Below are 72,089 nucleotides of genomic sequence, written 5' to 3' on the forward strand. Positions count from 1 at the left end.
AGTTTCCAGCAAAAAAAAAAAAAAGTTATTTCATGTCTTCTTGGTTTAGTATATAAAGTTATGAATCACTCATGTGAAACTTGATTACTAAAAAAAAGATCAAAAGAAAAACAAAACCAGGGAAGTGAAAAGTAGAGGGCAGAAAAGAAGTGTTGATTTTTGTCATGAAGTCTGGAGGAAATAAAGGAAGGTGGAGCAAAAAGATTCTGGCTTTAAGCATCTCTCCTTATGCTCAGTCAGAAAAAGAAAGGTCATTGAGAGGTATATAAAGGGGTAAATGGCTTGAGTTTTGGTGTGAGATTTTTGTGGGGAGGGGGGTGGGGGTTTTGTGGGGAGTCAAGTTACTGGATTCTCCAAGGCTTCAGCAGGACCCCGAAAGATACTCAGAGGAAAGATCCATAAAATCAGGGAGGCACTAAACATTGGGATGGGGAAGCAGGAAAGAGCACACCATACTGACCTGAACAAAGCTAAACTATTCATTAAGCAGTGATTCACTAAAAATTCAGTGAAGGGACCTGCTGAAAAGTTTCTAAGTGAGCAAAGGATAGCAAATGAAATGAACAGTAACACATCCTATAATACAAAATACCACTGCTTTGGGATTTATTTTGTGTTGGTGTTTATGTTAACAACATTCATAGCATTTTATTTTTTTTAAGATTTTATTCATTTATTCACGAGATACAGAGAGAGAGAGAGGGAGGCAGAGAGAGAAGCAGGCTCGCTGCGGAAGACCGATGCAGGACTCTATCCCAGGACCTAGGGATCACAATCTGAGCGAAAGACAGACGCCCAACCACTGAACCTCCAGGAGCCCAACTTTCATAGCATTTTATTTTTCATTTCTATTTTTTAAGATTTTATTTATTTATTCATGAGAGATAACACAGAGAGAGGCAGAGACATAGGCAGAGGAGAAGCAGGCTTCTTGAAGGGAGCGCAATGCAGGACTCCTTCCCCAGACCCTGGGATTCTGACCTGAGCTGAAGGCAGACACTCAACCACTGAGCCACCCAGGCATCCCCATTCACAGCATTTTAAAAGTCACTTTGACTTCAGTCCCTGAAACACATACTTTTTATACAGTCTAAGGACTTCAGATTTGAGAAGGACCACTATGCGTGAGCATCTTCGAGTGCGTGCATGTGTACAGCATTGGTTTAAAACATGTATAAATGTGATATAAATGTGCATGTACAAGTGAGATATTATATATGTTCAAATATAGGGATGCATACACAGATGCAGTGAGTACCTTGCTCTCTTTCAGAATGCCAAAAACTCTAGCAGAGAGTCTGTATCATATGGTTCTCATATAGCACAACATTTATAGCATCGGTTAAGTGCTGAGCACAACATGAACACTTAACAGATACTAAAAATGTTTTTCAACTTTAAGAGAGATGAAGTTTAAAAATCCAGTCCATTTTAAAGGGTTTTAAGTGGCATAAAAATTCAAAGACATAGAGGCACTGTTTGGTTAATTAGAGCATCTTCTAGTAAAAACCTTGATATGGCTGACTGAACGTTAAGTAGCAAAATGGCAACTTTTACAAGATAATGCTGAACACAAAAATTCCTGAGACAGAGGAAACTACTTGGAAATATTTCTCTCTGAATTAATTCAAAATTGTGCAGCGTTTTCTAATGTTTATTATTTCTCCCTTCGGAATGGAAGATGGAAAGAGTAACCACTAGAATTTATTAGAATGACTGAAAAAATATTTCTTAAAATAATTTGTTTACAAAGGGAAAGAAGTACATGATATTGGTAGCATAGGAAGGAAAGAATGGAGGGAGAGAGGGAAGGAGGCAAGAAGAGAGGGAAGCAAACCAACAAAAAGAAAAACAGCGTATCTATGAATTAACTCCAGATGCCACTATAGGTACTCCCAATTCATTCATGAAACTTCCAGAAGCATTTCTGTAATTGAATGGACTACCACGGTCAAGGGAACTTCCATCGTATCTTTGTCCAAAGGCCAAACTCCTCTAAGGAGATTTAAGACATGCCCTTAGGGTAGCGTGCAGGGGTAAAGAACAAGACTGTTTGCTTATTTGTCCCTAACACTGTAAAAAGCCCCCCTTCTCGAGAATATAATCTTTCAATATGCAGGAACAAGGGGGAAGAGAGAAAAGAAAAAACAGTAACGTCTCAGCAGCTTGACTGTGTACTTGAGAAAGACTCGACAGGAGACACAGTACATCATGTCAATTTATTTTAAAACCAAAATTCTGATGTATATGGAGACGACATGCTGAAATGCACTGAGCTCATGCTTAAGTGACTTCCCATCATGTTTGTCTGGACACTACCCCTTTTTAAAGTCTTTCTCTGCCTCCCATTTGCTCTACACTCAACAGGGAGAAACTCATATCCTTTGCAGAACTGACATAAAACACCTAAGCAAATATATAACAAGGCCCAGGGCCTCACCGGCCATGGGGGTAAAATTCCTCAGCAGGTCCTCCCTTTGTGATTTTGCACACCTCATAGTAAGGACCTCCAATAACCAAATGGGCTCACAGGGAGAATTGCCAAGGCCTGAAGGGGAAGAAGGCCACCGCCACCCTGCACACAGGGGATTTGGAAGAGGGGTGGCAGAGGGAAAGAAAGGTGGCAGTATTTAACCGCTTCAGTTCTAGAAAACTCAATCCATCCCTCCCACCTCCCACCACCATCACCACCTCTTGCTCAACACAAGCTTCAAAGGAGACAGGGGAAGGGATGGCCCACAGGCAGTGAGGCCGAACACAGCCTCCAGTTCTGGAGGCCACCTGGCTTGCCAAAGAGCTGTCAACTCGTCCCCTCTGCGGTGGGGCTTCCATGTTGCCCCAAACAAAGACAGGTTGCTGGCTAACCAGAGCCTTTGAGCCTTGGAGTTCCCACTATCAGTGCTTTTTCCCCCCTCTTATTCTGTCTTTCTCCAAACTTTGAAGATAATGACTCTTAAACATTTGCAAATAATTAGAAGGTGCGGCTGCCAAGGAAAAGTGAGTATTTTCCTTTTAAATGGGAAGAGTAGGTGCTTTGCCCTTCACACATCTCTAATTATATCCCATGTGCTTATTTGGTCTCTGATAAACTGATCTGGCCCTGGTAGGAAAACCACACCTAGAGACTAATGAGTCCCTCCTGCAACAATAATAGCCATTAGGAGGCAAGTAGCTGAGTGTCATCATGAGTCAATTATTTATCATTTACTGACAACTTTGTCCTCAACTTGCTTTGCAGTTTCAATTCATTAACAATTGAGGAGAGGGGAGTGTATATTCCTCTATTTTAAAAAAAAATGTGATTTAAAAATGTGTTATATGCTGTCCCCTTTTTGATGATATATTTAAACAACCTGACCAAGGGATACCTGGGTGGCTCAGTAGTTGAGTGTCTGCCTTTGGTTCAGGTCGTGATCCTGGCATCCTGGGATCGAGTCCTCCATCGGGGTCCCCATGGAGAGCCTCCTTCTCTCTCTGCCTAGGTCTCTGCTTCTCTCTCTGTGTCTCTCATGAATAAATAAATACACCCTTAAAAAAAACTTGGCCTAAAAGCACTATGTCTACCTTCATTCTTACTACTCTTCACAGTGTATGTGTTTGTGTGTGTGTCATCAAAGGACACCTGCATTTGAAATGTGAGCAATTCTTTATTCACCACTGCTAGTGGAAAAGGGGTTAGAAGAAGAAAATATATAAATAAACCAATCAATGGGATAAACCCTGTCACCCATAAGAACCATCCAACAGCTACCCTCCAGGATAAATATAAAAGTGATGGGTTGGCTTTTTCAATCATTCTCCCCCTTGACTGATGGATCTCTCAGGGTAGGAAATAAACAGATGACGAAATGGTCAAAAACGATCAAAAACAAGCAAAAGGCCAACCTTGGAGGATGCACACAATTATCGCACTGCTGTGAGTTTTGTATCCTCCCCCACCCAAGAATTCACATTGTTAGCTTACTTCATCAAGCCTCTCCTTATTTAAATCTTCTCTTTCTTTTTGATATTACCTAACTCCATTGTGTGTACCATGCAGGCCAAATGCCTGTCTTTCGGGGGAGTAGGAATGGAAGGGTGAGAGGGTGAAAGAAGCCACGATTTCTTCATGAACTCTCTGTCTATACCCCCTAGCCACTTGTTCCTCTTCTACATTTATCATCGCCTGTCTTGTAGTGAGTTATTTATGTGCCTCTTTCTTCACCCGGCAGAGCTCGATTACACTGAGATTAGTATCCCCAGCTGAATCTTCTAAGTTTCTCTCTTTTTCTCTGGATGCTCCCATATTTCTGAGCATCACAGGCTCCTGGCTTCTCTGGAACAATTGCTTTCCTTATCCAGCGTCACTTCCTAAAAGTTGCCCCAAACCCATCCCATCATTAAAATTTCTTAGAGAATTCTTGGACCAATGGGCTTGGGAGCAGAGGGTAAAAAATGCAAACCCCTGGCAGAGATATTTCTGTGTTTGTTTGGGACAGATGGGCATCAGGATGAGCCCATACCCTTTTCACATGTGCTGTCCTGCACAAACTTGATCCCTGTAGGCATGTCGATCTTACCTGGATTTCTCAGACCTCATTTAGATCAGGTTGTGTGCGAAGAGGTTGGTTGAGTGTTCAGAGGAAGAGGCCCCGGAGGCTTCCAGAAATTTTCTATTCCTAGAATGTCAGCTTGATGTTTCCTAGTGTCTTGAACCAGCCCGTCAAAAGGTAATGCATGTGTATTTCAAGCTATTTCCTCCATTGGTCTTAATTTTAAAATATGTGTTAGCATGTCACATAGGTCTGCTTCAAGATATCCCAACTCTTTCTTCAAAGAAGTTGAACAAATTCTATACCACTCACTATCTTCATTAATTTAGGAAAAGAATACACTCCCCAGGGGTGGCTGGGTGGCTCAGTCAGTCAAGTGTCTACCTCCACCTCAGATCATGATCCTGGGGTCCCAGGAGGAGCCCTGTGTTGAGCTCCCCATTCTGTGGGGAGTCTTCTTCTCCCTCTCCTCCCTGCTTATCCGCTCTCTCGCTATCTCGGTCTCTCTCTCTCTCAAATAAATAAATTCTTAAAAAAAAAAAAAAAAGAATATACTCACCAAAGCAATAAGACGAAGAAAAGAAAGCAAATAGACCCATTTCAAAGGTGTCATTTAAAGGAATAATTAGCATAAAAAGAATTTCCTTATTAAAGTATAGAAGCACTTCAATAAATGCATTTTAAAGGATAAAGCTACTGCAAAATATAAATTAACCAACATAATAATACACTTTTGTATCTCTGAAAGGTTTTATGGATTTTTAAGATTTTTCCCAGAAACCCCACAATTCGAACATTAATACTAGCCTCTAAACATGAAATTCATGGACTAGATGCCAGCATGTGAAGCTGAGCACAGATAAAAAACAGGAGGTCGGACTTTTACCTATACATTTAAACATTTTTATTTCCTTTTATGGACTATCTTAGCTTTTATCCCACATCTGTGGATTTTAACTGTTTCAAAATTTTTATCTAAGAACGCAGTGGAGAAGTTGCTGTAATTTTCAAAAGATTTTTTTTTTAGACCTTATATAACAAATGTTTCCATTTTATTCTGACAGCACGGGAAGGCATTTTCCAGCTTGACTTTTAGAGAGTTTGTTCAGACTGATAGGGAGGATTTTTCTCTTTCCACGCTTTTTTCCCAACCAAAGACCATCTTTGACCTACCAGAAAGAAACCGAATTGAAAAATGCAAATTTTAGCATCTCACTCCATCAAATTGGGACAACTTGGTTTTCAGGTTTGGTAAGAACAATATACAATTTGGGCAACTCAGGCAATATGCACCTTGCTACATTAGAAAAAGGAATTTCCAAGACCCTCAGTAAAATTTTGCCTTAGGTTTGCATGCATATATATTAAATACATATATGCAATAAATGAGACTGTTAATCCAATAGACGTGAAGAAATAAAACATTACATTAACTTTAAGAAAGTATAAATAACAGATCTTTCTGTTCAAACGGATGTTTTTTTCCTCCATCTTCAAACAGAGGATGTTCTATCTTTATCTATAATAGCCCCTTTCAGAGAGAGATTTAAAAAAAAAAAAAAAAAGGTTTATTTACTTGTCCTAGACAGAGAGAGAGAGAGAGTTCATGTGCACATGCAGTGGGGAGGGGCAGAGGGAGAGAGAATCTAAAGCAGACTCCACATTCAGTGTGTAGCTGAACTCAAGGCTCAACCCTGAGACCACGACCTGAACCGAAACCAAGAGTTGGATGCTTAGCCCCCTGTACCCCCAGGTCCCCCCAGAGAGACCATTTATAATGAAGCACTGGTGAGCACCTCGGCCTTATCTTTATGTCCTACTATTAGATTTAAGACTCTCAGTGTCCAACCTCGGCCTTATCTTTATGTCCTACTATTAGATTTAAGACTCTCCCTGCCTTGCTGGAGGCAAGAGAAGAGAGAGAGTTTCTGACAAGTAGATGGGCAATCCATTGTGCAAAGAAAAGTGAGAGCCAACTTGAATATAAAGTAGGTGGATAAGTAGAAGGGTGGGAGGTAAGGAAGAAGGAAGGAGAAGAGAAAGAGCTTTGCAAGCAGGAAATTATATAAATAATTTCATACTTTTTTAAAATCTGCTTATTGTCACAGAAATAATAATTATTTACTTCGAAAACTCTACTACTGAAAAATTTTTTGACTATTATTAATTTTCATCTTCTAATTCCAGAAAGGCTAGGCTAGGAACTGGAAATCGTTAAGATTGCCTCCAACTTGGGAGTGCCTGAGTGGCTCAGTTGGCTAAGTGTCCAACTCTTGATTTTGGCTCAGGTCTTGATCTCAGGGTCATGAATGAGGTCAAGCCCCGTGTTGGACTCCTTGCTGGGCATTGAGCCTACTTAGAACAAACAAACAAGACAAAGATACTCTCCAATTTTATTCCTATAGTTACCAAGCTAATTAAAGAGTAACCACTACTCCCACTGATTAAAAGTTAAAACCATAGCCCCTGCTAACTAGATTTCCTATCGTGATCACTTTGCAATAGATACAAATATCAAATCATCATGTTGAAAACCTGAAACTAATATAGTTTCACACGTCAATTACACCTTGAAATACATATATACATACATACATAAAAACTACATCCCCTTCTAGAAAAGCATTTTGTTTGCCTTCAAATCAATACACACCTGACCAAGAGAACTTACACGATGCTGGAGTTGCAAAACACTCAAAACCAGCAACGTCTTTGGCCTCTATTATGCGGAGCCATTTGTCTTAAAATTGACAACTTGGCACTTTTCTGATATTGACTGGCTCAGACCCAATCCTGGAACTGCATTTCTACTTCTAAGCATCACAGTGCCCGCCTTCAGGTAGAGTTCATAAGATGCCTTCCATCCTCAGCAAAACCAAGCAACTTTGGTTATTGAACTTTTCTATCCTTGAAATTTGTGTTTTGTTGAAAGCCAGCCTATACAACAGAGCTCCAACCCAGCTTCCTTGTACCAGTTAGAACTTATTTCTCTTCTATAGTCTTTCTGGGCAACCTCTTTCCTTTGAACATTCCTTGATGTTCACACTGACAGAGCTGTGAGGGAGGCTTGTTTAGAGGACCGAGTTCTGAAGCTCGCCCCATCTGATCCTGCCAATGGGAGCCCAGAACGTGGTTCAGAGTACGATATGGCCCAGACTACTTTATATTTTACATGTTGGTTTCATAGGTTCCTTAAGTCAAGATGTAAAAGCAACTATTCTCCAAAATCAGTCTCAAAACCCCGATAATTTTAAAATTCTGTTTAGCGACCTTTCAAAGTTGCAACTTCTAGCATGAAGTCTAGAACACAGAACTCACCATTGAAAAATTAAGATTGTTTTTTTCCTCGTCTGCTATTCATGCTTCTCAAACACACTGTTTTGCTTATGCTTCAGCTCCTGTAGTAATATTGACGAGTCATAGGAAAAAGAAATTGCACAGGAGAAAAAACTCTGGCAAACTGATAGGATGATTACATTACAAGTAAATAATAATTACGCAATGGTGTAGTTTGTGCTAATAAAATGTATTGTGCCTACTGAGCCTACAATTAGCGTCGACGTTTTTAATACCAGTCAAATTAATTTCATAGTTGACATTTGCAGCACAGAGTATCAGTAATTTGCAGTCTTATGGTTGCTAATCCCAGCACCACCTACAGATGCTTAGGAGAATGTTCAGAAGTGTGAACGACATTGAACTAGAACTTTGGAATTCTATTCTTTATAAAATTATTCCGTGGTTTCCTCTTCCTGTATTCTTTTAAAACCCAACAGTTCTTTGCTTCTTGAAGTCCTCTGAGGTATGATAAATAAATAGATGATAAGTAAATAAATAAAAAATCTTGAACACCCTAAGCAGAATCGGATCGCTGCAGACTATTGCTCAAGGTGGCAGGATTTTAGAAATCATGGGTTTGGTTCAGCAAGGTAGATTTATAACAGGTTATCCTTAAGGAAAATGCAAGGGTCCTGGAGCATGACACATGTCCCCTAGAGACTGACAGGTGGGAATGAAACCCTCCGAGCTCCTGGCCAGGTGGATAGCAGAGAAAACTTGCCATTCTTATGGCCTCGGTAGGACAGTGGAGAGTGAATGTTTTTTTTTTTTTTTTAATAAATTAATTTCTTATTGGTGTTCAATTTACCAACATACAGAATAACACCCAGTGCTCATCCCGTCAAGTGTCGCCCTCAGTGCCTGTCACCCATTCACTCCCACCCCCTGTCCTCCTCCCCTCCCACCACCTCTAGTTCGTTTCCCAGAGTTAGAAGTCTTTTGTTCTGTCTCCCTTTCTGATATTTCCCACACATTTCTTCTCCCTTCCCTTATATTCCCTTTCACTATTATTTATATTCCCCAAATGAATGAGAACATACACTGTTTGTCTTTCTCCGATTGACTTACTTCACTCAGCATAATACCCTCCAGTTCCATCCATGTTGAAGCAAATGGTGGGTATTTGTCATTTCTAATGGCTGAGGAATATTCCATTGTATACATAGACCACATCTTCTTTATCCACTCATCTTTCCATGGACACCGAGGCTCCTTCCACAGTGTGGCTATTGTGGACATTGCTGCTAGAAACATAGGGGTGCAGGTGTCCTGGTGTTTCATTGCTTCTGAATCTTTGGGTAAATCCCCAACAGTACAAATGCTGGGTCATAGGGCAGGTCTATTTTTAACTCTTTGAGGAACCTCCACACAGTTTTCCAGAGTGGCTGCACCAGTTCACATTCCCACCAGCAGTGTAAGAGGGTTCCCTTTTCTCCACGTCCTCTCCAACATTTGTGGTTTCCTGCCTTGTTAATTTTTCCCATTCTCACTGGTGTGAGGTGGTATCTCATTGTGGTTTTGATTTGTATTTCCCTGATGGCAAGTGATGCGGAGCATTTTCTCATGTGCGTGTTGGCCATGTCTATGTCTTCCTCTGTGAGATTTTTCTTCGTGTCTTTTGCCCATTTCATGATTGGATTGTTTGTTTCTTTGGTGTTGAGTTTAATAAGTTCTTTATAGATCTTGGAAACTAGCCCTTTATCTGATACATCATTTGCAAATATCTTCTCCCATTCTGTAGGTTGTCTTTTAGTTTTGTTGACTGTATCCTTTGCTGTGCAAAAGCTTCTTACAAGATACTAGCCAATAGGATCCAACAGTACATTAAGAAAATTATTCACCAAGACCAAGTAGGATTTATCCCCGGGACACAAGGCTGGTTCAACACTCGTAAAACAATCAATGTGATTCATCATATCAGCAAGAGAAAAACCAAGAACCATATGATCCTCTCATTAGATGCAGAGAAAGCATTTGACAAAATACAGCATCCATTCCTGATCAAAACTCTTCAGATTGTAGGGATAGAGGGAGCTTTCCTCGACATCTTAAAAGCCATCTATGAAAAGCCCACAGCAAATATCATTCTCAATGGGGAAGCACTGGGAGCCTTTCTCCTAAGATCAGGAACAAGACAGGGATGTCCACTCTCACCACTGCTATTCAACATGGTACTGGAAGTCCTAGCCTCAGCAATCAGACAACAAAAAGACATTAAAGGCATTCAAATTGGCAAAGAAGAAGTCAAACTCTCCCTCTTCGCCGATGACATGATACTCTACATAGAAAACCCAAAAGCCTCCACCCCAAGATTGCTAGAACTCATACAGCAATTCGGTAGCGTGGCAGGATACAAAATCAATGCCCAGAAATCAGTGGCATTTCTATACACTAACAATGAGACTGAAGAAAGAGAAATTAAGGAGTCAATCCCATTTACAATTGCACCCAAAAGCATAAGATACCTAGGAATAAACCTAACCAAAGAGGTAAAGGATCTATACCCTAAAAACTATAGAACACTTCTGAAAGAAACTGAGGAAGACACAAAGAGATGGAAAAATATTCCATGCTCATGGATTGGCAGAATGAATATTGTGAAAATGTCAATGTTACCCAGGGCAATTTACACGTTTAATGCAATCCCTATCAAAATACCATGGACTTTCTTCAGAGAGTTAGAACAAATTATTTTAAGATTTGTGTGGAATCAGAAAAGACCCCGAATAGCCAGGGGAATTTTAAAAAAGAAAACCATATCTGGGGGCATCACAATGCCAGATTTCAGGTTGTCCTACAAAGCTGTGGTCATCAAGACAGTGTGGTACTGGCACAAAAACAGACACATAGATCAATGGAACAGAATAGAGAACCCAGAAGTGGACCCTGAACTTTATGGTCAACTAATATTCAATAAAGAAGGAAAGACTATCCATTGGAAGAAAGGCAGTCTCTTCAATAAATGGTGCTGGGAAAATTGGGCATCCACATGCAGAAGAATGAAACTAGACCACTCTCTTGCACCATACACAAAGATAAACTCAAAATGGATGAAAGATCTAAATGTGAGACAAGATTCCATCAAAATCCTAGAGGAGAACACAGGCAACACCCTTTTTGAACTCGGCCACAGTAACTTCTTGCAAGATACATCCACGAAGGCAAAAGAAACAAAGCAAAAATGAACTATTGGGACTTCATCAAGATAAGAATGAATGTTTTTATTGTCATTACAGAACAAGCACTGGATGAGAAAAGGAGGCTACCATGTTTATTACGGAATTCTTGGAAGCAAGAAGTCGTGGTGAGTCTATGGGTGGGAAGGGTACTTGTGAACATCAGAATAGATTTTGCTGAATTAGGATGTGTTTCCTGCTTGATCAGAAGAGAGAGTAGGGCTGAACGTACGCAAAGCAAGCATTTTTAAATGTGTCCCAGGATGAAATCATTTGTTTAATTTCCTTCTTGAAGTCACATCATACCTGGAAAAGGCTGGGCAAGGGTGTACCAGTTGGAGCCGATGAACAGTGGGAAGGAATAGCACATCGTCTGCAAAGCAAACTGGTAAAACCTGGAGGTTCTCTAAAAGATTGTGCCTTGAGATGGATTATCTGGAGGGTAGAGCAAGTGCTGATTTTTCCTCTACTGGCTTCCTTCTTCCTCAGTGTCAACATTGTTGCATCAGGACTAGCAGGTGCAGTGGAAAGAGCCCAGAATCTGTAAGCTAAAATTCAGCTCCAAGACTGGCCCTTACTAGCCATTTGACTTTGAGAAAGTGACATACTCTGCCTCAGTTTCCCCCATTCATACTTGGCTCACTTGATTGTTCCTTTCATTCATTGCTATGGGTTATGTTCTCCTTTCCCTTTGTTGGGTGACATTGCTCTGAAGTCAGCTGGCATCTTGTGTGTGATGGATGGGGAGCACTGCCCATAAGATGATTCACTCTCAAAAGCCACAAGATCGCAACTATTCCTGCTTGTTTAAGTTATTGAGACACTTTTTAATAATATTGACACATAAGTGAAAACATTGAAATGAATCTGATTAAAGGTTTTTATACTAATGGCAGATTTTATTTCGGGCTATACTTCAATCAGTGTATGTGCTATTTATCTGAATTAGTAGATTGTTGGTTTTGAGACATTGTTTTTATTAAGTTTAGAATTTTAAAGGTTATTTTGGTCTGGAAAACATAGCACAACTAAAGATAATTTGGTGTGTTTTGGAAACAAATTGCTGCAACATTGGGTGCCCCATAGGACCAAAACCTAGGCACTCTTTTTGCATTATATATATATGATATTTATGTATAATACAATATAATAATTATATGCATGTATATGATATAAATGTAATACAGCATAATAATTACACGTACATAATTATTATATTGTTTTATAATTATGTATATATAATTATGTATACATAGTTACATACTATATATAATATGTATTATGCAATATAATGATGTATACATCATTATATTGTGATCTATTGCATAATATTTATATATAATACAATATAATAATTATATATACTATATAATATGGTATACAATACAATATGCTACAATATGATAATTATATGTACATAATTATTGTATTTCTTAAAAAGTAAGTTTTTTTTTAAAATACAGGAAACTGCATTTTTTTCCCACAGCACCCAAGCTAATTAAATAAGGGTTGTACTCTGCTTCACATTTTATTTTTATTTTATTTTTTTGTATTTATTTTTTAATTTTTATTTAAATTCAATTAATTAACATATAGTGTATTATTGGTTTCAGAGGTAGAGCTCAGTGATTCATCAGTTGTATTTAACACCCAGTGTTCATTCCATCATGTGCCCTCCTTCATGCCCATCACCCAGTTACCCTGTCCCCCCATCCTCCTCCCCTCCAGCATCCCTCAGTTTGTTTCCTATGATTAAGAGTCTCATGGTTTGTCCCCTTCTCTGATTTCATCTTATTTTATTTTTCTCTCCCTTCCCTGATGTTCCTCTGTTTTGTTTATTAAATTCCACATATGAATGAGAACATATAATTGTCTTTCTCTGATTGACTTACTTCATTTAGCATAATACCCTCTAGTTCCATCCACATCATTGTAAATGACAAGATTTCATTTTTTGACAGCTGAGTAATATTCCATTGTATATACACCACACCTTCTTTATCCATTCACCTGTTAGTAGACATCTAGGCTCTTTCCATAGTTTTGGTTATTATGGGCATTGCTGCTATGAATATTAGAGTATAGGTATCCCTTCAGATCAGTACAGTTGTATCTTTGGGTAAATATCCAGTAGTACAATTGCTGGGTCATAGGGTTCTGCTCACATTTTAACGTGGAAAATAAAGTACTGGGAAAAATGAAGGCAGAAATACACTGTAGGTCTCTTAACCCCTAGTTCAGGGTTCTTTGTGCTAATTTTTGGATTGTTCGTACCTTTCTCTGGCAATCTTGGCCATCAGTTGAACACAAATGACTTCCCCGTAGAAAGTTGCTTATTTAAAATTAGACTATTAGACACAACAAGTCTCATTGTAGGAAAGTGCTATTCATCTATAGAGGGAGTAACCTAGAGTAAAGCAAACCAAACAAGACTTTGTCAGTGTTACAGTTTATTAGCAACAGCGCCAAGCCAGAACCTAGGTCTTCTTATGTCAAGCCTTTATCTTAGAAGGTTGTCCCCCATGATGTCTTTTTCTTTTTTATACATGGAAGAATCAGTGCATTTCCTTAAATGCCAAACTTTCCCTAGAGAGAATCCGGTGGGTAAAATAAAGTTCAAAACATTGGTTAGTAGTGGACTTGGTTCAGAGTAAATTCATGATATAAATTTATGATATCCCAGTTTAAAACCTTGGTTGTAATGGGTCTTGATATCTTCTCTTATTTTCTACATTTCAATTTATCATTCTAGCCTAGTACTTTGGACCCCTGAATTTAATTTTTTTTGGAGCTGCCTCTTCAATTTAACTTAATGCCTGACCTTGTCAGCCTTTTCTCTTGATTCTTTATAATAAATGATCAGGATTGAGTGGTAATCCTTCAATGAGAAAAAGTCTACTAAATATACTTATCTTTATCAGGCACTATAATATCTCTGGGCCTTTTACCTGGCATTTCATGCCTTGCCATTTCTGTTCAATGGTTTGTAAAATGGAAAATTTGTGTCTCATGCTTGCCAGACGTTACTGTCCTTAAGTTTTAATGAGTGTCAACAGTGCCCTAGGCACTACACAAAACACCAAAGGAGCACCACCTCTACGTAGTCTATCTAAATAATAGATTGAAGAGCAGATTGCACATGTGGATATATTTTAATCAATCTGCATTTACTGCTGCTGTAAATTACACGAAAACACAGCTACTCCCCAGATGTCATTACCACCCACAATAACCCAATGGGCATTCTCCCACTTTATGTTCTTAACTGTTCCTGAAAAGTTGCACGGAAATCAAATAATGTTGAAAGCTGTCATGGAACCCATTATCCTAAGAAGAACCCTTTTATGAAGCAATAGGTAGCTTATTATTAACTTGCTAAAATTTAGTGTAAGATTCTGGGGTTTTATCCTATAGTCACCTACTTTGAATTCTTGGAAACAAACAATTCATTTTTTTCATTCAACATTATTAAATCCCCACTACAGGAAAGGCAATATAAAACAGAGTGCCTTCTTGCATCAAAATAGTAGAAAAAAGCCGCATATACCCTACAATGCAAGAAGAAAGGATATATCCCCAAAACTGTAACAGCTACTCTAGGGATGCTAGAAAAATTCACAGTGAAAAGAAAACTGACAACAAATTAATAATGCATTTACAGAAATTCAAACATACAAATGAAGGTGACTCATCCTAGAAATTTGTCAAATTTTTAGTGTTTTGTCTCCTGTTTTTGTTTTGTGGGGGGGTTTTTGGTTTGTTTTTTTTGTGGGGTTTTTTGTTTGTTTGTTTTGCCTCGGTTTACCTCTCTGGCAGCTATGTCTCAAGATATTTAAATCTCAAAATAAAATTAGCCAGCATTGCTAGAAAGCACATGACCCATTCGCTCATTCACCAGATACATGGCGTTGCCAGCCCTGCAATGACCGGCGTGAACCAGCTCTTTGGGCCAGCTGGTAAAAGTGTCTGTTAATTTAAAATAACCTGTTTGTTAATTGCTTTCAACCCAAGTGGTTCTGTTCCTGCACTTTGAACCCTAAAGGTAGTTTGGAGTAAATGTGTCTGGGACCAAGAGGTAATTAATGCAAGCAGGCAGCCACGGCGGCAAGAGCCAGGATGGAGCAAGCAAGGCCCAGCCCTGGTGTCTGTGCTCTAAGGAACTGATCCTGCTGGTCTGTTGTTGGAATTTTTTTTTCCCCTTTCCCTTCTGCCGTCTGGTTGCAGGCTACATACAACTGGAACCCTCTGCCAAAGCGGGCTGTCCCCTCAGCCCTCTGGCACACTGTGTTGATCAGTAGATAAAGCCTTCCCAGCGGTCACAGCAGCCGCTGCCATCAACAGAGCCACAGTGGCAAGCGGGCAGCTCTGCAGAGGACTTTAGCTGCCTCTCCACCTGCCATCACCTCCTCGGGTCCCCCAAGGTTCTCCTTGTTTGCTGAGAGTCATGGTGGTTGCTTGACCTTGGGCCCTGCAGCTGGCTGGCTTCCAGAAAGTTCCTCTGATGACAAGGTGTGCTGAAGATTGTGTTCACGGCATTCAGGCAGGGAGCAGGGGGCTGGTGGGAGAAAAACCTGCTGCAGTTACCTACGTACCTGCCCCAGCTCTGCCCTCCTCTGCAGCAATGATGCAATCTTCTGGCTTGTGGCCCCCCTCTCTGCCCAGCACCCCGCATCCAGTGGCAGACCAGACAGGTGACCACCTCCAGGGTAAATGAAAGCAGCAACAAATAAAAAGAAACACCTCCCCCCCCCAAAAAAAAATGAACGAAGGAAATGAATCTTTCCAGTCTGTCAAAGCTTCTTTTGCTGCCTGCTGGAAAAAGAAAAAAGAAAAGAAAAGAAGAATTAAAAAAAAAAAAAAAAAAAAGACTGACCTGCCAGCTATTTAAACATGACTGTAACATTTTAAAACATAGGTGACAGACACAGGTTTTATCTGATTGATGCTTCTCTAACTCTCTGAAGTCCTCAGGCCATCTAGAAAGTTATGTCAATTTATAATTTTCCAGTGACTCTGAGTGTGTGTGCGTGTGCATGTGTGTACATGTGCGTGTGCATATGCGTTCTGAAATAGGGACCTGGCATCAGGGCGACGGTTACTCTAATATTCCCTGGTATGGCTGACAGCAAAAATTGCCCTCAAAGATTGAGCTGAGGTAGAACCAGCCAGACTAGTTTTCCCACAACATGTGCTACACCCTCTGAGAAAAGCTGCTTTTTCTTGGCAAACTCATTTTTGCTTTAATGTAACAGGAAAGCATGTGTCATAATGGAGCGATTATTCTCAGTTTCACCATGGCTGGGAATTGGGGGGTGGGGGGAGATGCTTCAGGAAAATGCTGGAGGAGCTTTCCAGAATCGAACCCAGCATTTTGCCCAAATCATAGATTTTTGGTGAAATATGTGTATCGATACCATACTTTTTATTTAAAGATCCCTCTTTCAAAGGACTCTTAATTATATCTAGTTTTTGAACCTTAAATATAGAGCATTTGGGTTTTTTATCTTCACTCAAAACAAGGATAATACTGGTCTACTCTTCCAATTAAGAAAGAGTGGATGTCAAGGTTGTAAGTCAAGAAAAAATTTGTTTCTATTTTCTAAAAAAAAAAAAAAAAAAAGTTTCCAAAACCCTTTCAAGTATATTTTTTCTGTTTGATCCTTAACAATAACCCTGGTTGTTTTGTCGGTGTGTAAAATGAGACTTGTATTTTTTTATTTATTTTTTTTAATTTTTTTAATTTTTTTTTATTTTAATTTAAATGACACTTACCCTGGCTAATAAATGGTGACACGGGGGTTTAAACACAGCTCTTCTGATTCCAGATGGCAAGTTTCATCTTTGCACTAAAAATTCTCCAGTTTTCCCTAACTTCTCTGGCCTAGCGATGGTGCAGGGCCAGGTTCACCTCTGCTCAGGACAGACCTATACCTGTGGGCCTGGGAATTTAACCAAACTGGCATGAGAGCCGGGAGGGCGGGGTCCCCTCTGCCAGGGTATTCATGTCCATGACAAAGTTGGCTCTTTGTCACACTCTGTTAATCCATTATTATCTTCTTTCTCTTTCATCACTTAGATTCAGGACCAGCCTTAAGGCAAAGCGAAATGCCAATTCCACTTTGTATGTTTTTGTTGTTTTTAATTTTTTATAACCATTTCCACCAAACGTGGTCACAAGCGGTCTCTGTTAGGTTGCTTATGTATTTGTTTGATTAACCAAAAACCTAATCAAGGATTACATATGTTCAGGACTGTATGGTCAGGGTTGCATTTCCATTTTATGGTGATTCACTTCCCATAAGTAAGAACTGATAATTCTCCTCTAAGTTTAGAAAATATATATATAAACTGGAATATAAACTTGCCACAACACCTAGTTCTAAATTGAGCTTTTCCTTCTCAGAATCACTCAAAGGAGTAGCAGTCATTTTCACAGCTATGAGGTTAGAAGAAGCTTTCCTCCCAGATCAACTTCCTGGAAAGATGTTAAAATGCATCTTCCTAAGTTAAATACAATGATTCCCATTTCTGCGTTCTTTGCTTTCAGAGTCACTTCTTACGCTCACAAAGCTTCCTTCTGTCCTGCATGCACTGCACATCTTTCTTACTCTCATCTTCAAAAGTCTTCCTAAAGTCCTCCGTCCTCTCTGAGATCTTCCATGACTAAGTCATGAGGAGGCCGTACGTGAAGGCACGCCCTTTTGCACAATAACACAGCGCACACACAATCTGGAATATGCAATCCAGAAACTATCTTTCACCAGCCTGCCAAGCTCTCCATCCCTAGATGGAGAGATAAAAGTACATGTGAAGGCTGAGCAGCGCTCAGAGACTGGTTTCCAGCTAAGACTCCCTTGGATTTACATCGTGCCTCTCTTCCAAGATGCCCAAAGTGCTCTGTTAAACACCTTGCCCACTTTTTCCCAACTTCTCTTTGACATAGGTTGTCAACAAACACCATTATTCATAGACAGGAGCTGAGGGCGACAGAACTTTTGGGAAGTCAGGCAGCTACCAGAGATGAGCAGGACAGAGACTCTGCACCAGACCACATGTTCAGAGACAACCATGCGCAGAGCAGGAACTCCAAGAAAATACAGCCAATCTAAGGACAGAGCAATGTAGTCAAGAGGAAAAATGGAAGGAAGGAAGAAGGAAGGAAGGAAGGAAGGAAGGAAGGAAGGAAGGAAGGAAGGAAGGAAGGAAGGAAGGAAGGAAAGAAGAAAGGAAGGAAGGAAGGGAGGAAAGGAGGGAAGGAAGGGAGGAAGGAAGGGAAAAAAGGAGGGAAGGAAGGGAAGAAGGGAGGAAGGGAGAGAGGGAAAGGAAGGAAAGAGGGAGGGAGGGAGGGAGGAAGGAAAACCAGAACAAACTGTTTTCCTTACCATAAATAATTTCTGTGAACAGAAATAACATTGACTCCAGTATAAGACACTCTTTTTTAAAATATTTTATTTATTTATGAGAGAGAGAGAGGCAGGCAGAGACACAGGCAGAGGGAGAACTAGGCTCCATGCAGGGAGCCTGATGCAGGACTCGATCCCAGGACTCCAGGATCATGCCCTGGGCCAAAGGCAGGCGCTAAACCCCTGAGCCACCCAGGGATCCCCAGTATAAGATACTCTTGGGTTGGAAAGTAGCATCTAGGACAACTGTCCCTGAGGCAGAAAGGAAAGGACAGAGAGAGGAAAGCACAGTCATACCAACACCATACCCCCTTTCCTTTCCCTGGCCTCCATGGGAACATATCACTGAACTTACCTGAGACTTCTAGACACAAGTCACTCCGTTTTGTTAAGCACATTAATAAATCTTTGGTACTTTTCAGGGCAAAAGAGGAAGAATGTTGCCTTTGTGACCTCTCTATGTGAGACCAGACTGCAAGTCAAGGCTGCAAGATGTGTCACCCTAAACCACTACCACCCTTTCTTAGACACAGAGTGGATTTATCTCTTTTACATTTATTTTGTTTTTGCTTGGTCTATTTAAGGATAATGTAAACAATAATACATTTCCTACAGCAGAAGCCTCTCTGGTACTTTTGCTGATTACGACACACACTCCATTAAAATGAAAGGCCTGCCTCCGTATTCAAGTCAGGACATCACTGCTGGATGTGATCCAGAATGCTGCAGCTCCTTTGTCACAAGAAGCCAGTGCCCCTCATGGTGACTCTCGTTTGGCTGTATCTGGACATCTAATTTCAGTGGAAGTCTGTGATAAGAGATGATGTCATCTCAGGCTTCTTAAGTACACCATAAGAAGAAATGTTCCCATATCTGTCTTTTGTCTACGTTGGATGCTTTTCTTTTAAAAAATGCCATTCTTTGGCTTTCTTAAAAATTGCACTACTAGGTATTTATCTCAAAAATACAAATGTAGTGATCTGAAGGGGCACCTGCACCACACTGTTTCTAGCAGCAATGTCCACAATAGCCAAACTAAACTACAGAAAGAGCCCAGATGTCCATCAACAAGTGAATGACTAAAGAAGTTATATATATGCAAGGGACTATTACTCAGCCATCAAAAAATGAAATCTTGCCATTTGCAATGTGGATGGAAGTAGAGGATATTATTCTAAGTGAAATAAGTCAATCAGATAAAGACAATTATCATATGATCTCACTCATATGTGAAATTTAAGAAACAAAGCAGGACCATGGGGGAAGGGAGGGAAAAATTAAAAAGACAAAATTAGAGGGGAGACAAACCATAAGACTCTTAATCATAGAGAACAAACTGAGGATTGTTGGGGGTGGGGTGATGGGGTAACTGGGTGATGAGGATTAAGGAGGGCACGTGATGTAATGAGCACTTGGTGTTATATGCAACTGATGAGTCACTGAACTCTACCTCTGAAACTAATAATACATTATATGTTAGTTAACTGAATGTAAATAATTTTAAAAAAAAAGAAAAAAATGTCTTTCTTTGTATTGATGACCTTTGTGCTAAGGAAGTTTATTCAAAAGTAATAAAGTCTCAGGGAGCCTGGGTGGTTCAGTGGGTTAAGTGCTTGACTCTTGATTTTGGTTCAGGTCATGATTTCAGGGTCTTTGGATAGAGCCCCAGGTCAGCTCCATGCTCCGCAGAGTCTGCTTCTCCCTTTCCCTCTGCCTCTCCCCCTACACTCTCTCTCTCTCTCTCTCTCTCATTCTCTTGCTCTTGCTGTCACTCCTTCCAAAATAAATAAATCAAGCTTTAAAAAAGAAATCATAAAGTCTATTGTTTAGCAGCTTCCAAAGACAGGGGTGAAGCAAAAGCAACATATTCCCTTCTTTTCAGTGAATAAGGATCAAGAGCTGTTCTTCTCATGACATTATTGCTGACATTTCTATTCTTCTCCCATTTTAAGCTAGCGATTCAGATTTACTTTATTTCTTGAGTAAACCTTATTTTCTCAATCATGCTTTCAGAAATTTAGAGTCAACATCAATATGTTTTGTATGAAGTATAACTTCCTTGCCAAATATTCTATAGAAACGTTTGTCCATAAGCTTCACAAAGCATTTTTATGAGTTATTCTGTCTTCTGAAGTCTTTGAGAAAGAACTAAAACCTGTTCTCCAGGTAAGTATTTCTGTTTGGTAAAGAAAGAAAAGATTTCTCATCTTCCTTGCCTTTCAATTCCATCATTGCTTTTAAAAAATTGGAGGTTTTTTTGCCCAGACACTTTCTTAACATCTACCTCGTGCTACTGCATAGGGTTGACCTGTGAGAGTGCCAGTGCCCTCCTCTCAAGCATGAGAGAGGCTCCCCATCATAAGCCCACAGGGACCTCAAGATCTCAGATGCCCCCAGAGGGAGAGGACAGATTAACCTTTCGCCCCCACTCTGCCATCCAGTCTCCCCAGAGTGTCTCTGCTTCAGTTTCTCATCAGTCCTGGAGGAACCCTGTAGACTCTCCCCTTTTATTCCACATTCATGTGCCCTTCAGCTCCAAGGTTCTGCTGGTGGAGATGCAGCTGGAAGAAGAAAGAGAGAAAAGGAGACATTGTAGTGCTCATCACCTCGAAGTGGGTTCAAACTCCATGCCAAGGTCAGCATCAACTTCCAAGCAGCTTCCAAGGGACCTTCAAGGGAGACTACTCATCCCAGGAAGTGTGCCAGCCTTAGCATTCCTGATGGAGCCCACCTCCTGGAAGCTCCCAATCTTCATTCAAGGGACCCTCAAAACACTTCCCATTTTTCTTCTCCTCTTTTCCTGTCTCTGCCTTCAACGTGACAACCAAGGGATTCTGTGGAATTCCTTTCAGATGTTCAGCTAAGTTATAGGAAGCTGCAGGCAGCTCCGGGGTGTGATCCTGGAGACCTGAGATCGAGTCCCACATCGGGCTTTCTGCATGGAGCCTGTTTCTCCCTCTGCCTCTCTCTCTCTCTCTTTCTCTGAATTAAATAAATAAATAAATAAATAAATAAATAAATAGACTTAGAGAACTGTTTTACATATTTTTTGCTGAATAGGAAGCTTATATGTGGAATCTAAAAAACAAATGAATAAACAAACTAAAAGCAGAATCAGACCCATAAAAACAGAGAACAAACTGATGGTTTCCACCGGGAAAGTGAGGTCAGGGGGGATGGGCAAAATGATGAGTAAAAGCTTCAGGCTCTAGTTAGAGAATGAGTTAAGCCGTGGGAATAAAAGGCACTGCACGGGGTAATGGTCAATGGTATTTTAACAGTGTTGCCTGGTGACAGATGGTGGCTACACTTGAGGTGAGCACAGCATGACATATAGAGTTGTTAAATCACTATGTTGGACACCTGAAATTAATGTAACATCGTGTGTTAACTAAACTCAAATTTAAAAAATTTTAAAGAAAACAGTGCTGTTAGACTCACAAGTGGTCAAAAGTGGATCACAGATATGGTCGGGGAGCCAAAGGGCTGTCCTGTTACCCACTCCACGCCTTTGGCTGTGTCAGTGCTACACATCCTGGTGGCCAGGGACTTGAGATGGCAAGTAGCCCTGATAGGAAGCCTGATAGGACTGGAAGAATCAAAATGAATTGTCTTCATTTATTTCATCAACAAAACTTCATTGTTAGATGCTTCGGGAGAGACAAGGCTAAAGCCATAGGAACATAACACAGGGTTCAAATGTCCAAGTCATTTCAAGGTAGAGGTGAATTTTTCAAACAGTTTTCAAAAAACTCCAATTCTTCCTTAAACTGTGTCTGTCCATATTTCTGTACTGTCAACTCACCATACAGTTCAACTACAAGTAGTTAAATGCTAATTAGAACTGGGTTGCACCAATCAGCTTTGTGAAACATAAAAAGGTGCCAGGGATGGTGTCCCCTGGCCTGGCCAACTGACAGGCCTTTTCCCATCAGTAGTCCATAATTTAGGATGTAGCCTTAGGTGGTTCTTGATCATCTCATTAGAGCTGCAGTGAGAAGCTCACTAGAGATTTAAATTCTCAGGCATGAGGCCCCTCAGGCTAAGGTGAAAAAGCCCAAGAACTCAACGCCATTACCCCATTAAATGTGGGATGAAAAGTAAGCTGGAAATGAGCTGGTTTGAAAAACTGGCTGAAAAAAAAGAACTGAGAACCACCCAGAACTAGTCCCTCCCATGAGGATCGGACATTTGGAACACAAAACTAAAGCATGGGCTCAACTCAGAGATATTCTAGAAACAAGTAAGAAAAGGCAAAGAATCCTAGCCCAGGTTACCCATTATTTTCAGGATCCAGATACCAGACTCTATTACACAAACAAAGATAAGAGAGAAAATTAAGCATATGTTCTACCTAAGATTAATTTTTGAGGCTTTGTTTGTTACATCATTGTACTCCAAGCCCATGTACAGTCTGCTAATCAGCTTGAGACCCTCCCCTTAATCTTTTCATTTATTCTTTTCCAAGACATTCTTCCCAACCAAAAGAAAGCCAAGGTATCTCTCTGGTCCCAAAAAACATGCAGTCAGGATGAGTAAGAGGTAATTATAATTATAATAGTACTTGAGTAGTTCTGGCAGTGGCCCCGATAACTCAAAAGGAAATGCTTATCTAATTTTAAAATAAAACAAACAAATTTAAAAAGTCACAAGCCCAAGAACAAGACAAGGAAATGAAAAGAGAATCAATTTATTTTTAAAAAATCCAGTCCTTGGTACAATGCCAATACTAAAGATATGCTAAAAACAAAACAAAAAAAAAAACCCTCCATCTTTGTAGGAAACCACAAACTCAACAAAATCAAGGGACTATAGGACAGGGATTTGGATGGGGCTATTTTCTCCTACACACTAAAATCCCATGTCTAAGGCATTCCAACCCCTAGAGGACAGCTTCCCCAGGACCCACAAGAGATGCCCTGTTCAGGAGACTCTAGAGGAAACCAGCATTATGCAACTTTACCTATTAGAAGGCTAGTGCCCCTAGAGAGGACCTCTTGAAGGGGAGCAGGTTAAAAGTAAACTCTAGCCAATGCTAAATTAATCTAATGTTACACAATGTGAGAAAACCTTGAACATGATCGTCATGGACATGCCTCAGGTTTATTTAAGTAACTAGATCTCTACCTGTATTATTTGGGCTTTTTGCCACTGCTAGAGCAGTAGAAATTCTACTTCTCAGAGCATCAGCATTAGTCTTGCTCTAGGGTGATACTGCGGTGGTTTGGATGGGAGATTTCCAGAGTGGCATCATGAAAAAAAAAAAAAATATATATATATATATATACATTATTATTTATTTATTTATTTATTTATATCTATATGTGCATATATGTGTGTGTTTGTGTATATATACATATATACACACACATACACACTACATTATAGAAAGGGCACTGGACCAGTTGAGTACTGCCCTAAATGTTTTCTATGGAGCATTAGTAGACCAGAAGACGGCCTCTGATCTTTTTTTTTTAGGAAAAAGTTATCTGTTTCACAGAATGGACTCTTAATATCTTGGAAGAATTTTTTAAGTTCACAACAGGACTCCATAAAATTAGTCTGAATACCTTATAGGAACTCTCATTTATATCTTTCTTAATGCAAGGGATAATGCTGGAGTCTCTCAGACAATGACTTTTTAAACTTTTAAATAAATCTGTTACCTATTAAAGGGTAATAAAAACAGTTATCATTTATTGAGCATTTATTATGCACCAGCCATGGCTCCAAGTCCTTTATATGGATTAGGTCATATAATTCATATAATTCATCACATAATTCTATGAGGAAAGAACTATATAGGCCCCATCTGAAGAAGAGGGACCCGAGGCATTAAAAGACTAGGTATTTTCATAAGGTTACATAGCTAATAAATAGCAAAACTGGGATTTGAATCCAGATGATCCATTCTAAAGCCATGCTTTTCCCACTCTGAGAAGTCTGAAAAAAAAATAATAATTACATAAGGTAATGAGGAACTGGCCCCTGTTCCTGCATAAAAATTATGATTCTATTTCCTCTTAACAGAGGTAGTGAAGTGTAGTGATTAAAAGTGCAAATTCTGGCAGTAGATTGCCCATGTCATAAATTCCAACCTGCTGCTTTCCATTCCGTGACCTGGTTATGATACACTCTGTGACGTGTAAGGTCTCAAATTGTTCTGTGCCTCAGTTTCCTCATTTGTGAAGTCAGGATAATGATGGTAATGGTTCCTACCTTATAGGGTCTATGTGAGACTCAAATAAGTAAATACACAAAAGCACGTAGAAGCGTGCCAGGCACAAAGTGAGTGCTGTATAAGCATATACTGTTGTCACTAAGAATCATAAAGAAGAAAGCATTCATCCAAAATGCTTCCAAAAACAATCACTGAATACATGGTGTATTCCCACATTTCTGAAAGTCACCACTAATACAGGTGCTACTCCAGATTGCTGTATCCCTCCTTCCAAAAAACCCATGTTCTTTCCAGGGTGATGGTAGAGGTCACAGGCATGGCTGGTGAGGAAGGGGTGAGTGAGGAGAGGGAGGACAGGCCCGGGGAGCAAGAGGCTGACCACCGCCATGGCAGAGGTGGTGTTGGGAATTGATTTCAAATCAGGTTCTTAAGAATAATGTTGAGGATAATTATAATCATTATTGTTATTGTCATTATACCTTGCAATTACCTTGGCTTAATTAATTCAAGCTTGTGAAGTGCTTTGAGATCCTCAGATGAAAGGTGCCAAGTAGAAGGGTCATTATTTTTCTACCGCTCCTTTCATCCAAGGTGATTATAGCTCTTCATAAGCATTAATTAATCCTCATAAGAGCCCCAGAAAGTAGATAAGTGGAGGAGTCATCCACACTGGGTCCGAGAGAGACATTTATCCAAGGGGTTTAGTGTTCGTCTGGCTGGTGGGAGGCCCCCAAATCACAGGGCTTTGTGACTTGAGCACCTGAAATTCATACCACTCTGTTTTCTGAAGGCTTGGACAAAACTTGAAGGCTTTGTTCAAATTTGTCACATCGAATTTGTAACAATTCAATGAGGAGCAATACGGACATGGCCCCATTTTTTAAAATTATTATGCAGGTTATTCCCACAAAGGTATCCTCACCGTCTTCAGTATGAGGTGAGGAATAGAGAGAAATTAAACCCTCCTCTATTATGTTTCAGTGACCTGGCAACTTGATAATCAGCAAAACATTGTCTGGCCCTCTGTAGTAAAGGATTTGCAAGGTCACAAAACGATGGAGCCTAAGCCTAAACTGGCAACTGGCCTTACTTCAAAACCAAAGACTGAGTTTGATTTTTGTGAAGATCTATTAATTGTGGTCTTTTTCCTACTGGGAATGTGCCCACCTCAGGATGGAGGGTACTTGTGAACAAAATCCTGCAAGACAGGAATTGTACAGACACAAGTTAACACCCTTTTAATAGAACTTTTGGGGAGATATCCCTGACATCAAATCCCATTTTGGCACAGATGGTCAATGAGCAAAGATTTGTTACAAGCAGGTAGTGTATCCTACTGACTCCCAAGGAAAAGAGAGCACTTGAGAAAGGATTTTGAGGGATGTTGAATACACTTGTTTTCTTCTATTATGGAAGCACTGGAGATTTTGTACCTTTTGTTTAGAAATATGCACAAATATATGAGATCCTAGATTATGTCAGGCTGGGTCTTAAGACTAAAGCAGGAAACGAGGTGGTCTGTGATGTCATAGAGGGTCTTCTACATAGTGCCTCTGTCTTCTTTTCAGGACGTGATGGCATCCTGGAAAAAGTACTGGTAGGGAAGGAGTAGATGAGCTGCCTGACTCATTTGGTGCTAGACCCCACTTACCTGGCACCACAAACACTATTATTGCACAGGCACAGATACTGAAGACTATTGTTTTCTTATTACTGCTATTACCATTGCTGTTATCATCAAATACAATAACCTTATAATTACTATTGGACATTCATCAAGAATTACAAAGCACTGCCTCTAAACAGGCTCCACCAAGGGTTGATGACTTCAAGAGGCAGAAAATAAAACTCCATCTAAGCCCCATGGTTTGAATGGCCAGAAGCTGTTTTGTCACCACAGACTGCTCTTCTAAGAATATACAGACTTCAACTCACTGAATGTGTCTGCAAGCCAAGGGTTTGCTTTCTCTGTTGTAGAAAGAAATCCTCTGAGACACTGTTATACTGTCTTTCCTGGAACTTTTTGGCATAGAGTAAGTGCTCGGTAAAAGTGTGTTGCTCAAACAGAACCCTATGAACATATGTGTTCTAGGTAGCATATTTTATTTAGGGTTAAATGTCACTAAGACATACACTCATTTATAAAATGTACTCCAACCGGGTGACTGGGTGACTGAGGGGGACACTTGATGGGATGAGCACTGGGTGTTATTCTATACGTTGGCAAATTGAACACCAATAAAAAATAAATGTATTAAAAATAATAATAACAAATAAAAAAAATGTACTCCAACCATTAAGTCCATGATCTCTGCTTCAGATTGAACTGGGCTCTTTCCAAGGGTGCTTCACAGATTGCCAGTTGTCCTAGAACTAAGTATCATGAATTGCCATAATCCCAGACTCACACATCATCTCACCAAAGAGCTGATATCCCATCAACCACTATGCTAATCACAACATGCGCAGACAATCTAAAAAGAGGGGACAGATGACCAGCCTCCTGTGGCAACTCAGCCCAGGACAAAGCTTCTTTTCCAATCTCATCAGTTCATTAAAGACAAACTATTCCTTCCATGGCAAAAATGAAATGCTCTCAAGAGACATGTTTAAGGCAAATCTTTGAGTATAAATCACTAAGGGTGACAGTTGGGGAGGACCCAGGTAACATTAAATAATGCTAAACTTACCAAGTAACAAGAAAAATTACTGCTGCTCACTTAATTTTCATCTCTAAAGGATTCTACCTCTTTACTTCATAATTTAAGAAATAGTCCGTCAAAGTTGCTTAGATCTAATTAGAATGAAATAACCAGGCCTGTCTATCTACTTTCTGATACTCTAAGCATAGTTTTCCCATTAAGAGTAACTTTAATTTGTTCGGTCAATTAGCCTAGGAATGTACTAGAGAGATTTACCTGCATCCAGCTCACTTTTCCCTAAGTAAGACCAAGTAAAAATATTATGGCCGTAATTCTCCATGTGCCCCACCATACTCATACTTCACCCCTCTTTGCCCTGTTCTATGCCCAAGGTGGCTCACCTCTGTAGATGATATCTATGACTTTCCTTGGCCTCTGGCTTCTGGGTGGGTTTGGTCAATGGGAGGGACCAGAGGAATCTTAGAAAGAGGAAGGAAAGAGAGATGGGTAGATGCAGGGTGTGGCCCCACTCCTTCCCTTAGGGTCACAACTTTGACAGTAGTGCCTCCACAGGCAGCCCCTTCCATGCCTCCTGTTCTCCTCATGTTCTGGTAATGCTGCCCTCTCTCCTCACCCCTTTAGTGCAGGTGTGGTAATGACTTTCTCTGGTGCTAGACTCTGGATGCTTAATCATTTCTTATAGGTTCTCTTAACTGCCCCACACTTCTCTAAACAGTCCCTTTATTATTTTTTTATTTATTTAAGATTTCATTTATTTATTTATTCATGAGAGACACAGAGAGAGAGGCAGAGACATAGAGGGAGAAGTAGGCTCCTTGCAGGGAGCCTGATGAGGGACTTGATCCCAGGACCCTGGAATCACGCCCTGAACCAAAGGCAGATGCTCAACCACCCAGTTGCCCCTAAATAGTCCCTTTATTAAGTTCGCTTCAGTTATTCCTTTGAGTGTTCCATCCATGTTTCCCACCAGTATTCCAACACAAACAAGTCTTCTTGAGTTCTTCACAGGACGGCCCCTTTTCCACACTACAGTTCTTGGATCTGGCATGATAGAATCCATTAGCTGCAATAATGAGTGAAGATGTATATACATAACAGGAACGTGCCATATGTTAATATAAATATCCACAGGGTTGTAACCAATCATGCACAGTCTGCCATTCTAACCCCAGGTAGCTATTCGCTGCATCATTAAACCATGGCCTAGGTTAATATTAATAGATGTCTTCTATCCTGGATATCAACTTGACTAGCCACTATTATCGCTGACTGAACAGGAAGGTTCTATACTCACACACACACACACACACACACACATACATACTTCCTAAATCAGAGGGTTTGATACAGTGGTTTTCTTCTCATCAAGCTTACTTGAAATATGCTCCTCCAGACCATATGTGAACTCTACTGTCACCCCCACACATTGCCCAGTCATGCTACAGTCCAGTAATGGGGTTCCCTTAGGAAGCTTCCCTAAGCCCATATCCTTCCTGTCTCCTGGACACCTATTCTAATGGACTTTGGCTCTTGCTTTTGGTTTCTATCCAAATTCATGATCCTGGGGTCCTGGGATCAAGTCCCACATCGGTCTTCTTGCTCAGTGGGGAGTCTGCTTCTCTTTCTGCCTGCCACTCCCACTGCTTGTACTCTCTCTCTCTCTCTCTCTCTGAGAGAGTGCTCCCTTCTAGGTGCTCCTTTGCCGTAGTCTACCCAGCCCTTCAGCTACCACATTACCACCTTTTGGCTGCCTGGTGTCATTTTCCTGACCCATGACTAGATGTGATACTTGGAGATAGAGCCGTAAGTGCTACCAACTTAATTTGTGTGTCATCCAGACCCTCCACATCCACAGGCTTCCTCCCATCCCCCTAAACAATGTTTGACCTATCTGAGTAGATGGGTTCCATGCCACTTTCCTAAACTGGACTTCTGTTGGACTTCTGTTCTCAAAGAGACTGTAGAACAAAGAGCAAATTTCCGGAAAGGTGTACTCGTTCAAAGCATCCTGCAAAGGCAGCCAGTTGCTGCTTTGATGTGACACAAAAGCTGGTTTGACACTACCCTGTGGAAACTCTTCACAAAACATTTTATCTCACTGGATCTAATTTTTTATGCAAAGGTGAAGGTTAAAAGCCAGACTCTGCCTAAACTAGTTCATTACAAATATGAGTGGACTATTATTTGGTGACTAGAAGTATATAAAGTGAAATGAATTACACAGAAGCTTATATAAAGAATGGATGATACATCTTGAAGGCAAGTCCCATTACCCCTTAAAGTTGCTACCAGATGAATCATTTGCCTGAATGTACTTGAGTGGCATAAGAAAGTTCACAAAATAAAGACTCTTAATCAAGAGTAATAAATACCCAATGTTGACTGTGTAATAATTCAATTGACCAAAGCAATATATAGAATATGTAACAATCTGTAGAATATGTCAAAATATGTAGAATTTGCAACAATTGCATAGCCCAGCACCCAATAAAGAAGAATATATTTCATACATGAGTAAATGTTGAATACAATTTTCATTTACACTTGGTGGAATGATCGTCAGGATGTCTGCCAACTGATCCCAAAGGATACCTCTGGCCTGTGGCCACCACTGGTCTACTTTTGGTCCTATGTAGCCCTACCCACCTTTGGCCAATGTTAAGTAGATGAAGAATAAGCACCTGACCCAGAGGGACCCAACCAGAGGCTGTACAAAACCCATTGTCCTGGGGCCTCATAATGAACTGGTATGATCCAATTCCCTCTTGAGGATTGAAAATAAGGGCATTGGGATATAGAGGTTGTCTGGGCCTACCAAGAGCCAAAATTATGAGAGAGCAGAAACTCTGGATGAGCAGACATAGTGAAGCATAGCTGAGTCACTTTAATAACAGAGCACTTGAGTGATGAATCATAATGCCGTGCGACTCAGATCGAGAATCACTGTCTCACTTAAGTCCATGTAAGACTCAGCCATATTATAGCTCTGAATCTTAGAGTCCATGGCAACCATTTCCTTACACTGGCTCCTTCCTTACAAAGCTTCATGATCTGGCTTGAACGGGTCTCTGCTCTTCTTAAATAAAAGGTGATTTCAAGCCCTGATAAAAAAAAAAAATATATATATATATATATATATATATATATATATATATATATGTTTATGTGCTACTCTAAAGTTTTAAAAATCAAAGCAAATATTTTACTTCCTGCTGGTTTTTTCCTCAGAACAAAATGGAAAGGCCAGAACAGTCAATATAACTGTCATGTGCTCAGTACCACAAAAAATCTGCATAACACCAAATTTCAAGAGTGATGGAGTATGAACTGGTCCTTACATGTGGATTATACAGGTAACTGCCCAACCTGTGTGATGTTTGGGGGAAAATGAGGGTCTTCAGCCATGCACAAAAGATCTCTACCCTAAAGTTTAATACTTCAAAAGCCATAGTTTCATCTCTTGTATTTGATCATTTGATTCTTTGAATAAAAATAGTCCAAGGATGAGGTCCTGGGTGGCTCAGTTGGTTAAGTGTTTGCCTTCGGCTCAGGTCATGATCTCAGGGTCCTGGGAGAGAGCCCATCATTGGGATCCCTGCTCAGTGGCGAGTCTGCTTCTCCCTCTCCCTTTGTCCCTCCCTGCCCACCATTTGTGCTTGCTCTCTCTCTCTCTTAATAAATAATATAGAAATAAATAATAATAATTAATAATAAATTATTTATTAAATGAAATCTTTGAAAATATACATATTTACTTTTTTTTAAAAGGGTGAGAGAGATTTAATTCTTTAACTACTAGAAGTCATTTATACTTTAGTAAGATTAAAGAAGCATTTCTGCCTAGGGCAAAGGAAAGACAGCATGAGGGCTTCCCAAGAAAGGTAAAATGAAGATGGTACAAACTAAGAAAAAAAAGAAGACTAGCAAGCAGACCTCACACCTTGCTGTGTTTCCTAAAAGGCACACCTTGCAGTTTCGGGGTAAAGACTATCCCCAGAAACCTTGACTTTGCTGCTACTTGTTAAGAGTAAACCCGTGGCTTGAATGGTCTTATAAATCAAGCTCACATTTAGTAGAAGTGCTTCCCCTTTCTCTCACCTTATTCTTCACCCCACAGGAGCTCATCTGTCACATTTGTTTCTGACGGTCTAGGGAGCCCCTTTTTTTCCTGAGTGTGAAAGACAGCAAGCCCCACAGGATGGTTATGACTCATACTTGGAAGCCAGGATGAGTGCCGTGTCTATTTTTAAAAGATAATTACGATACATACAGCACTAAAGTCAGTCATCCAGTATTTTATTTATTGTCTTTGTAACCAGATGGTCCTCAAAGTGTTTAAGCACATTTGAACATGCAAGATCCATTATTTATTGCAAGAGATGGCGATCAGAGGCGGAACTTCGCATGGGCCATTAGCAGGTACTGAAGGACGAGAACACCATAAGGCAGCTGGCTTCCACGAAGCCAGAGAGAAAGACGTCCTCTGGACACATTAGTTTCCTAGTCACAGCGCTGTTGGCCGAAAGCACACCTCCATCTCCACCAGAAGCACTTTATAGATTTCTCTGTGTGTGTGCAAGTGAATCTGTCTCTTTTTGTTTGGCTAGAATTCACTGGCAAATATGCAAGGTTTAAAAGGAAAAGAAATAAAGAAACAAAACAAACAAACAAAAAAAAAAAAACAGACAGACCTGGGGTCTGTTACCAAAAAACTCACTCTGATATAGAATGCAAAGAGATCCAGAGAGTGGAAAGCTATTAATTCGGAAGAGAAAAGAGAAAGAAAGGGAAGTTTCTTAAAAAACAAGCGAAGGCCCCCCCACTCCCACCCCTTCCCCCTCCCGGTCTCCTCTCCTTCTTTATTATTGATACCTCTCTGCTTTTTGATCTCTGCACTCCTTTGTTTTGGCTTCCCAGGTGCCAAGGGAACAGGGCTAGCAGTGAGTTCTTTAGCATCCCGGCCTGCCTCCCTCGGCAGCCAGCCCCTCTGGCTGAGCCAGCTGGATCACACTGAATTAGTCAAGTACTTCATTATCAACCCTCTCTGCACATTTTGCTCCAGGTAATAAATGCCCAAACGAGAGAGCCAGTGCCTTCTGCTGCACTGTCTGTGAAGTTCCAGGGACTGGGCCAATTCTGCACCGCAGCTCCGGCCCGGGAGGGAGGGCACCACTTTTCATCCCCGCCTGCAGTGTCCCCAGCAGGTTCGCTACCGGCCTGAGCTGCTGCTAACCTGCGCAGCCTGGGAGCACCCAGGAACCCCCCCCATCCCCGCCCCCAGGTCTGGGATCTCAGCTGTGCTCAGCCCGGGAGCACCCAGAAACCCTCACGCCTGCCCCTAGGTCTGGGATCTCTGCAGGGCCCAGCCCTGGAGCACCTCCCTCTGCACCCCAACCTCCGCCCCCAGGTTTGGGATCTCTGCTGTGCCCAGCCCGGGAGCACCCCTGTCTGCACCCCCACCCTCGCCCCCCACGTCTGGGATCTCTGCTGCGCCCAGCCTGGGAGCACCCAGGACCCCCCCAACCCCACCCCCAGGTCTGGGATCTCTGCTGTGCCCAACCGGGAGCACCCCTGTCTGCACCCCCACCCTCGCCCCCAGGTCTGGGATATCTACTGCGCCCAGCCTGGGAGCACACAGTACCCCTTCTACCCCTGCCCCCAGGTCTGGGATCTCTACTGTGCCCAGCCCAAGAGCACCCCCCTCTGCACCCCCACCCCCACCCCCAGGTCTGGGATCTCTGCTGCGCCCAGCCCAGGAGCACCCCCCTCTGCACCCCCACTCCCGCCCCCAGGTCTGGGATCCCTGCTGCGCCAATGCACCCTGGCCGAGGGGCCGGGGGTGCAGAGCCCCCCAAGTTACCAGCGTTGGGATAGATGTCGCTCTGGCTCTGCGGAAGCTGCTCTTGTTAACAGGCAGTGGGGCCTGGGGACCCGAGGCAAGGCCGTTGTGACAATGGGATGACAAAAAGCAGATCCGAGGTTGGGTGCGTAAAGCCACAGGGTAAATTTTAAAAATAATAATAATAATAAAGTGGCCACCCTTCAAGACTGCTGTCAGAATTAATCAGGATGCTAATCTTATGGCCCCTTCCCCCTTTGTTAGCGCAGCTCCCGAAGTAAGAGGCGGTGTGACCTTCTGTGGGGTGTCACATCCGGGGGGGGTTGGATCCAGGTTGACATCTCCAAATCCAAGCACATTTTCTCCGCAGAATTTTCCTGTGGCTGCATTTTGGTTTGGGTTTTTCTGGTTTTTTTTTTTCTTTTGTTTTTGTGTTTTCCAGGAAGACTTGCAGTTGAGTTTACTGCTGCAGGGAGGTGAAGCTTCCAGATCTTCTTTCTGGTGGGCAGTTGGCAGGAGCCTAAACCCTGGCCAGCAAGAGAATTGAGCTCTGTTCTGTGCCCACCCCCCCCCCACCCCATTCCTGCCAACTCAGTCAAGAGCTTTTTAGGGTGACGAAGACGGCAGTGTCCTCGAATTTTGAAGGCATTTAAGAAAGTCATCTAAAGAGACTAACATCTCAAAGATAACACTGCCTTAATGTAAATTAGGTTTTGGGGTCAGGGGGAACCCCTGGGCAAGGGGAGGATTCAGGGTAGATTTGCAACTCCTTCTTAAAACAAGATTTTTTATTTTTATTTTTTTTACATTCCAGGTATAAGTACTACAGAAAGACCCACAGAGAGAGAGAGACAGAGGCCCAGACCAAATCCCAGTATTTACTATCAAAGAAGGGAGAAGGAGCTCTGAGGTAAAAAAGGGGGCCCCCTCCCCTCCTACCCGTGTACCCCCAAGTGGATAAGGACCAAACTGACAGAAGCGAGGTGCTGTGGCCACCAAGATCTACACGGCAGCATTTAGATAAAAACGTCACCAGCAAAATACTGCTAAATTAATCCAACTTCTTTTGATTATTGATGTCCTACTGTTTTGTGCCCGAAACAACATACAAGATGCATCAGTCATTTATAAATTATTCATTCAGTTATTTTGGCAGCAGTGTCTTTCCATTTATCAACTGATAAATGTACGGAAGATAAGAAGGGTAATTTCATAGCCCCTTGACATTTACCTTTGACATGATTTTCATATTTAATAAGGGAAAAACACTAATGAAATACGCTTGACAACAGCGAAGGCATCACAGATTAGCACCAGCAAAAATGCGCCACGGGCACCTGATCTCCCAGCCTCGGCCAGAACCTCCTACAGATCCACCAGGCCTCCTGCTTGACACTCTCCCCGTTGGTCATACCCACGTGACGGAAGTAGACAAAACTGGTATTTTTGCTTTTGTGTTGTGTTTTGTTTGTTGTTTGTTTGGGCTGAAGAGTTTTACTCTGTGGTCTACACAGCGGGGAGGCATGGTTTACATTTTTGGGTTTGGGCAGGGCGGGGGTCTAAACAGTTTTATTTCCTAAAATATTTCCGCCAGGCAAACTGAACAGGTCCATAGGGGAGGAGTTTGCCTTCTCGTTTGTGTACCAAGCCCTTGAGAATTGTATCTCCCTCTGATTCCTCATGAAGTTGCAGTGAATAATCCCTCCACTCTTTGCCTCCCCACTGTAACCACATCTAATTTTGGCTGGCTTCTTACCATCTCCTCACTTGCCTTTCCATTCTACTGCCCTCCTCTGACCAACACTCATATGTAGGGAGATCCAGAGAGAAGCAAACACTGGTTATCAGATGACCCTCAGGGAACCAATCTGGGATCTAGTTTTGGAGCAGGTCTTGCAGCCAAATGGAATGGGTTCCCGAGGTTGAACAACCGGCTCTGGCCAATCAGAGGCCAGAAGAGGTAACAACAGCAGCAATTTTCTTCATTCTTCCTAGCTAACTGGTTCATCTAAATGGTTCTCCTGGTTCCAGAAGCTTCATCCCCACAACTTTGTAAAATATATGCATATATTAAGAGAATAGTGTAAATGGTTTTCAGAAGGGAAGATGGGTAGACAGACCATTTTATTTGGCTATCCTTTTGATATAAAGCATCATCGAATCCTAGAGTAACTGGGATACCAGGCAGGAAACCAAAGCAGGAATTTAAGAATAATATCTCATAGGTGAGTTTATTAGGATCAGATTAGTAAAGTACATGACAGTGTTTATAAACAATAATATTATCCAACTATTAATTACCATTTCACTCACAAGACTGATTTCTTTGAGAAAAAGGAACCACATTACACTCATATTGGTATCCTCATAACCTAGCACAACCTCAGCCAATCAGTAAGTATTCAATAAATATATGTTTTACAAAGTTAGCATTTATTGAGGGCTTATCACCTGGTAGGTACTGTATTAAACACTTGGCATAATTATTTTATTTTGTCAGCCTCACATTGCTATCAAGGCTAGTTCTCAATACTATAAGGCATTTAGAGATTAGGGAAATGAGACGTAGAGAGGCTAATTTTCCTATAGTCATGTCATCGTAAGTGGCAGAACTAAGGTAAACTCACAGGCAATCTAATGCTGGAACCATGCAGACCACGTCTTGGGTTAAACATAGAAGATGAGAGAAGAGAAGGAAGATGCTAGGTCAAAGGAGAGCCAGCAAAGGGTGGCTTCTGTCCCTGGGCTGGGGTCCATTAAGTTCCTCACACATCGTACCATGGGTCTAAAGCAACAGCTTTCTGGAAGTATTTGGAAATGAAATGAACAATTCATGTACTTACATTTTTATAACGGGAAAAAAATCACCCAAAAGCAAGACATAGGATGAAAAGTATAAAGACCACAATTTTAAACTTTTTCTTTGATAAAATGTTACTTTAACGCTAAATAATTTATTTAAATAAATAATAAACAGCAACCTGCAATGTATACCAGAAGAGATGCCAAATGCCATGAAGGTCAAGCTATTAAGAGTGAATACCCTTGACTGCAGATCTCAAGCAAAGTCGATAGGGCACACCTCTCTAAAGCAGATGGCACAGCTGAAAGGTTAAACCAACAATCCATGTGTATCAGTTAGCAATTGCTGCGTAACATATTACCTCAAAACTTGGTGGCTTTAATGATCATCATTTACTGCCTCACAGTTTCTGTAGGTCAGAATTTGGGCATGGCTTCATGGATTTCTCTACTTCAAGACACCTCAGAAGCTGAAAGCAAAGTATTGGCCAGGCCTGCAGTCATCTGAAGTCTCAACTGTGGTCCACTTCCAAGTTCACTTATGTGGTTGAGGGTTTTAGGTTGAGGGCCTCAGTTATTTGCTGGATGTTAGCTGGAGGCCTCTCTCAGTTCCTTGCCATGTAGGCCTCTCCATAAGCAGCTCACAACATGGCAGCATGCTTCATCAACGCAAGCAAGCAAGAATAACTGGAGAAAGAGAAAGTGTGTGAGCAGGATGACAGACATAGTTTTTATAACCTGATCTTGGAATTGCATCCATTTATTTTTCCATAGATGCAAGCTGCTACACATCCAGCCCACACTCAGTGCACAGGTTTATACAAGAGTGTGAACACCAGGAGGTGAGAGTGAAGGGGGCCGTCTTTGAAGTCTGCCTGCCTCACTTTGTTTGAAACTACAGGAACAGGTACATGTACTGGCAGTGGGAAATTCATTGGATCAATTAACACAAAGTCATGAAAAGCAGGGAATATGGGGGATGAACAGAGAATTAAACAAATAAGCTATAATTTGCAGAAAGCATTCCTTTTTTTTTAATTTTTTTTTTAAGTTTTATTTATTTATGATAGTCACAGAGAGAGAAAGAGAGGCAGAGACATAGGCAGAGGGAGAAGCAGGCTCCATGCACCAGGAGCCCGACGTGGGATTCGATCCCAGGTCTCCAGGATCACGCCCTGGGCCAAAGGCAGGCGCCAAACCGCTGCGCCACTCAGGGATCCCCAGAAAGCATTCTGTATTTGATAAATGTGATAAATTGTGTGAATGACTCCAGTTCTGCAGCCTTGTATCCACACTCATTTTCAAGTGACTTTTCAGTTCCTGTCACTAAGGAGACACAGTCTGTTTCCTCTGAATCTTGACTCAAGTATATTGATTTGTTTTGGCCAATAGGATAAGGTAAATCTGATGTGCCAATTCCAAGACAAGTTCTCAAGAATCCTGTGTATTTCCTCTTACACCTCTGCCACTGCTACAAGAAGGACAAATGCAGACTAGCATGCTGGTCTCAGAAGGTGGATAAAATAGAGAGAGAGCAAAGCCATCCCCAGCCTCACCTAAATTAGCCAACCGGCAACCAGTCACAGATTTATGAATGAGCATAGGTCCAAAACACTCACGATAATAATAAATGATTATTTGAAGCTGCTAGCTTTGGAGTAGCCTATTATGCTGGAAGAAGGCTAGTCATACAGCATGAAAAATAAGGGAATATCTGTATGGGGAGTAGTCTTTTGCTAATAATCTCAGCTGGCCTGGGTGAAATAAACGAAAAAGTTCAAAGGAATAATCTACAAGAACAAGTAGAATTCCTGCAGGAGTGACACATGGTTTCTCTTCCCTATAGCTGATCCAAGAAAAATGTGCTTTATTTAAAAGAAGGAGGAGGAGGAATTGGAGGAAGGGGAGGAGGAGCTCTTTCTAAAAAATGAACTAGCACAAAATACCAAAAAAAAAAAAAAAGTGTAAGAAAAAGGAGAAGAAATGCCAACTAAAATAATATGCCCTCAAAAAATTGCCATAAAGTAAATGAAAACTATCAGAAAACACATTATCATAAATTTTGAAAATGTAATGAATGAATTGACCCTACAAGAGCTTAAATAAGATGCAAAGATCAAAGATGATACAAAGAACTAACATTAATCGACACATAAGCTTGAAGACCTAAGGGGAAAAAATAGGGCAAAAAAGCAGTAGAGAAATGAAGTTCAAATTGTAAGTAATATAAAAGGAAATAAACACTATAGAAAATATAAAAAAGAAAAGGTAAACAAATTAAGATGGAAATAGTTTCAAAATATTAGAGAGAAAATAGTTTCCAAGTAAAACATACTAGAAAACATCAGATTTGCATAAAGTTTGTCTCTGAGGAAAATAAGGAAAGTTAGTAACACAGAAAAAAAGAAAGCTAAAATTCAGGAAAAGTTTCCAAAAATATAAGACTTGAATCTGTACAATGTAAAAACATGCATCCAAGGAAAAATTATGGCAATATTTACATATTCTCTTTGAAAATATCCCATAAAACTCCCTAAGCTTCAAAGATAGAGAAAGAATAATTTAGGGATCCAAGAAAATATCAAGTCATTTATGAAGAAGAAAAAATAAAGCCAGTCTCAGAGTACAGGAAGATCCAATACTAGAAGATAAGAGAACAGCACCCAAAACCCAAAAGATCCTTAAGGAAAGAAGGTACAACTAAAGAGTCTTGTACTCAGATAAACCAACTTTCAAGTATAAGGGCAACAAACACTTTTCCACGTACAAGAAACAGATTTTAGATCCCAAGAGCTCTCATTACAAAACCACTAAAGGGGCATCTGGGTGGCTCAGTCAGGTAAGCAAAGCATCTGACTCTCAATTTTGGCTCAGGTCATGATCTTGTGTTCATAAGATTGAGCCCCACCACAGGATTCCCCGCTGAGCAGGGGAATCTTCACTCCCTCTCCCTCTGCCCCTCCCTTGCTACTGTTCTCTCTCTCTTTTTCTCTCTTTCTCTCAATTTATCTCTCTCTCTAAAGTAAATAATCTTTTTTAAAAATAAAATAAAATAATAAATAAATAAATAAATAAATAAATAAATAAGATACTACTGGAGAACTAACTTCAGGTGACCAAGAGGTAAATGCAGTCATTCTACCTAAAGACTGATGAGGAACATTGAAACTACTGGTGTGTCTAGGATTTGAACAAATGTAAGAATTATGCATTAAAGAACACACTCTTATCATTTAAAATTCTAACAGTATGGAAATTACATGATTAACAAAAATTGAAATGGGAAGGGGAAAGTAAGAAATAACACAATTATGTTGATTTCTTCTTTAAAAAAAAAATTAGTTTAGTAGCCTGGGGTCAAATGAGGCCATTTAAACCTGATCTATGAAATACAAAGAAATAAGGACATTTAGAGATATAATCATTAAAAATATCAATTAAAATTAGGTCAAGGGAGGAAGGGATACACACACATACACACACAGAACATTATTCAACCATGAGAAATAAGGAAATCCTTCCATTTGCAACATAGATGAAACTTGAGGACATTATGCTAAGTGAGATAAGCAGACACAGAAAGACAAATACTCACGTACTTATGGAATCTCAAAACAAAACAAAAGAAAAAAAAAAAACACCTCATAGAAGTAGAGTAGAATATTTATTACCAGGGCAGGGGAGGGGCAAATGGAGACATGTCGGTCAAAAGTACAAGCTGCAGTTATGTAAGATGAATAAGTTTACAGATCTCATGTACAGGAATGATTACTTAAGAACTCTAGAAATATGCTAAAAGGGTAGACTCACTCCTTATGCACTAAAAAAGGTAACTACGTAAGATATGTTAAATAGCTGGACTGTAGTCATCATTTCACTACGTATATGTATATCAAATCATCGTGTTATATACCTTAAATATATACCATTTTTACTTTACAGAAGTAATTTCAACTGTTCACAGTAGGGATACTCTTTTAAGGTTATTGCTATTAAATAATAATAGATACTCTTTTAAAATTATTATTATTAAAATAATTGCTAGAACACAATTTAAAACTTTTAAACTTATTATAAGAAACAAAGAGGGGTGCCCAGATGGCTCAGTTGGTAAAGCATCTGCCTTTGGCTCTGGTCATGATCCCAGGGTCCTGGGATGGAACCCCGCCTTGGCTCTTGGCTCAGTAAGGAATTGGCTTCTCCCTCTTCCCCTGCCCCTCCTCCCTGCTTGTATTCTCTCTCTCTCTTTCTCTCTCAAATAAATAAATAAAATCATAAAAAATAAACAAATATTTTAAAAAGAAACAAAGTACAAAAAAAAAAAAAGAAAGAAAGAAACAAAGTACGAGCGCCTGGGTCAGTTAAGCATCCAACTCTGGGGTTTGGCTCAGGTGGTGATCTCAGGGTTGTGAGATTGAGTCCCACATCAGGCTCTGCACTTAGCATGGCATCTGCTTAAAAGACTCTCTCAAATAAAGATAAATATATCTTTAAAAAAAGAAACGAATAAAATAGCAAACAAAATGAAATAAATAAAATCTTTAAAAAAAAAGAAAGAAATACAAAGAGCAAGACATAATATAAGAGAACTGAGAAATAAAATTCACTATAAAACAAAACAAAGCAAAACCCCCAATCATCTGAACACTTGTAACTCTCTATTAAACAAATTGAGTCAAGACAAGAATCTAGACTGAAATTATAGAATATCTGAGAAATGATGGAAATGAAAAAAATTAAATATCACCATGAGAGCTATTGTCAAAGAAAGGTGTCAATCACGCTTCATGTGGAAACACTAAACACTAATTGTTTTAACTAAAACAATTACATTAAAGTCAGGAACAAAACAAGAATATCCTCACCATCATCATTGTTGACCATTGTATTGGAAGGACCAACCCCTGAATTTATTATTTATAGATGATATTTACCTAAAAAACATAAGAGAAACTATTGGAAAACTATAATGACAAATATCACTAACTTTCCTGTATAAAAACAAACAACTGGGGACACCTGGGTGGCTCAGTGGTTGAGCATCTGCCTTTGGCTCAGGTCTTGATCCTGGGGTCCTGGGATCAGGTTCTGCATCAGGCTCCCCATGGGGATCCTCTTTCTCCCTCTGCTTATATCTCTGCCTCTCTCTCTCTCTGTCTCATGAATGAATGAATGAATGAATGAATAATAAAATCTTAAAAAAAACAAACAAACACAAATGTATGTTCTAGGTCTTGCTTACCTATAAAACTCATCATATAGCAAAATCAAGAAATAACCATTACAGACACATGGGTATGACTACTCTCCAGTATCAAGAATTGTGCGATTCATTTTCTCAAATCACAATGTGATAGTATTTTGCTTTTCTTCCTTTTAATTGATATCACCAGCTATTTTCTGCTTCGAATGTTACATGCCTTCGAATGTCATAGAATAACTTTTCCAAAAAGCAAATCTTTATTCTTCAGAAATGTGACGTCTTTACAATTCATGTTAAGACCTCTGCAGACTAGTCTTAGGATAAAGCTTATGTTCCTACAATGAAAACACGATTGAAGGTTACATTTTTTTATGAAACTGTCTGAAACAAAGATATAAGATAATTTTTCTCTTTCCAACTTCCAGACTGTTAATTCCATGTTCCTGAGAAAACTCCTTAGCCCTCAACCTTGGTATTTCCCTATCTGTAACATATTGATGAGAGAGTAGATGGCATCATGTGTGGTCATTTATACAGCCAAATTCAAGACTGAATGAATACAGATCAAATTTGCCCCAAAAAATATGGAAAACAATAAGGTAACCATTTTGTGAATCTTCTTAGGTGATGTTTTCAGCCTATGCTTGCAACAAGAACATGAAACAGATAGAAAGGAATTTATGCTATTGTGGTTAAAATGGAGGGGGAGCTTATTATTGTTATCAGTCTATATTTGAGCAATGAAGTAACCCTAAATAATTTAGGGTTATTTATCTAGCCCCTTCTTAATGTTGGCAGTCCAGCTATCTCCACAACAAGAATATTTGTGTAGTTTCATTTATAATGGTTTCAAATGGAAACAACTGAAAAGTCCATTCAATAGTGGAATAGATAACTGATGTATTTCTTTCTTTTTTTTAAGATTTTATGTATTTACTCATGAGAGACAGAGAGAGAGAGAGGTAGATACATAGGCAAGAGATGCAATCTCCCAGCAGGGAGCCTGATATGAGACTCAATCCCAGGACCCCATGATCATGCCCTGAGCCCAAAGCAGACGCTCAACCACTGAGTCACTCAGGCATCCCATTTGCTATGTTTCTTGATTCTACTATATGAATGTATTGTATAGATCAGCTAGACAGTTGAAAGAAGTGATATGTCAGGGACATGTGTCTCTGTGTCTTTCATGAATAAATACAATCTTTTAAAAAAAAAAAGTGACATGTCATACTGTGGAGGAAAGGGGCATACTGAGAAGATAAATAGCCCAAGTGTCTAGAAACTGTTCCTGAGACAAGAAAAAAGCCACTGCAGTCATCTGAGCTAAGGGGAAATCAGAAGGCATTTGGATGGATGAAACTCCAACATGATGTAGAAAAAGCCTTTAAATCCAAGATAAAGACTCCAGATGACTCAAAAATACTTTCTAATCAAGCTCAAGTATCAGACCAGGATTGGCTTATGTTCTACCTAATGACAGTTAAGGTTTTCTGAAAAAAGGCACTACGTTGTGTGTATCTCTGAACTTTTCTTCCAACGATGTCACTTCAAACCATGTTTGGTGACACAAATTGTTTAGCTACTTTGTAAAAAGCTCATGGTGTCATAGCAAGAATGAGACAGAACGGTCAACCTTACCTAACTAAAATTCAGCTTTCCGGTTGGAGGCAGGTTATTTCGTTCCTGAGTCTTAGTCTACTAATCTGTAAAATGAGAATAAGAATAAATGGAGCTGTATGTCAGAGTAAAGAATGAAGCATATAAAGGACGCTTAACAGGTGACTGCTTCCTTCTTTCATTTAATAAACTTATCTTATTGACCTCTAAAATGTGGAATGAGAAAGAAGGCACTCCAAGGTCTCTCTGTTCCTCTGTCTTTCCCTTTTCACGCCTTCCCTCTTATCTTGTGAGCCCAAGCATCTAGATGTATTTAATGACAGCTACTTTATTTTTTTTAAGTAATCTCTTACACGCAACATGGGGCTTGAACTTACAACCCCAAGCGTCGTGGACTCTACTGACTGAGCCAGCCAGAGCCAGGTGCCCCTAAATGACAGCCACTTTAATTATGAGTTTGTATTCCTTGAACAGAAAACAAACGTGAAAGTTGACTCTGTGAAGCAAAACCTAAAACGTCATAGTGGGAACAAAAATTAATGTAGTGCTTCCTGGTGAATACATGCTCTGAAAGGAGGATGATCTTGAATGGACAATAGTGTGTGGATTGAATCCGGGCTACACTAAATGCTCAGCAGAGAAATCCTTTCCTCTTACCCTTCCCCAGTCAAGTTCAAGTACGTAGAAACACATAACTCTCCCTCAATAAGAAAAGCTTATGTATGCCTATCTCATGGAGTCACTGAGTTTAAAAATAAAGACCTACACCTTCAATCATAAGCCTTCAGCTTTTAAAAATTACCTCCGCCTACTTGAATAAGCTATAATATGTAGGCAAAATTTTCCCATCTTAGAGGTATGGAAATTGTCCAGTTTTTAACCAATCCTAATTTGAATTTATTATTCTTTTCCTTAAGCATGATGGCGGCCAAATGAAAGAAATTCTCCTAATTATTACCACCTATGCTTAATAAGATGACTCTGAATTTGTGCTTCACTGCTTTAAACTTTTCTTTGCATATAGTTTTCATTGCACCAGTGAAGTATCTCTAAGTGCATCAAGAGATCACATTGCTCTTCAAATAGGTCCATTTTCAAAGGGTTTCTTTTTTATCCCAAATCAAAAGTATCATCTTCTCCTCGTTATCTGTACCTTCTTATATCTTCTGTATTTCTCCTCTTGGTGCCACTAGCCTTGCAGGTACTTGGGTTACTTCTTGGCTCATCCTTTTTGTTGCATTACAGGAGCAATGAGCTACCAAGTCCAGCTGATTCTACAAGTGAAAAAGGTGTACATCCAACTGTACCTTTTCCTTCCCACTGCCAAAGAGCCACCTTAGACTCTCATCACCTTCTGGCCTGTACCAATCACAATAGTATTTTCTTTAGGAATTCTGTTTCAAATCTTTTTGCACCTTGAAGTCATTCCACTACCTTGAGATTGCAATTCCTACAGCACGATATTGAATAAATTATTCCTTTCACACTTATTCACTCAGGACACTTTGATGGCACCTAAATAGATACTTAAAGCCCATCGTTAGCCAACCTCATTTTACACTTCCAGGCTTTTCACCATACCACTGCCCTTCTCTCACACTCAGTTAAGCCAAATGAAATTGTCCAACATAAAAAAAACTACAGAGGGCTTCTCTCTTCTGTGCCTTTGCTCTTCCTGCTGCTTCTATATATTCTTTTCTTTCCATTTTCCCTCACTAGCTGAAATCTTAGAACTGCTTTAAAATCCAACATAAATTTGGGATGCCTGGGTAGCTCAGTGGTTGAGCATCTGCCTTCGGCTAGGGCATGATCCTGGGGTTCTGCATTGGGCTCCCTGCAAGGAGCCTGCTTCTCCCTCTGCCTATGTCTCTGATATGTCTCTCTGGCTCTAGTGAATAAGTTAATAAAATCTTTTTTAAAAATGCAACATAAATTATGTAATGGATTGTCTAATCCCTAGAGTTAGAAATACCTTTGCCTCCCTCTGAGCTCCCTACCACATTGAATGTCCCTTTTCACACTTAACTATTCATTAGAGTTATTGATATATGTTTATATTTTTCTATTGTACCTAGATATGCTTCTCAGAGTCAAGATCTGCCCATTGAAAGATAATTCTCCATCTCCAGATGCTTCTGCACATCTTCCAAGCAGACATTGCATTTGTTTTAGACTATCTTTTCAAGGATGTTTGCAGAGTGAACAGTCTTGGAGGACAGAGGTAGTATCTCCCTTCAGGGCACAGGTCATCAGGCATGCTTATTTCCTTTAAAAAAAAAGATTCAGGCTTCTGAGCTCCAGGGTTCCTCTCCTGTAACCCACTCCACTATATGTACAGATATTATCTGGCCCTCTTTACATTGTCCTTTGGGAATTGAGACTCAGAGGACCAGCACAAATGCTGATACTTGGGCTACCATTCTTACTGTGAAAAGTCCTGTCTCTGACCCAAGGGTCTCATGTCTTCCACCAGCATCCTTGAAACTATGGGAGACTCTGACAGATAGACTCCAACATGGTCCTCAAGGTCCCCATCTCCTCATATCAATGCCCTGTCATGTCCTCTTCCCTTGAGGATGGGTATTGCTTTTAACTAATAAAATATAGAAAAAGTGACATGGATATATGTGATTATGTGTACGTAATCATATTACATATATCTATAATGTCTGTCTTACAAGAAAACTCTCCCCCTTGCTGGCTTTGAGGAAGAAAATGGCCATATTGAGAAGATCCATGTAGCAAGAAACTGAAGGTAGCCTCCAGCTGAGAACTAGCAAGAATTGGGGCCCTACAGCTTGTAGGAAACTGAATGCTGTGAAAAATCATTAGAACTTGGAAACAGATGTTTTTCTAGCCAAGCTTCAGATAAGAATACAGTACTGGTAATATCTTGATTGTAGCCTTGCAAGAGATTCAGTTAAGCTATGCCTAAGCTGTGACCCACAGAATCTATGAAAAATAAATGTGTCTTGTTTTAGGCCACTAATTCTGTGGTACTGAGCAAATGATAATAAACAGACTACTTTCGTAGTTTGAAAATAGGGTGAAATCTCAGACCCCTCACAGTATTTGACTGTTTTATCAGCAAAGATTGGATGCTGCCAGGCATATGACTTTCTGTAAGAGAAAGGAAAAGGGCCTTATGCAAAATTGATGAGAATTGAGGGAAGTTCATGGAAATCAGTAAACAATGTACAATGTTGCCTCCCTCACTGTATGGCAACTGGGTCGACTTTTGGCAAAGTCAGAAGTCTGGTGTGCAGTGGCAACTCTGCCTCAAAGAACATGAGGTTCTTTATTGTTTGCCCAGTATAAGATGGCCAATGTATTGACAAACTGTATGGTTAACCAGGCAATAAGTAGTCCTCTACTTTATTGCCTATTAATAAGGAGGAAATGTTTCTAACCTTCCAACCCAACAGTTGTAGGCCAGATCTCAAGAAGCAAATTCAAAGACAATCAGCTGAATAGTGCCCTAGTTATTGCTAACCCTTCTCTAGAAAGGGGAACTTCCTCACCAATCTGGCTGTCAGCCTCAGGTCTACAACAACACTAAGATTCATTCTGGTGGGGACAAAAGGTATTGACTTCTCTCAAGCAATAGTTATAGAGATACCCACTTATATATTTTATACAAGGAAGAAAATTTGCAACTATCATAGGCAGAAATTCATAGCCTCATGGTCATATCTAAAAAGAAAAAATGGTAGTTATCTTATTGACAGAAATTTTATGCCTCACTCCATTGCCCGAAGCAAAGTTGATGGTCAATGGAACCCTTGGGCATGGGCCTGGTTCACAAATAGATGAGCTAAGTTGATGCCCATTTGTCCCCACTGAGCTGCTACAGCTGTCCAGCCTCAATGACAGCTATGCAAAACCAAAAACGCACATACTTGCTCTGGTCAGTGGGCATAATAACCAAAGGACATTCTCACAATTCTGGCCACTATTCTCCTTGATAAACTATGTTTTATTGTTACTGGCTCTTACACTGGAGCCAATGGCCTAATTATTTGGTCTGTCACTTGGAAACTGCAGACTGGCAGATTAAAAATACTCTTATTTAGGGCCGTGAAATGTGAAAACAAATCATGCTGCTAATGGAACCATCTGGGTCACTCATGTAGATGCTATGCAAGGGCCTATCCTCAGATGAAACCAACAGAAATCAAGTTACTGATTAAGTCTGTACTACCCAGATTATCAATACGGCTGCCTGGATTCATCATCAAACTAGACATGGCAACATATCCACCATCTTATAGAGTAGAAAAAAAAAAGAGCCTCATGTTTTTTGAAATAGAGTCATCACTGCACAAAAGACTTTTGTCTCATCCCAAAAGTTGACCTAATTGTTTTATGGTGAGGGGAGCAACATTACACAGGATATGGCACATACTCATTTCTGGAAGATCAACTACATTAGACCCTTAACTGACTCTCAGGGATCCAGGTGGAACCTCATTGCCATTGACACTTTTTGGTTTATGATGTTACTTTTCCAGTGTGATCAGCAGAATCCAGCCACACCATTCTGGTAGTTAAAATTAAACTGAGTCATGTTTTTAGTTCTCTGGATCATTTGCATTTTGATATTGTTGTGCTTTTATCACCAAAGCCACTGTATAATGGGCTAATAGTCAAGGTATACAAAACTTGTTAAAAATAATAGAGCACTCATCCAGCAACTAGTAGAGCTTAACAGCTGAGTGTGGTCAAGGGAGGAGACTCTCAAAGACAACTCTGCCAAAACCACTACCAACTCAGAGTGACTGTGGGTATACGTGAGGTTGAACTCGATAAGGAACAATATCAGAGGGATAATACCTCAGGAGAAGTAAAGTCCACAAAAATAATTTGGGCAATCACTAAAAAATGACAAGGTCAGGAGGGGGCTACCAATATCAAGAGTTGTACAAAGTATTATTTAAAATTCCCAGTTTCCAACACAAAGTTACAAGACTTCCAAAAAAACATTATAGTATGACCTGTACACTGGGGAAAAGGCAGGCAACATAAACTGTGACAGTAATCAGATAATCAAATTTAATATATAGAGTGATTATAAATATGTTCAATAGTCTAAAAGAAAACGATATTAAAGAAATGAAGGTATAATGATAATGGACAATGTCTCATCAGATAAAGACTATCAATAAGGAGATATAAAAAAAAGAGTCAAATGGAAATTCTGAAAGTGAAAAGCACAATAACAGAAATTGAAAATTCGTAAAAGGACTCAAAAGAATATTTGAATGGCAAAAGAATTAGCAAACTTGAAGATAGAGTAATAGAGAATATGCATTCTAAAAAAATAGATTTAAATAAGAATAAAGAAAAAGGAAGAGAGAAATGCAAGACATTATAAAGTGCACTTATATATACATAATGGAAATATTAGAAGGAAAAGAAGGAGAAAAAAGTGGCAGAAAAATATTTGAAGAAATAATAGCCTAAAACATAAATGTAATGAAAAACATTAATTTACTCATCCAAGAAGTTCAACAAACTCCAAGTAGGATAAACATGATGAGATCCATAAGCGGACTCATCATAGTAAAAAGGCTGAAAGTCAAAAATCAAGATAAACTCTTGAAAGTAGTAAGAGAAAAACAACTCATATTTAAGAGGGAATCCAAATAACATTCACAATGGACTTATCAGCAAAAATAATGGAAATAGAAAGGTAGTAGGATAACACATTCCAAGTGTTCATGCACCCAAAAAAAAAAAAAAAAAAAGAAAGAAAACTGTCAACCAAGAATCTTATATCCAGCAAAGCTATCCTTAAAAAGTTAAAGCAAAATGAAGACATTCCCAGAAGAACAATAACAGAGTCTGTTGCTAGCAGATCTGCCTTACATGGAATACTAAAGGAAGTTATTCAGGCTAAAGTGACCTCAGACAGTAATTAGACTATCACACCCAAAAAATCAACAAGCATTGGTTAAGGTAACTATGAAATAATATAAGGCTATATAAATACATATCCTCCTTTCTTCTCTTATTTAAAAATCAATTGTATAAAAAATATGTATATAATACACTGTTGGGACTATAACATATAGACATGTAATATAATTGCAATAACACAAAGGAGATGAATAGGAACAAACCTGTACTGGGCTAAGGAAATGATTCCAAGTGGTAAGTCAAATCCAGAAGGACAAATAAAGAGAACCAGAAATAATAAATAAAAGATTAATATAATGAAAACTATAAATATAAACTCACTCTCTTTTCTTCTCTTGGCTTCTTTGAAATACAAAATTATTTAAAGTAATAATTATAACACTGTGACTTTTTGTGCCTGTAACACTTACAGATTTAATATGTATAAAAATAATACTACAAAAAAAGGAAGAAAAAAGAAAATAGATTTTATGTATAGCAATAATATGACAAAAAGAGGAAAGGAATAATATTTCTATATCTCACTTGAAATGTTAGTGTAAATCTGAAGCTGAGTCTGATAACTGAGATATATATGGTAAGCTCTAGAGCACCCACTAAGAAAATAGCTCAAAAATATAGAGTGAAGAAAATAATTAAAGAAATTAAAATGCTATATTAGAAATAGTCACTTAATGCAAAAAAAAAGCATTAATACAGAAAAGAGGAACAAAAAAGACAAGAAAGACATAAAAAGTAATTTTTTTTTTATTATTTATGATAGTCACACAGAGAGAGAGAGAGAGAGGCAGAGACATAGGCAGAGGGGGAAGCGGGCTCCATGCACCAGGAGACCAACGTGGGATTCGATCCCGGGTATCCAGGGTCACGCCCCAGGCCAAAGGTGAGGCTAAACCGCTGCGCCACCCAGGGATCCCCATAAAAAGTAAAATTGCAGACATTAATTCAACTGTCATTGAAAATAACATTAAATGTGAATGGATTAAGTAATCCAGTCGAAAGACAGAGACTGTCAGATTGAATTAAAACATGTGATCCAAATATATGCTGTCTTCAAGAGACATACTTTAGTTTCAAAGACACTGAGAGATTGAAAGTGAAAGGATAGAAAACAAAGTCCCATGCAAACAGCAACCGCAAAAAAGATGATATGGCTATACTACTATAAGACAAAATAGATTTTAAAACAAAAACCAAAAAAAAAAGCTATTAGAGATAAAGGACATTTTACAATAAAAAAAAGGCCAGTCCATCAGGAAGATATAATAATTATAAACATACATGCTTCTAACAACACAGCACCAAAAAAAATAACACAAAACTGACGGAAATAAGAAATATAGGCCACCAGGATGGCTCAGTAGATTAAGCATCTGACTCTTGGTTTCAGCTCAGTTCATGATCTCAGGGTCGTGAAATTGAGTCCTACACTGGTCTCCATTCTCAGCGTGGATTTGGCTTGAGATTCTCTCCCTTCCCTCCACATCTGCCCCTTCCTCCCACTCTCTCTCTGTCTAAAATTAATTAATTAATTAATTAATTAATTAATTAAAACCTTTTTAAAAAAAGAAATAAAAGGAGACATAGACAATTCAACTGGATAACAACATGCAAAAGAATAAAGACATGTCTTTAAGGAAGATACACAAATGGCCAATAGCACATGAAAAGATGCTCTATGTAATGTGTCATTGCGTTAAAAGAATGCAAATCAAAACTACAATGGGACGCCACTTCATTCCCGTAAGAGTGGCTAGAATCAAAAAGTAAGTAACAAGTGTTGGGGAAAATGTGGAGAAATTATAACCCTCATATACTGCTAATGGGAATATAGAACTGATGCCACCACTCTAGAAAACATTCTAGCAGTTTTACAAAGATTAAACAGAGCTTCCATATGATCAGCAATTACTCTCATATATATACCCCCAAATGAAAACCTATGTCCACACAAAAACTTTTACATGAGTGTTTATAGCAGCATTATTCAGAGTAGTCAAAGATGGAAACAGCCCAAGTATCCATCAACTAATGAAGGGCTAAACAAAATGTGGTATATCCATATAATGGATTGTTTGGCCATAAAAAGGAATAAAATACTAATACATGCTATGACACGGTTGAACCTTAAAAACATGATACTAAATGAAAGAAGCTATTTGCAAAAGACTACATCTTATATGATTATACATACTTAAAATATTCAGAATATATAAACCTATAAAGACAGAAAGCATACCAATAGTTGTTTACAGCTGGTAATTGAGATGGATGGGGCTGGCTTGAGAATTGGTGCTACCTAGAGAATATAGGATTTATTTTTTAAGGTGATGAAAATGTTCTAAAATTGATTATGGTGATGGTTGTACATATTTGTGAATATACTAAGAACCAGTGAATTGTACATCTTAAATGGGTGAATCGTGTGATATGTGAATTATATCTCAACACAACTTTATAGATTTCTAAATAAATAATTTATCTGACTCAACATCCACATACCTTAGTGAGACAGTTTGGTGCCTAAGTATGGGTTCTTTCCCTTAATGGCAACCTCAGCTAGCCTGCTTGGTTTGATCCTAGAGAGCATCCCAGCCAAAATGAAGGATAAGGAATTCAGACTTAATTCTGGTCCAGCCATCCAGATTCTCTCATTGGATTTATACAGCTTTAGACTGTAAATGAAAGTATCATGACTACTTGCTTGCAAGTCCCTCTGCAGGGATCCCACAGCTCAAAGAGGAATCCCTGATAGTTCCCCTTACATTTTATAAAAATGTCCTTGCCTGTTTTCCCTTTTTCTTTTCCAGAGAAACTGTAGGGGAATACATGAAATAAAGGTAAAGTTATATTTCATGAGATGGAATGCACCAATTTTGTGGAGGTGTAAATTGACCAGCCACCTGAAAACCTGATGGGGAACAACTTATATATCCTGGGAGGTACAGGGGAAGAGGGATGTTAATGATCAGTGTCCTTCAGAAATGCCCTGGAACCTTTGTTTCTAAAGACCACCTGGTGTAGGTCTCCCCAGCAGTTGCAAGCTCCCTAAATGGAAGTGACTGCTGTGACCTCCATCTCCACAATTTGATCATCGTTTCTCTTGACTCTACTTAGAATTCTATCAGAAACAGCCAGGCACAGCTGTACTTTTCTGTACTTCCCACACAAAACACCTGGCACCATTTCCTGATGTATTTCCAACCCCCATTCCCACAGCCATTGACCCATCATTCTAAGAGATAGACAAATGACATATGGCCGGTGACAGGGACACACAGAACAAGTTGGATTCACAGCCATCAGACAGTTTCTCCGAAAACAATACTAAACTCAATTATTTGAACCAAAGGGGGAACCTAAGGCCAACCAGTCAGCCAACAGACTGTCCACCCATACCCCCAAATTGATAGAAAACCAACTGAGAGTCCCCAAAACTGTAAAAAATACTTTATTTCCAGGGATATCATATATGGAAGCCATCATTAACTTGCCTCCGTACTGAGAACATGGTGGCATGCATCATAGCTGTGGGAGTTTAAGGGGAGGTCATAAGAGACCCCCAGATGCTTAAGAAAATGCCACCAGTAAATTATGGAGCTTTCATTTCAGATGAATGTGGACATCTCTTCCAACGAGTCTACCAAAAGATTATTGAGGAGAGCCCTCCTGAAGGGAAACTGACCTGTTATTTATGCTCAGCCTTCAGGCAGTTTCCTCTATGATGAGAGTCATCCAATTAAAAAAGGTAACACAAATTTTGACCCTGACTTCACCTGAAGTGTTCACCGTTACCACACTGACCCTAGAAGTCATTCAGGTCAATACAACTCACTGGCTGATGTTGTCATGGATGACAGAGTTGCCATAGGCTTCCACCTTGCAGGCAAGGTGAGGTCTGTGCAATCACTGCACATCTGCTCTACCTGGATTAATGCCTTGGGCTGAGGAGAAAAGCCAATGTGGTAAGTAAAGGAGAAAGCTATCTGGCTTTCTCCAAGGTTGATCTTGATGATTTTCATGGGGTTTGTTCAGCTTGTTGAATCTGGGACCCTTGAGGTCATGATTGATCAGTATTGCAGGTTGGCCTCATCCTGCTGCTATGAAGTCCTATTGACAGAGTGGAGTCCTGTTGAAAACAGTTACTTTCTTTTTTTTTTTTTAAGATTTTTATTTATTCATGAGAGACACAGAGAGAGAGAGGCAGAGACATAGGCAGAGGGAGAAGCAGGCTCCCTACAGGGAACCTGATGTGGAACTCGACCCCAGGACCCCGGGATCATGACCTGAGCCAAAGGTCACTGCTCAACCACTGAGCAACCCAGGCATCCCAAAAACATTTTTCATTAAATACTATATAAGACAAATTAAGTGAATTTGATTCCATCCTTTGTTGGTCAGATTAATCAGAGTGGCAGATGGAGTGGATAAATTTACCAGAAGCCAGGATGATGTAGAAACAAGGAGTGGATATTGTTTAAAAAAAATTTTTTTTTTCTAATGGGTCTCTCTGATTTCTGCACGTAGCTGTTTCTGTTGCAGGATGTTTGTGTGGTGAACAGCTTTGGAAGATAGGGATGGTGCGTCCTTTGAAACAAGGGGCAGGTTTGCTTACAGTTCAGTGGAAGAAGGATAACATCTTCTAGGACAAAGGGCAGGAATGCTTACTGCTCATTAAAAAAGATTCTAGTTCCCTAGGCTCAGGGTTCTATACTGGAACCTACTGGATATGTGGGGTCACCTAACGCTGTTCATGGGGCCCTGTGAGAATTAGGGTTCAAGGAATAAATGCAAACCCTGGCTATGGCTCTTGCTATGACTAACAAAATCATTTGTTTCTGACCCAAGAATCTCATGTTTTCTGCCAAAAACTATGAAATCCTGGCAGGCTAACCTTGACAGTTAACTGAGTTTGTTTACAGGCTCTTTACAGTTGTTGACTGTGCCTGTGACCCACTTACCTTTGTGTGCTCCATTCCATCTATACCAGGTGAGTAGGAAAAGGAATCTGTATTTGAACACATACGAACAGCCAAAATTAGACATCCTGTCCACAGGTCAAATCCACACCTCTTATGAGATATACACTATCGCTACAATATAGGATATTAAATAAATGATTCGATATGGTTTATGGGAGAACAAAATATATCCAAAATACAATTACCCAAACAAAATCCTCCACCTAGCATGTCTATCCATCTCAGCTATCATAAAGCCCCCAAAGCTGAATTGTTCATAGCTTAATCCTTAGCAGTCTGCTAAAATTAATGCCTTAATGTCCAGGACAGTTCATCTTCTGCACATCAAATATTCTCATTCCCATTCTCTCTTCTCTTTCTCTCTCCTCTACTTTCTTTATATTCTTATGATTCCTTGTATACTGAGAAAAAAAATGATGATATTTGAATACTGAATTAAGGATTTATCAGAGTAGCTCGAACCATAGCTTCATTGAACCCAAATACAGAACCAGTCACATTAAGGGTGAAAACAGATTTCTCTATCCCACACAAATATTTGCATCCTATGATTAAATGCTTGTTGACTTCCACAACCTTCCAGAAGAATTAGAAAGACAAGATGTTGTCTATTTCTAAGTAGTCTTTTTTAAGCTTTCATTTAAATACAAAGAGCAGCGGATCACAATAGATTTAGAAAGATGATTCATTTCAGTTCAGCATGGATCAGATGAGCAACTTCCCACCGTGGTCCTAGGATCTACGCTCCAGCAGGGAATAGCTTGAGATAAACACTGTTCAACTGGGCCATAGTCAACATGGAGATTGAAAGAGAGTGTGGACAGCACAGGGGAAGCTATCTCATGTGGGCAACTCAGCCAGGGTTTCCTTCCTTCCTCTGCTTTCTTCTCCACTGAGGCTCAGCTTCATTCTGGGTATCAGGCTACTAGTTGCTGTGCTAGTTTCCATATGTTCAGAATAAAATAAAATAGGACCAATCTCCTTCCCCTTGCTCATCAGGAACCTTCTTGGCCTTGGGGGTGAGAGGAGAGATGTCGCTACAGTCAGATCACATCACTCCCAGGGAAGCGGCCAGCCTTTCTTCTAAGATTCACGAGAGGTAGCCTTTCCTCCATCTCTTTCTCTCCCTGGTCTGCTGCATGTCTGTGTTCTGAGCAGAGAGAGAGGAGAGAGGGAAAAGCTCATGCTTTCCATCCCAGAAATGCTAAAATGACCTCCTTGTCTGTTCCACGGGGGCATTGTGAGGGCTTCCTTAATCAGCGTTTATCAAACACTGAAATATCAAATGAAAGTTGCCTGGTAAAAAAAAAAAAGAAAGTTGCCTGGTAAATACCAGGTGCTGATTACTGTAGTTTATTTCACTTCCCTTGGCTTGCAAATCAGCTTCAACTTTTCCCAGGATCAAAGTTTCTCAAGAAATTTGGAGTGTCATGCACAACTCTCCTTAAAAATGTACAGTCCTGTGAGGCTCCTGGGTGGCTCAGTCAGTTAAGCACCTGACTCTTGATTTCAGCTCAGGTTGTGACCTGGGGGTCCTGGGATTGAGCCTGGTGTCAGGCTCCCTGCTCAGTGGAATCTCCTTCTCTCCCTCTCCTTCTGCCCATCCCCTTGCACTTTCTGTCCTTCAATTAATAAATAAATAAATAAATAAATAAATCTTTAAAAAAAAAAGGTCTGTGCTCATCTTCAGTTATTTCCAAATCTAGGGTCTACTGGAAGCATGAGGCATGAAAACTGTGAAGAGAGAGTGTACTGGTATTCCAACTCTGTTAGTGACATCATCTGCATTACACAAAATCAAATTTTCAAACCAGGCCCTGCAAATCCTCCCCACCCTTCCCACTGTTATTTTGTATTTGAACTATTTCCATTTCCATGAGCATTAATGGCTTGGAAATAAAAACACATTCTATGACTCTACTTTTTAATTACACCTTTAAGACGGGTGTGTAACTATCTCATTCTTGCTGTTAATCTTACCAGCGAGGGTACTTCTCTTGCACTTGTGGATTCTACTGATTGTGTTAGGGCACATGTGAAATCCTCATTTTGCCCTGATTTGGTGTCAGAAAGCTAATAATCAAATCACTAAGTGAATCATGGAGCCCCAGAGCCCGCTCCATTCTGCTGCAGTAAGGATCACATCTCACTTCTTTTTGAAACTCGCTTACAACAAGCCAAGGGGTCAGGTCCTGAAGGTCACCCTTAAGAACTCTGAAAGCCAAGCCCGCCTGCCAACGTGTTGCCGCTACCTCTGAGAGTGAGAGGCAAGATGGAAGCTTGGGGTTCTCCAGACCTGCAGGTGTCTATGCCAACCAAGCTAAAGGAGTTGAGAAGACAAAAAGCTCTGTGAGTCTTCTGACTTCTGCCTCGAAGTTTTCAGACACAGTAGTTAAGACCAAAGAACAGTCTTGGCTCATCGAACCCTGATCAAAATTGATTTTCCGTCCAATGCTGCTAGAGCCATAGGTTAACTCACACCATCTCAGTGCCTTTGTTAAATATGGTATCACAACTCATGAGGGACCTTTTAAAAAATCTCCCCAGGAGTGACTTTTTCTTCCAGAGTTTTCTTTTGTTTGGAAGTGCAACCTCATTTTCAAAGATTCCTTGAATGAAAAACCATGAACATCAATTTTAGAAAACATTCAGGTTATGGAAGTGGCCACATTTGTTGATTTCTTAAATAAAGCTGAAGTTCTCTCCCCATTACTGTATGTATGGTAAGCCCTAGGGCTCCATTCAGATAAGTGTGCTGTGTTTCACTGCCAAAAAAAACATCCGTTTTTTTTTTCTACAGTCACCATAAACCAACCACCCTAGAAAAACCTGCTTTGTTGTCCTGAAGGAGCTATTATCGTTCAGAATATTTTACATGTAAGTGAAACCTGAGAGTTGTTCTTCCTTTGTCTTATCATTTGTCACTGGGAACTTCCATTTTTATTCATTCTTCCACTTTTAGCACCTGAGTACTTACGGGATCTGCAAAAGTACATATTGAAATATGCAAATAGTATATAGCATGCGAGTGTCAGATGCATGGAAATTAAATCAAATACAGGGGGGAGACAAGAAACCGAGTGCATTAAAGCTAACTTTATGGCCCCAAGCTGTAGATAAATTGTGGTCTGTGGTAGTTAAACAACAGCTGTTCGGATTTAAAATAAAATTATGATAAGGATCCCCAGAAGATAACACTTCTTGAGGTAACAGCGTTTACCTCAATGCATCTGTTAGCAAACAGCACTGACAAGAGTGTTTATGTGAAGGTCTATTCCCATTTGTCTGTCTGTGTTCTAGCATTCCCATTTCCAGTGGAGAGCAATTCTCGCTCGGTGGGAATTTATATTTGGGTCCTCGAACAAGCTTTTCTTTCAGGTCTAGGCAGGTACATTTCTGCTTCAGCTGTTTGTGGTCCATCATAGCAAGGGAATGTCATCCAGAGGACGACCTAGGGCTGCAGTGCAGGCAGGAAGCCAGCAGGAGAACAGTCCTTTGGCAGGGGTCCCTTCATTCAAACCCAGTCATCCCTAGACTCGTGGGGAGCAGGAGTTCTTTAAGAGCTTTACACCCAATAAAATTTAAACTTTTATATATTTTCTTCATTTATTGTGCAAGAGGTTTATTGCAGACACTTAGGAAACCACCCAGATGGAATTTCTAGGAGTGGCAACTGCCATTTCCCTCAACGCTTCAGACCTGCTGATGTTCAACTTCAGGCCAATCTGCTTACTCTCTCTCTCTCTTTCTTTCTCTCCTGACTTGCTTCATCTTTTGCCCTCTCAAGATCTGAATCTCTGTCCTCACTCCTCCCCATCAATACCTTCATACCTACCAAAGTGTGTGTCCCTAGCAGAGAAATGTTTGTCGAAAAATAAACCTCTCCTCCAAACTGTCCCTCAGTAAATAAAATTTGCCCAAGCCCAAAGAATACATAAATTCTTTAAACAATTTCTACTTTCTTTACAACATATTAACTCATATACTTTAAGGATACCCAAGAAATTAATTTTGAACTGAAGACTTTCCCACAAAGCTATATGTACGTAGAGAGATCAAATCTAAGTGCAAAAGCAGCCTCTCTGAGTGCCCTGGTGCCAAGAAAAATCCTAATGGAGGGTATTCAAATATAAATACCTTTGAAACTCTGCATTTCTTTTTTTTTTTTAATTTTGTGAGAGAGTGCGTGTGTGTGTGTATGTGTGTGCGCATGTGTGCATGTGCGCACGCACAAGTGGGGGGAGAAGCAGAGGGAGAGGGAGAACCTTAAGCAAGCTTTACATCCAGGGCAGAGCCGGACCCAACGCTCACAATCCTGAGATCATGACCTAAACAGAAATCAAGAGTTGGACTCAGCCAACTGAGCCATCGAGGCACCCCGAAAATTGATTTCATTTTTAAAGGTTCACTAATATTTTAATACCAAAAATTCTTCCTTATTTTAAAATATTATAATGTTCATTTAAGAATACAGAGTTTTGGGACACTGGGTGGCTCAGGTGGTTAAGTGTCTGACTCTTGATTTTGGTTCAGGTTGTGATCTCAGGGTCCTGGGATCAAGCCCCACATCGGGCTCCATGCTCAGTAGGGAATGTGCTTGAGATCTTCCCTCTCCCTCTGCCCCTCCTCGTGTTCATGCTCTGTCTCCCTAATAAATAAATACATCTTTTGAAAAATAGAATTAACTTTGTGAAATCTGTCAGTGAATTGAAATGTTACAGTGTGGATTATTTAATGATTTTAACTTCTTTAATAATAAAAATTTGTTAATCCTCTAATTCCTTGTTCTTTAAGATAAGAATAAAGTTTCTTCGGAGCCAAGGCAAAGTCCATGTGACAATTGCAGATTTGGGAACTTAATTAAAAATATATTAAATGTATTAAAACATCACGGTGAAGTGTAGTGTATTGTAGATTCAAATAAATCCTCAGCATTACTGACGTATAAGCTAAACAAATGAGTAAGCAAATATTGACATCATGTAGAAAAATCAAGTGAATTCAGTTCCTGCTAGAAAATGTAAAGCATGCAATTCCCAAAAGAAATGCAATTGTCCTTTGAGGTAGTAAGACTATTAATAAAAATTCTTGGGACTCCAGAGTGGTTCGGCAGTTGGCTGGCTGCCTTCAGCTCAGGTCATGACCCTGGGATCCAGGACGGAGTCCCTCATCAGGCTTCAGTGAGGAGCCTCCTTCTCCTTCTGCCTGTGTCTCTACCTCTCTCTCTGTGTCTCTCATAAATAAATAAATAAATAAATAAATAAATAAATAAATAAATCTTAAAAAAAAAAACTCTTACACTTTATATTGAACAGATAAATGTAAGTAGTGCAAACTAAATTCTGCTTTCCATAGTTGTTAGCCAGAGTTTATGATTATCTAAATATGAAGACAACCAAGACAAAAACTAGTCTTGTTTTACAAGTACCTGCCAATGTATTAGGGAAAAAAGCTGTCCAGGTGAAGAAAATGGCTTTGCTCAGGGTTCAAAGCACCCTGCTGGACAGCCTGCTAAATACCATTAGGAAAACAAAAGTTCTCTGTATCAAAATTCAAGTAAGAAGTGAAACCACAAACCAGCATGAGGGGATGTATAACCCAATGGTTTCATACCCAGAATGTATAAAGGATGCCCATGCTATAGACTGAATACTTATACCCTCCCAAACTTCATATGTTATGATCCTAATCCCCAAGCGATGATATTAGGAAGTGCAGCCTTTGGGAGGTAAGTAGATTCACGAAGATGGTATCTTTATGAATGGGATTGGTATCTTCATAAAAGAGACCCTACAGAGCTCCCCTAGCCCTTCTGCTGTGGTAAGGGATATTAAGAAGATGACTGTCCATAAACTGGGAAGAGAGCTCTGGCCAGATATCAAATGGGCCTCCAGCCTGGACTTCCTAACCTCTTGAACTACGAGAAATAAATGTCTCTGGTTTACAAGCCACCTAGTCTATGGTACTCTGTTACAGCTTCCCAAATGGGCTAAGACATTCTACAAGTAATTAAAAAAGGACAAACAGATAAGTAGGTAAATGGACAAAGTGTAAACAACTTATACCACTTTGATTTCCTTTTAATGCAATACTTGTCATGGTACAAAGATGAAAAAAATAATGTAAACAGAATTCTTGGAAAAGAAAATTCAAACAGTCAAAAACGTTTTAAAAAGCTTCAATTTCCAGGTGCCTGGGTGGCTCAGTCAGTTAAGCATTTGCCTTCAGCTCAGGTTACCATCTCGGTCCTGGGATCAAGCACCACATTGGGCTCTGGGCTCAGTGGGGAGTCTGCTTCTTCCTTTCCTTCTGCCAGCTGCTCCCCCTACTTGTGCTCTTTCTTTCTCTCTCTCTCTCTCAAGTAAATATAATTCCTTAAAAACAATTTTTAACAAAAATAAAAGCTTCAATTTCAAGAATAATTACAGATATGAAAATTAAAACCGTGAGATTTCAGGGGCACCTGCATGGCTCAGTCAGTTTAACATCTGCCTTTGGCTCAGGTCATGATCTCAGGGTCCTGGAATCAAGCCCCAAATCAGACTCCCAGATCAGTGGGGAGTCTGCTTCTCCCTCTGCCTCTGCCTCTCTCCCAGCTTGTGCCCTCCTTCTCAAGTGAATAAATAAAATATTTAATAATCAATCAATCAAACGATGAGATTTAATACTCACTAGACAGATGACAATTTTCCAATTGTGACAGCACATTGTGTCAGCAAGTATGTGAAGTGACAGGGGCTCTCATACACAGCTGATGGAAATATAAATGGATACATGCAATTTGGGAAAATTCTGGGCTATATGTAGCAAATTTAAAACTACTCACAACCCATGACTTGGCAACTCCAAACCTTTAGAAAGAAACTCTTGTCCGTGTGCCTCAGGAGACATCTCCAAGAATTTCCATAGCAATATTGCTAAATAACAAAAAATTAATATATGCTAAAGCTCCATCAAGGTTTTAATGTAGGACAAATTGTGATATAGTCATGAAAATTTTCAAATAGCAGATACAACACAATATATATGTACATATAGAGAGACAGACAGACAGACATATCGCCATGAGTAAATCCCACGAACATGAAGTTGAGAGAAAAAGAGAAGTTAGAAGGACAAGTACAATTCAATAATATTTATATGAAGTTTGAAAATTCATGCAAAAGAGCACTATGGGGACGCCTGGGTGGCTTGGTCAGTTAAACCTCTGTCTTCAGCTCAGGTCATGATCTTAGGGTGCTGGGATCAAGCTGCACATCAGGCTCTACACTCAACAGGGAGTCTGATTGTCCCTCTGCCCCTCCCCCTTGCTTATGATCTCTTTCTCAAATAAATAAATAAAATCATTTTTAAATTAAAAATAAAATAAAAATTTAAAAAATCTTTTTAAAAAAAGCACTATGAATTGCTTATTAATACAAACGTATATTAAAAAATACAACTAAATGTATGGAGATGATACCAAATTCAGGAACAAAATGATATCTGTTGAAGAGAGAAGAGAACAGAGCAAGGGGATGGGGGCTTTCATTGGGCCTTTAATGGTTTACTTTTTTAAGCTTGGTGATGAGTACTTTCATCGTGATTTTTGTTTAGTTAAAACAATTCATGATTTAAAAATAAAAATGCCATCTCTCAACCCTTAACATGGCCTTTCTGGCTTCCCTCTAAAATATATAAAGGAAGGCAAATAAAAAGACAATATTCAAAGTAACATTTGTAGCCTACTAGAGCTGCTATAACAAAATATCATAGATTGAATGGCTTACACAACAGAAGTATATTTTTATTCAATTCTGGAGACTGAAAGTCCAAGATCAAAGTGTTGAGAAGTTTGATTAATTTTGAGGCCTCTCTCCTCATAGATGGCCACCGTGTCCTCACATTCTCACATGGTTTCTCCTATGTAGGCTCACATCCCTGGTGGCTCTATGTGTGTCCAAATGTCCTCCTCCAATAAGGACACACCACATTGGGTTAGAGACCCACCCTAAAGACCTCATTTAACCTTAATTACCTCTCTAAAGGGCCTATCTCCAAATATGGCCACATTATGAGCTATCAGGAGTTAGGATTTAAACACATGAATTGTGTGGGAACATTTTTTAGCCCATCACAATGTTGACATCTAAGATCAACAGACAATTGATTTTTAGAATCCAGAAAGAAATAACATGTATTATAAGGATAATGGAAGATCCTGAGAATAAATAATCAAAATCAGGAGTCAGAGCAATACTGCCTCATCTTCAACCCCCAAACGTAGTAGGAAGATGGTTCTCCTCCCATTGCGTGTTCTTAACTGAGAAACAAGGTCCAGCCACAGTGCTCTGTATTGAGAATGCAAGCCATTTCCTAAAATGTACTTTTGTTACCTGAAATAGGTAATATCTTCTATTTCTCTGAGACTTCAAGGGGGTGATCTTTTCCCCTCATTCTGCAATATTTTTCCATGAGTTTCCTGCTGGTAATTTTCTGTTTACTCATTTTCATAAAAAGAGAAATCTTGTTAGAGATAGGATCTTATTCTACCTCCAGTCCACCTCCGTCCCAAAACTTAGTCCTTCTGGAGCCAGGGAAGCACATGAAAAACTCCATCTCCCAGAATCCACTCTACCTGGTAAGGACTACACCTCCCAGTATGCAGTGTACCACTGCAGGTCTTCCCAAATGTCTGCACCATTTTTTGTGTTGTTTTATTTTTTAGTTACATTCTCTGAATGGATGTACAAAGTGTAAAAGCAGAAATAGCATCTGCAGGGGAATAAAAATCAGACTGTCTTCAGAAATTTTTTCCCTTCAGACATAAATGCTAGAATACAGTGGAACATTGTTTACAGTATCTTGAGACAGAAGGGGGAAAAGCCCTATGACCCTTGAATTTATACCCAGTCAAGTTTTATTTGATGGGCAGAAGGCAACAGAAAGAACCTCTATCATAGGGGTTCTTTATTGGTCTTTATTAATTAAACAAAACCATAACTTAGTTTTTTCAATATACATTTTTTAAATGCAGGAAAAATCGTTACACAAGAATGTTGTTTTCAAATTGTTCTGCAGCCAAGGAACAGAGTTTTCCCCTTCAATGCTTTACCCAACTATTTCTTTGCTGCTTCTGATGCTGTTAAATTCCCAGCATCACCCACTGTTCTAAATTCTTGGCTTCTTTGATGACTACTTAAAACAAGAAATAATGCTGTTCTGTGCCAGCATTTACTAACAATGACCAAACTTTTCACATGGCTAATACAAAAAGTGCTCTTTCTGCCCTGCACGAAAGCAGAACTGCCAAGGCCAGCATAAAGGCCATTTTTCATTGCCAAGTTTCTTGGATATTAATATCCTTTTCTGCATCTTTCAAATGTATATTGAGGAGCCTAAGTGTGGCTTTTTATATCATTAGTAAAGACCAATAAACTGGCCTATGATATCTTTCATCTGACACAAATGTCTCACTGTTACAACTTTCTTATAAGACTTGAGAATATTTCTACTTAATTATGATTTTAAAACAGTATATTCAATGGTATTTTCAGGTTTCAATTGCAATGAATAAAATCCACTCTAGCTAGTTTTGCACAAGCAGGTTTATTATAAGATTTAAATGGGTTACTAGATTGTTGAAAAGGATGAGGAAAGAGCCTCCAGGTTAGGTTTCAGGAATGACTCTCAAAGTTACAAAACTCATCTCCAAAGAAGCCTTTTCTTTGATGAGAAAGCCTCTTGCCACACAAGGACGCTGCCGCCTCCTGAACTTCACCACCACCACCCCAACCAAGAAGTCTGCTATGATCTCTACCAGCAAAATGGGTTCCCTCTCCACCCATGCTCAACTCTCTAGTCCGACAAATATTAAGACTCCTACTGATGCTATATCAGAAAAACCAACTTCCCACAAATCCAACCAAGCAACAGAAACACAGCCCTTGTCTCATTCCACCTTCCAGACTTTAGATGTACATCTATTTCACCTACTTCTGAAACTCAAATTATACTCAGAACCTTAGATACAAAGGATTCTGAGTAATGTGCAAGCATGCACACTAGAAAAAGGTTGGAAAGGATACTGAGCATTAATCTGTCATATTCACAATAATATAATCTTAATCTTAAATGCATAAGGAAAAAGACTAAGGACACACCATGATTCTAATGGTCTATTAAAATCATCTGGGGAACTTGTAATTGCAGAGAAGGGTTACAATAATATTAGTAATACTAATAATATTAATTGCTAACATTTGATTTTGTGTATGTGCTAACCAATATTCTACGTGATTTATGGGCATGATGCCATTTAATTTGTATATCAGCCCTAAGGTATGTACTATTTTTATCCTTAATTTACAAATGAGAGAACTGAAATAATATGCTCAAGGCTACATAATGTTAAGTGATGGGATCAAAGTTCTAACCTGGTCAGTCCTGCCCCAGAGACTGGCTCTCCATGGGATATTTATTCAGTAGTTCTGAGGTGGGACCCAGGACACTGTGTTTGTAATAAGCTCTCCAGGGTTATTCTCAAAGACATCAAGGTTTTAATAATCTCCAGTATCTTCCAGTTTTTGCTAATCATCATGTATTAGTTTTATAACCGGGCAAATACTCTTAAAATTATAATATATGTAATTCTGTGTATGCCCTATGATCATTACCATGTAAAAAATCTATTTATTGGAAACAAATACAACAAAGAACTGGGATGCATAGGTGCATCAGTTAAGCGACTGACTCTTGATTTTTGGCTCAGGTCATGATCTCAGGGTTGGATCCTCATATCTGGGTCCCTGCTCAATGGGAGTCTGCCTGAGGATTCTCTCCCTCTCCCTCTGCTCCTCCCCCTGTTGGTGCACTCTCTCTCTCTCTCTCTCTCTCTCTCTCTCAAATAAATAAATGAATTTTAAAAAAAATAACAAAGTGTTGCCAAGGGTATCTTTTTTAAAAAATATTTATTTATTTGTCTAAGAGAAATAGAGAGAGAGAGAGAGAGCATGAGCAGAGGGCTGGCAGAGGAAGAGAACCCTCAAGCAGACTTCCTGCTGAGCTTAGAGCTCAAAACAGGGCTTGATCCTAGGACTCTGAGATCATGACCTGAGCCAAAATCAAGAGTCAGACACACAATCAGCTGAGCCACCAGGCACCCCAGGGGTTATCTTTGTATAGTGGGACAGTGTACAATATTTTGCTATCTTGTACTTTTTAAATTTTTCCAAGTGTTTTACCAAAAGCATGATTTTTATTTTATATCTGCGTTGGTCAAGCTCCAACTATCAGTTCTCAGGTGGCTTACAAGGGCATCCAGGTGCTAAAGATGTAATCTCCTTTTTTGCAAGGTTTTTAACTTCCTTTTTCTTTCTGTTCTCAATACAAGTTCATATTATAAGATTCAAAACTGAAATAGTAACTAAAAACGTCCCAGGCTTTTGATCAGACTAAGATGAGAAAAACAAAATATTTACCTTATGATTCAAGTATTTCATTTTATCTTTTTAAGATTTTACTTATTTATTTGAGAGAGAGTGAGAGCCAGAGAGATCACAGAGGGAGAGGGTGAGGGAGAAGCAGACTCGCTGCTGAGCAGAGAGGCTGATGTGGAGCTGGATCCTAGGACTCTGGGATCACGACCTGAGCCAAAGGCAGACGTTTAACTGACTGAGCCCCTCAAGTATTTTATTTTTATTTTATACATTAGAGACTGTAAAAAGAAATGATTTGCAATGCCAGTTTTGACCATGTATGTCAACACCTGTTGATCATACTTTGTCTTTCTGTTTCCTCTTTCTCCTGTCTACTTCCAATCCCTCTTGTCTGTAAGTCTGAAGGAACCTCACCTTGTTGTGAGCCCTGCAGTCTTCTTGGGAGCACAGCTCACCCGAGAGGGAGCCAGCACCATCCGTTTGGGCCAGTCCAGCCCCTGCACAAGCGCGAGCCCCGCTCACACTTGGCATCCATTGCTTCAATGAGCCTGGCTCCACAACCCTAATACATCATCCAAGCAAACATTAATATTTTACCTCAGTTATCAAGTGTGCCCGTTCAAACTTTTATCTAAAACATTCTTTATCATCTTTTCATTAAGTTCTCAAGAGCTAATGGTTTCTGAGTTCCCCGGGTAAGGATGATGTTCTGAATAATGAAAGCTCATTATTTCTCCACAGAATGCTTGTTAATTCAAATGATGATATTAAAACTATAGTAGCCTTTAGCGCTGGGGTGATTTCTAGCATACTTTATCATGTATCAATATATACTCTGTTTGTCAAAACTGCCCAGGGCTGGGGCTGACATTCTCTCTGGAGGAGTCTAGTGCTTCAAAAGGCACTGAATACACCAAGGTGACAACTTGCAGAGTCTGAGCCTCTAGGAAATAGAAAGATGAAACTTAAAATGCCACTGTCTCCCTTGATTTACTTATTAGTATTCATAAAGAGACGGTGCCCTCCTCTTTCTACTCCACACGGGTCTCCCTTTTGAATGGAATAAAAGGAAATCAATATTTTGAAAAGGAAGCACACATAGGAGGCTCTACACATGAGAAGTTATTTATTTCCATTTAACTGATCCCACAATAATGTGCACACGAGAAAAGACTGGTTTGGTTATTGCTGAGACACAGACACGCATGCACATAGACTGCATTCAACTCAGTGCTGAAGGGGGATGATGACATTCTTGGGCAAAAAAGTGTTGGTTATCTGGGTAATTCTTTACAGAGCATTGTTTTGTTGAGTTTTGGGTCTCTTTCTTTAAGTACTTCCTACTTTATCTAGTGTTTATGATCAAGTGGATTCCTGCAACTGCCATATTGCTGTAAGTTTCTCGAATAGGTCTCCTCTTGTCCACTTTTGACAGCAGGATATATCTGATGCTGCCAAAGCCACACTCCTCTTCTTCTTAATCTTTTGATTAAAAGGCTGTATATGACAGAGAAGCATCCCACCAGGAGGGCTACAAGGAAAGAGTCAGCCAAAGCCTATTATTAACTATGTGAGCTCCACTGCCCCCAGTCAGTGGACTTCCTGTCTCATTTCTCTCACTTGCTCTTTACCATCCTTTTACTACTGTAAAGGTTTGCACAAAATAGAAAATTGCTTCCTTCTGGCAGTTTTTTAGATTCTTCTGTATGTCCTGCATTTTTGAAGCCCCTGATATTCTAGTATCCTCTCAGGTCTCCAAGGTAAGGGCAGCTTTCCCAAAACTGGATATTTTACCACCCCACAATGGCATCAAAATCTGAAGACTCTTCTCTCTGCCTGCCTCTAGAACCTGAGAGGAATTGTAATTTTGAAAACCAAGCCTTTCTCTAAGTTGCTTGGAGCTGCAAGGTCAACACACAGGAGCACCCGCGTGTGCTACAACATGCATTTCTGTACCATTGTCTCTTAATTATCTCTCCTGTGGAAGACTAGCTGGGCGTCTGCCCACAGGCACTATCATACCAACATGGTGAACTTCTGCAATATAGTTGCACTTTTCGAACAGTAACTATCCCAAAGAAAAGGATCTAGGTGCATTACTATAATTATATTAATAATACCACTCAATATTTTTTGCATTTTACATTAATCACGTTAGGCAACAGAATGATGCTTATTTAAGAGAAATAAAAATCACTCTGTTAATCCAATATATTAATGGTAAGGAGCATCCGAGCTAATTTATTATAGAAGAACAAATGTATCCCTGGAATATTCTGGTCATTGGGTCAATTTAAGAAAAATGTGGTTTGAGAAAAATATGTAGGTCATTTCCCATTGCATTCCTAATTTTAAATATTCTGACCCAATATCAGACTATGTGCCAAAACATCTTCAGGGCACACATAGATTCCAACTGAGGGGTGTAGAAAATATGGTCATTATATATGCTGGGAATTGCTTGTGTCTTCTTCCAAACTATAATTAATTGATCTTTTCATTTGGTCTAGAAGCCCGGTGAGCATCCTCTTCCATATAAGACCCCAAAGTCAAATGCTGTATCAATTTTCTCACTATTTAAAAATTCATTTTCACCCATGTAGTCTTTTAAAAGCTTCGTTTTCTTGAGAATGTGTAGTTTTAGAACAAATAAACATGAAACATTTGGGAAATTGATTTCTTGACATGTAAGAATAGCAAGTTAATTTTCAAAAGGAAATGACGCTACAAAAAAAATGGAAATGATGCTGAGATTGACCAAAAAAAGGGAGAGGAGGTGAAAATAGGTCAATATTCTAGGCAGATTCCACTTTCATTTTCAATTTCACTGAGAGTTTTATTCAACAGGTATTTGTAAAGACAAAGTCAATTATAAAAGTTTGCAGAGGGGCAGCGCGGGTGGCTCAGCAGTTTAGCGCCGCCTTCAGCCCAGGGCCTGATCCTGGAGACCTTGGATCGAGTCCCACGTCGGGCTCCCTGCATGGAGCCTGCTTCTCCCTCTGCCTGTGTCTCTGCCTCTCTCTCTCTCTCTGTCTCTCATGAATAAATAAATAAAATCTTTAAAAAATAAAATAAAATAAAGTTTACATGATTACTGAGTATAAGGCTTTATTTTAAAAATGTATGAGCATTAGCAATGAAACCATAGAGTTTTGTAAAATTAGTTTCACCAGCCTACCCTAAAAAAGGATTCATAATTGAATGCCATATATGTGCGACTATATGTTTTCAGGGATTGGGTTTGTTTGTTTTTAATGCATGCATACACAATTTTTTTTCAGTGAATCACAAGTGGGACCCTACATTCATCTTCAACTATCCGGAATATGTTGTATTAACTATCACAAATGAATCTTGGTTGTAAGCATGACCGGTTGAAGTCCTATTAGGCTTTCCTGCTCAGCTGAAGGTCTTTGCTGACCTCTATCTAATAAAACATATCTTTCCTCATAATCTGCAGATTATTTCTAAAGAAGGTAATTTATTCCACTTCTAGAACTTTTTTAGCTACACATATTGTTATTTCTAGCATAGAGCAGGGTTGGCAAACTTTTTCTATACAGGGACAGAGAGTAAATATTTTTGAATTTTGGAACCATCTGGTCACTGTTGCAACTACTGAACTCTGCCACTAAAGTACAGAAGTAGCCATAGATAATACATAAATGAATGAACATAGCTGTATTCCAACTAAACTTTATGAACAAAAACAGGCAACTGTCCAATGAGGTCTATGGAGCATGGTTTACTAAGTTCTATGAAGGAAAATAGGTCTGAGATATGTCCAACTCCTAAACCTGTGAATGTGACTTTCTTTAGGAACAGTCTTTGAAGGTATAACTAACTTAAGAATCTCAATATGACATCATCTTGGAGTCGGGATGAGCCCTAAATCCAACAGCTGATGTCCTTATCTGAAAAAGGAGAAGAGATCTGAGACTCAGAGAAGATATTGTAAAGACAGAGGCAGAGATTGGAATCGTGTGGCCATAAGCTAAGGAACACCTGGAGCCACCAGAAGCTAGAAGAGGGAAGAAAGTCTTCTCTCCTAGAGCCTTGAGAGGGAGCATGCTACTACCCTATGAATTTCAGACTTCTGGCCTCCAGAATTGTGAAAGAATACATTTCTGTGGTTTTAAATCATGTAATTGTGGTCATTTGTAATGACATCCCTCAGAGACTAATATACCCCTCAAAAACTTAAAACCCAAGGTCACTCCAGAGGCATATCAAGTGTGACAATGGTATCCTAAGGTAACCCAGCAGCTCAAAGATAGCACCATGGCCTAGAAATCAGGTCTCTTGACTCCAAGTCAAGTGTTTGTCCTTCTGCTGTTCCATTATATCATGTGCTCACTTCTGTGCTAGACTTTGTGTGGAAAAACAAAACAGCATAGTTCTTGGCCCTGCCCTCAGAGAGCTTGCAATCTATACATGGATAAAACATGTAAATTTGTTCATTCTTCCACAATAAATGTAGCAGTTACAAGCACTGGCTCAGAATTCAGACTGCCTGGGTTCAAACACCAGCACTGCCCCTTACATGCAATTAAAACTTAACCTTTCTGTGTTTCGGTTGTCTCATATGCAAATTTGGGTTAACGATGATACCTATCTCATAAGGTTGCTGAGAACAAGAAAGCATCTAATATATGGAAAGAGCTGATGACAGTAACTAGCCCAGAGTATTGTTAGTACCTTCAAGGCTTTATGCTCCATGCTGATACAACAGTGAAAAAGATACAACCCTCGACTTCAAGGAGCTTACAATGTTTTATGTTCAAGAAAAATGCCATTATTCTAGCAAGTGACTGATGTGCTGGAATGATCAGACAATTTCAATGTAAAATATGAGAAGTAATATAATAGGTCTAACCTTGGGAGCATTTACTCATAGGGTCAGTGAGGGTTTCCTAGACAAATAGTACTCCAGAAGTTGGGGGAGTAGTTAGCAAAAAACTATCAGTAAAGATTACAAAATAGTGTACAATCTGATCTAAATTGTAAATAATTGTCTATAAGTACCTGTGGGACTTCAGAGATAAACAGGTTGGAACAAGCCTGGAATCATAAAATCAGAGGTTCAGAAGGGATTCAGAAAGTTTTCTGACCAAACTTCCATCCTGCGCTTGATGGAAGTTTGGTCAGAAAACAATCATATAGCTTAGCTTAAATATTTCTGTTAACAGAGAACTCACTACTTTACAAAACAGGCCATTCCACCTTTAAGTAACTCTGATTAGGGGTGCCTGGGTGGCTCAGTGGGTTAAGTGTCTGCCTTTAGTTCAGTTCATGATCCCAGAGTCCTGGAATTGAGCCCCACATGGGTCTCTCTGCTCAGTGGGGAGTCTGCTCCTCCCTCTCCCTCCACCTATCGCCCACAGCCCTGCTAGTGCTCACTTGCACTCTCTCTCTCTGTCATATAAATAAATAAAATCTTAAAATAAAAAATAGTAACTGATTATTAGAAAGTTCTTCTTTATATTGAATTGAAACATCCCTACCTATGTTTTTTACCTATTGGTTATTCATTTACCCATTAGTTGACTCAGTTTTAGTTGACATCATGGGGCAAACAGAACACCTATATTTCTTCTCTTACATGACAGCTTTCAACTGTCATATAAGGGATTAGCAAACCTGTTTGGTGAAGGACCAGAGTAAACGGTAAATATATCAGGGTTTTCAAGCCATGTTTCCTCTGTCTCAACTACTCAGCTCTACCATTGTAATACCAAGGAGGCATAAACAATATGTGAATAAACAGGGTACCTGTGTTCCAATAAAACTTTGTTTATGACACTGAATCTGTATTTCATGTGATCTTCTTCTGATTTTTTTCAATAATTTAAAAGTGGGAAGAACATTTTTAACACACAGGCCATACAAAAACAGGTAGTGAACCAGATTCAGCCTTTAGGCTGTCCCTTTCGAACACCTAAACTATTTGATAGATTCCATGATGCTCCCACCTTGGTTTTTCCATTCTCCAAACTAAATATTCCTGGTATCTACATCTACTTCCTATAAGACACCATAATATCTTTTCCTTATCCCAACCTAAAGCTGCAGTGTTTGATTTTTTCTCATCTTTTTCTATGCCTGTGGCCATTACTCACATGCATTGTATTATTTGCCTGATGGTATTCTAATCCATATAAGATTCATTATCTCTTTTAACAACCCCAAACCAATCCTTAAAGGGAGCTATTAGTAGTTCATCTCTCACCTTGTTCCAGAAGCTAATATTCTCCCTGTTTTATATATGATGTAACTAAGGCTCACAGAACACAAGTGATTTGTCCCAAATCACATGGCTAGAAAGTAGCAAGTAGAAGGATGTGAAGATGGATCTCCTAACTCCTACTCCAGGCAACTTCTACCACACCATGTTCTCTGTATCTAGAGGACTTATAACCCTGTAGAAGGGCATGAGGTTGATCCAATGTGATTCATGCTTGGTGAACCCATGAGGTTTCTAAAGAGCATTGCTTCTCTTTCTCTTTCTCTGAATCATCCTTTCAGTAAACAGATCCAGCATCTTACCTAGAATTAGAACAGAGTCAACACTTTGAAAATTGAAGAATTATCCTCTTGCCTCTTTTGAGAGTTCTCAAAATCTTGAAGAAAGAGAAATCTCCACTCAGGATTGATTGATTGATTTTAGATTTCTTATTTATTTATTTATTTATTTATTTATTTATTTATTTATTTATTCATGAGAGATACAGGGAGAAAGGCAGAGACACAGGCAGAGGGAGAAGCAAGCTCCCTGTGAGGAGCCCAGTGCAGGACTCAATCCCAGGACCCCAGGCTCACAACCTGAGCTAAAGACAGCTGGTCAACCACTGAGCCACCCAGGTGCCCCCTGAACTCAGGATTTAAAGAGGAAAAAAGGGAGGACACTGGGAGAAGGCAGGATGGGATTAACAAAGCAACTTGTCTGCGATATGCTAAACCCTATATGTGAAAACTAGCAATTCATTCATTTCAGGCAGTGAATTAGGTACCAT

The 72,089-nt window shown here is 39.6% G+C and overlaps 2 long non-coding RNA genes across 4 annotated transcripts; one reads left to right on the forward strand and one right to left on the reverse strand.

The window, feature by feature from the left end:
* Positions 1 to 13,493: 13,493 nt before the first annotated feature.
* LOC112659873 (uncharacterized) lies at positions 13,494 to 16,270 on the reverse strand. Its single transcript, XR_003136555.2, has 3 exons — positions 15,921 to 16,270; positions 15,451 to 15,602; positions 13,494 to 13,633 (listed from the first exon to the last, which is right to left on the reverse strand). It is a non-coding gene; the product is annotated as an uncharacterized LOC112659873 (long non-coding RNA).
* Positions 16,271 to 26,194: 9,924 nt separating this feature from the next.
* On the forward strand, positions 26,195 to 47,283 carry LOC112664791 (uncharacterized). 3 transcript variants are annotated; one of them, XR_004812221.2, is made up of 9 exons: positions 26,195 to 26,664; positions 30,523 to 30,647; positions 31,614 to 31,713; positions 32,212 to 32,356; positions 33,948 to 34,043; positions 34,393 to 34,573; positions 36,710 to 36,842; positions 41,564 to 41,737; positions 44,834 to 47,283. It is a non-coding gene; the product is annotated as an uncharacterized LOC112664791 (long non-coding RNA). The 3 variants fall into 3 exon arrangements; XR_004812220.2 differs by having other exon boundaries at positions 34,426 to 34,573; XR_007408466.1 differs by lacking the exons at positions 36,710 to 36,842; positions 41,564 to 41,737; positions 44,834 to 47,283 and adding an exon at positions 34,948 to 35,087.
* The last annotated feature ends 24,806 nt before the right edge of the window (positions 47,284 to 72,089 follow it).

This window comes from Canis lupus, chromosome 35, assembly GCF_003254725.2.
Source record: "Canis lupus dingo isolate Sandy chromosome 35, ASM325472v2, whole genome shotgun sequence".
Taxonomy (NCBI): Eukaryota; Metazoa; Chordata; class Mammalia; order Carnivora; family Canidae; genus Canis; species Canis lupus.